The 72089-nt window shown below is 36.2% G+C and overlaps 1 protein-coding gene and 1 pseudogene across 1 annotated transcript; one reads left to right on the top strand and one right to left on the bottom strand.

The window, feature by feature from the left end:
• The first annotated feature begins 9042 nt into the window (after nucleotides 1-9042).
• Nucleotides 9043-9827, top strand: LOC131069844 (large ribosomal subunit protein uL15x). Its single transcript, XM_058005421.2, has one exon. The coding sequence runs from the start codon at nucleotides 9205-9207 to the stop codon at nucleotides 9640-9642; it is 438 nt and encodes a 145-aa protein (XP_057861404.1). The 5' UTR covers nucleotides 9043-9204; the 3' UTR covers nucleotides 9643-9827.
• Nucleotides 9828-53785: 43958 nt separating this feature from the next.
• On the bottom strand, nucleotides 53786-57582 carry LOC131069845 ((S)-8-oxocitronellyl enol synthase CYC2-like; annotated as a pseudogene).
• Between the last annotated feature and the right edge of the window lie 14507 nt (nucleotides 57583-72089).

Raw genomic sequence — 72089 nt, 5'->3', positions numbered from 1 at the left:
ACCAAAATTATATTTTCTCACATATATTTCCTTTTCTTAACGCATACTATTTTTCTACACCATATACTTTTTATATAACAACTACCATGCACTTCTAATATAATTCCTCTAACTTCTTGTTTCCATGTGTAGAAAGGAAAAAAATGAACAAGCAAAAACCTTTTTCTAAGGTCATTCCATATAAGCAAAGGGATTAACCGACTGCAAAATATCCACAATTGAAAATGTTACAAATCTTCCCTTCAATTAACTATAAGCAAGTATGTAATACAAATATTTTCAATTGTTTCAAAAACATTCTACATGTATCTCAAAGTTATATTACAAAATTATATAGACAATAATGAATATGCCTCCTCAACATGTCAACTTAAAGATACTTTTCTATCGTTGTAACCCTTGTACCCCCTTTTGATACAAGTGTTAGTAAATAACATTATTACTAGAAAGACAAGTACTCACACTTAAACAACATTTTCATTAATAAATACAAATCAAAAAGTGAAAATTAATGAATGATGAAAAGAAGCATCATTTGCATTCAAATCCTTTTTTTGTGTCAGCATCAAAAGAGTGCATTAAACCAACTTAAATGATATTTTCAACTGCTCTTACTAGACAAGAATTGTGACATCAACAGTCTCAATACATCCAACATTAAAAAATACATTTGAATGCAAATGATGTTTGTAACGCCCCGCCAGGAAACCCCAAAATTTGTATGCAAATTTCTCCTCCAAATGCCCAAAATTTTCCATTCCAAAAAATAACTCTCAAAATAATCCTCCCAAAAATATTTTCAAACCTAGGTTAAATGGGAGATTGTCGACCAAATTTTTTATTTTTGGATTTAAAATATTTTCATTTAAAATTAATCCCCAAAAATCAATCTTTTAAACTCTATCAATATATTAAACTTGTTTTTTCAAATCAAAATTGATTTTCCCAAATAACTTAAATTACCCTTTTCTATTCCAAAATGCCAAGGAAATTAAATCATTTCTTATTTCAATTAAATTTAAATCTTTCTTTTCCAACAACATAAACATAATAAATTTAACATTAAAATTAACCATTTAATTGAGCTTGCTACCAACCTGAATTGAGCAATTCAATTAACGATTAATCACATAAAAAGGGAGCCTATTTAATTTAGTCCCCAAATATACTAATGCGTAAACACACATTAAATTAAATTAAAGATTAAGGATTAATTATTCGATTTAACCACACACAAAACACGCAACCCAAGAAAGTCAAACAGATAGACAACCCACATACCCAGCCAAAGGGAATACTAACGATGACTGACAATGCTCACTTGAGCACGACTATGGTCAAATGAGGGTCTTACGACCACCTAATCCAAATTCTAAGGACCAAAGAGGTACACTCAAACCTGCGAATCCAGGCGGAGACGAACCTCGCACCCATGCGACACTGTACTTGAAATCTCCTGCAACCAAGAGTCATACATGCATACATATATATATATATATATATACTTAATGAAAGTGTTAGCTTGAGATTAATAACACGAAATAGGAGAACTAATAAACTTGCATACAAATTGGTGCAAAAACCACATTAACAGGTATGCACTAAATCAAAACATCTGACTATAACGTTATATTATGATAAACTAACCAAGGTCAAACCAAGATTAGAAATTGATTAGGGCAGGGGTACTACATTCTTCCCCCCTAGGTTCCGGCTTACTCCTAGAAGTCGTAAGGCTAGATGGAGAACATGTCGCACGCATTAGCCCTGAAAATTATTCAATAAATATTAAATTGCACATAGGAATCCTTCCATAATTAAATGAAACATTATTGCTAAATCCTTACGAATGCCATTATCCATTGGCAAGATACATCTAAAACCATACCCTTCTAAAATATTCTAGGAATTATCTACAATCATAGCAGAGAAACAAGAATTTTCTTCCTTTCATTACACCAAATTAAAGCATTAAAAGAGGTAAGCAACAATTACCATGCTCATCTATCAAACATGACAAGAAAACATGCCATCGTGATCAATTTCTTTTACCAACCCATCTTTTCACAAAATTTTATCGCATAGAACTAGCTTCAAATATCAATTTCTACAACCAAGTTAACTTCCATGAAATAAGAGCAACATAGATAACTCAATTGTTTATACTTGCCAAGCATATGAAAACCTTTCCAAAGACTATGTCGCATAACATAGTGACAAGTTAACACAATTTACTTCATGATTACACATAATAACCATCCACATAACTAGAATGCACAACTCAAAAGGCCACATGTGAGCATGTCTAATGCTCGGTCAAAGATAACATGCACGATCAACATCTCTATGCCTGATCTCATAACAATAATATGATCATAAATATCCAATATCTCACTCAAAGGCTTGATGGTGCTAGGGCACACCATAGTGGTGCTACCTTCCATACAAGACCTTTGTGAACATCCCTTGTTGAGTAAGGTGGTTAGCCTCCAAGAGATAGTCACCACACATAGGTAGGTAGTGGATCCTAGCTGCATCACAGCCTCACATACCCCCATCCTCAAGGTTCCTTACGTCTACTTCCTCGTACACACTCTACCAAGACCGTCTCATACGTCCTTGGAGAGGAATTTCACATTTCAACACAATACCAACATACAAAAACAATAAGGATAAACCAGTTTAGCCACCAAAGTACAGATGAATAAAGATAATAAGTCATCAATTCCAACAGTAAGGCAAGAAAATAATCTGGAATTGCAACACCAAATCAAGTATGCAAAAGATCACAAGATCGTGGCTAAACCCTCAAAGTCAAAGTAAATTAAATTGTTGGTCCCCAAAGAAATAAAGAAGAATATCACAATTGCACATAACATCACTACGTGACTAGCATCTAGCCACCAACGAGGAAGGAAGGAACGATCGAAAAACTGTCGCAGTAGATCATCATGTGGTGCAGCCAAGTCACACATCCACACGCCATGGTAGTGTGCACCTCGAAATCACCTCGCATCACGTCGTCGTGCGACATGACAATACCCCAAGCGGAGAAGACACACAATGGACGTATCCCACATGGTAGTGTACCTCGTGGAAACAAGCACACACAGATCACGTCTCGTATAGCGACGTATCTATAAGGATACTCATCGTAAGCTAGAGGTATACATGACTAAGGTCCACCAACACATACTAACTGGTAGCTCATGTGGATAAACCTACCTTTCATGAAGACAAGGCAAAGGATCCTCCAAAATACACCATCACTATGCTCAAGAATCACCATCAATATGCTCAAATAAAGGAGAGGAATAGGCTATCACACATAAACCTATAATAGATTCATCAAAAGGGAAAGCATTCAATACACCTTTGATACAATTTTATTGTATAACTATATCATTCCTCGAAATAGAGAAGCTAAAGTCACTTCGCGCCGACATTACTCATACGCTGACCCATACTATTCAAGGAATGGTGACTTCGAATACTACCCCTTAACATACTGAATTACCCACAACTCGAGGTTTGGTACTCAGTAGGGAAACAAATAAGCAACATTACATAACAGTATGGTTTCCCATACTCATAAGCAACATATCCTCCATGGTTGATTACTTCACCAATCCATGGGCACATATAATAAGTACTGGTTTCTTACATTACACACGAATGCACTAGTACTGGTTTAGTCACATTTACGGGGAGTACTTTTTAGTACACTATCATCTACTCTAGGAAGGTTTAAATAATGCTTCCCACATGAATAATTGAATCAAGTTTACTCTAGATATAAGTACTAAAATTATTAAGAATTCACAATTACATAAGGAAATAACATCATTCCTATATCTTTCTCGAATTTCAATAAGCATTCGTATCTAAATTACTAACTATGCAATTTTTCTTTATGAAGCTTAAGACTTTCAGCTTTCCATAAGAAGCCCAAAAGCAAACATACAATTTCATATGCGTAATAAACATTCTATTTAAATCAATGCATTCTTAGTAGCATTTCTAAAAATCTTATAATCCAGGCAAAGGGAAGGAAAAGAGAGTTTGATAATCAAACTATTTCCTACATAGACACAAGATCCACAAGGTAACACTACAATACAAAATTTCTCACTATAAGCCTATCATTTTAATTTTACGGTTTTCATTTCACTGCGGTTTTAGAAAGATGCCAAACAATCTAACAGACATTTCCAATTATTATGGTTGCAACAGGAGGTTCTACTTTTTCAACCAACAGAGATCAAAACAGGCAATCTTTTCGATAATACCAGACCTCTTGCGAACACTCATTACTTTAATACAATACAGACACATATCATAATTTGCAACCTATCATTGAAAATCAAATTACGATTAGAAGGTAAGCGAGGAGCTATCAAAAAAATAATACATATTAATGCATGCACATCAAACAAGCTTTTCATTCGCACTTTCTAAACATAATAAGGCAATTACATATATTCAAAAGCAAGTTCAATGGAGCATTACTAAAATAGATCCTCAATCAAACTGGTTAATGAAACACATAAAACAATCTTTCATGGAACACATTAATACACTTTCGAAGCTACTATAACATGTTCCCTTGAATACTTCTTTTACAAACAAAGTAGTTTTCACATAACCACTATTCACATAATAATGCACCTTACTTAAGATAGAATTTAATTATGTTACCCCTACAAAACACATGGAGAATTCTTTAAATGTAAATATACAATTTTCTCCCGATAACTAATATTAACTTTCAAACCCAAAGCCCTTTTATAATCTAAAAACACATAAGCATTATAAGGCTCACACAAGGGTTCAAGAAGTCACACCTTTCTCTTGCAAAAAGAAAACTCACATAAGAGATAATTACACGTATCACAAATATTTAATTTCTAGAGAGAGAGAGGAGGAAGGGTGATAATCATTCAATTTGCTACAAAATAAGCATTCAACGTTTACCATACTAGTCCTTCAAGTGGACAACACTAATCTAGATCATAACCTTAAACAAGCACATTTCGTACTTCCAGATTCAAGACAAGCACCGACCAACCCAAATAGTCTAAAGAGTACAACAATCAATAAGAAAGGTACACACGACTCTCTTTCAGAATATGAGTAATCGTAGACCAAGACATCAATAAGCAAATAAAGCACAGTTAATCACTCAAAACACCAACATCAAGGAGATGAAAACAAGGTGTGAATGCACGCGTTACACACAAGTTAAGGTCTGCTCAATCACACACATACAAAAAGGAGGACAAGAATACACATAAGGTCAATACACCTCACACCAACTAAGGGCACAAGCGAAACCAGAGATCCCAGTGTTTGCAAGTTGGCTCTGATACCAAATGTAATGCCCCGCCATGAAACCCCCAAAATTTCTATGCAAATTTCTCCTCCAAATGCCCAAAATTTTACATTCCAAAAAATAACTCTCTCAAAATAATCCTCCCAAAAATATTTTCAAACCTAGGTTAAATGGGAGATTGTTGACCAAAATTTTTATTTTTGGATTTAAAATATTTTCATTTAAAATTAATCCCCAAAAATCATTCTTTTAAACTCTATCAATATATTAAACTTGTTTTTTCAAATCAAAATTGATTTTCCCAAATAACTTAAATTACCCTTTTCTATTCCAAAATGTCAAAGAAATTAAATCATTTCTTATTTCAATTAAATTTAAATCTTTCTTTTCCAACAGTATAAACATAATAAATTTAACATTAAAATTAACCATTTAATTGAACTTGCTACGAATCTGAATTGAGCAATTCAATTAACGATTAATCACATAAAAAGGGAGCCTAGTTAATTTAGTCCCCAAATATACTAATGCGTAAACACACATTAAATCAAATTAAAGATTAAGGATTAATTACTCGATTTAACCACACACAAAACACGCAACCCAAGAAAGTCAAACATACAGATGATCGGCATACCCAACCAAAGGGAGTACTGACAACGACTGACGATGCTCACTTGACCATGACTATGGTCAAACGAGGGTCTTACGACTAGCTAATCCAAATTCTAAGGACCAAAGAGGTACACTCAAACCTGCGAATCCAGGCGGAGACAAACCTCGCACCCATGCGGTACTGTACTAGAAATCTCCTACAACCAAGAGTCATACATGCATACATATATATACTTAATGAAAGTGTTAGCCTGAGATTAATAACACGAAATAGGAGAACTAATAAACTTGCATACAAATTGGCGCGAAAACCACATTAACAGGTATGCACTAAATCAAAACATTTGACTATAACATTATATTATGATAAACTAACCAAGGTCAAACCAAGATTAGAAATTGATTAAGGCAGGGGTACTACAATGTCTCTTTATCTTCCTATACATCTCTCTATCTCTCTATCTATTTCTTTCTCTCTTCCTCTTTCCCTATATATTCATCACTTCCTCTACCTTAAATTTGCTTCCCCTCTATCTCTAGACATGTCTCCCTCTATCTATACACCCATCTCTCTCCCTCTCTCTCTCCCTCCCTCTCCCTCCCTCCCTCTCCCACTCTCTCTTCTTAGACCTCTATATCTATATCTTTTCGCCTCTCTATCTTTATCTCACCAATTTTTTTCATCCATCTCTCCCTCTATCTCTATCTCGTTATCTCTCCATCCCTCTCCACCCTTATATTTTTGTCTCTCTCTCTCTCTCTATATATATATATATATATATCACTCTCTATCTTTACCCCTCTCATCATCTCAGTCTCTCTCCCTCTCTCTACATATTTATCTCTTCCATATCTATGTATCCCTCTCTTCTATATCTCCCTCTCCTCTCCAAATCCATGTCCTCCATCTCCATCTCCATCTCCATCTCCATCTCCATCTCTTTCTTCCTCTATATTTCTATCCCTTATCTAGATCTCTTTACCCCCCTCTTGCACACGTTCCCCCCTATATTTATCCATCTCTCTCTCCCTCTCTCCCTCTCTTGAAAGAGAGGTCTCAAGTTCAAATCTCACAAGGGGGTAAGGTATGTATGCCTCGTTTGTAGTGCAGTTAGGTACCTCCCGCAAGGAGTACAAGGTAGTCCCATACTGCTCTAACCCATCTGTACACCCATACATAGATGACTGACATTGTGGACTATAAAAGCCCCTTTCTTTTTTCTTTTTTCTTCCTATTACAAACATAATTTGAACCTGTTGGTAATGCATCTTGATTATCTTCCTAATTTAGAGGTTTTGTTTCAATCATATTTGGATCCTTATAAGTAGGTACATAGTTGTTTTGATACTCAATTCTCCACTGAGACCCTTGTAAAAAGTAGACCACATTTTTTTTAATTGACCTTCCATAAATCTTCAACATATCCATCACACACCAAGATGCAAATACTAATTTTAATTGATACAAATCAAACTTCAAGCCAATATAACCTTATATCTTACAATCTTCATATTAAATTATGATAGAAGTATTTACTATAATAGGGGAGAGGGACCAGTAGTTGAATGGGGTCCAATAGTCATTATAACAATTGTGCTCATAATATCCAATCTTACCACAAATTTATAGTATATATTATAAATAAATAGTCTACATGTAAGTAAAAGAATAACCAAATGTTGGTCAAAATAGACCTATACTTGAACACATAAGAACATGTAAATGTTATATAAAAAGTACAAATATACATTCATTAACAAGCAAAATAAATAGTGTTTTGTTTGAAATAAAATATCATTACTATCCACTATAAGCGTGTTATTTAAAAAACAAGATGCTCATTTAATAAAACAAGATAAGTTTGCTTAAGCAAGTATTGTTGTCATAGTGAAAAAATAGTATTCCTATGTGTACAACTATTGGGGTAGCATTGTATATTCATTGAAGTATTTCATATTAATAATTTGTCCTATCACAAATATAAAAGGTGAGCACAAAGAATACCTTGTACTTTTCCATGAAATGAGAAGGATTTTCAACAAGTTCTAGTGTTCAACTATTGGTCCATTTGTGTTGGATATAAATTGTATCTTATATAGGGGAAAGGACCCAGTAGTTGTGCACCCTAACTTCGCGCTTCTCAAAATCCTACGTGGAAATTTCAAATCACTCCAATTTTTTTACATCAGCTTACTTGGCAAGTCCCCTACTTATGACTAAGGTTTTAGGGCCACACCATCAAATATGATGCCACATCAGCATGGTTTTTGCCAAGGTGTCCAAAACAACCAAAAAAAAAAGAGACCAAGCCCCAATACTTGTGTAGCTGATGTGGCATCATATGATTGGTTACTTTCACAACAAATGGTATATTTCGTTCAATTATTAGTACTTAGCATACAACTATTGGTGCAATGTTGTACAAAAGTTGGACATTAAATCAACAAGTATGGGGGTATTAAATCAACAACTTCTATCACAAGAATTGGAACACGCTCAACTACTGGGTCCTTTCCCCTAATAATGTGTTTTTTCTATAACAACAAATATGTTTTTTTGTTCAAATATTGTTCCATTTATGTTGGATTTACAAGTTAGAGATAACTAATATTTATGGTTAGTAATATGTATTTGATAAAATATTAGTAATATGTATTTGGTCCATTTATATTGCATATAAGTTATACTCTAAATAAAAATATGATATTTAACTAACAAGAAATGATATATATATTTCAATTACTAGGCATTTTCAAATTAAGTTTTGGTCGAATCTTTAAAAAGTCAAATTTTGGACACTTCATAGTAGACGTGTTATTTTGACGTTTTGCATGATGAGTCACCCCTTCAAACTTTAGTTTTAGATAGTTAAGTGTCCATTTTACATTTCTAAAAAAAAATGGAGGTCTTACGATATTCCATGCGATGGCTACATGTTGATGAAGTTAGCCCTAACGACTACTAATCCCTCTCCCCTAACAGATTTCCGTCAATAAATACAAATTAGAAAAAGAAAATTAATGAATGAAGGAAAGTGGCATCATTTGCTTTGAAACCCTATTTTCGCGTCAACGTCAAAAGAGTGCATTGAACCAGCTTAAACTGGATTTTCAACCGCTCGTTCTTGACAGGATCAACGGTCTCGATCTGTTGCAACGTTGATTGAATGCACTCACCTATATTCTCATATTAACCGGACTATTTCATTTCGGATAGACGATAAAGTTGCAGGCGAGGAAGAAGAGGAAGAGAAGCGATGACGACTCGATTGAAGAAGCACAGGAAGAAGAGAGGACATGTAAGTGCAGGCCATGGCCGTATTGGCAAGCACAGGAAGCATCCCGGAGGCAGGGGAAATGCCGGAGGCATGCACCATCATCGCATCCTCTTCGACAAGTACCATCCTGGTTATTTCGGTAAGGTTGGTATGCGCCACTTCCACAAGCTTAAAAATCACTACTTTTGCCCAATCGTCAATATCGATAAGCTTTGGTCCCTCGTTCCCGACCAGATCAAGGAGAAGGCCACCCCTGATAATATCCCCCTTTTAGATGTTACTCAGCACGGCTATTTTAAGGTTCTGGGCAAGGGTGAGCTGCCTTCCCAGCCGCTTGTTGTCAAGGCCAAGCTTATTTCTAAGCTGGCTGAGAAGAAGATCAAGGAGGCTGGTGGGGCTGTACTCTTGACGGCGTAGTTAGGGTTTCGAAGATCTAGGGTTTTAGGGTTTTTTTGTTTTTAATTTGGGCCAGCGCTTTAAGCAATGCTGGATGTTACATTTTTGAGCATTTTGTTGGATGTTGCAAGCCTAGATTTGGCCTTTTGAGAAACTTTATTTGTACGGGAATTTGGCTTTAAATTTATAATTAATACTTTTTTTAATTAGTGGCTCAACGGAGTTTAATGTTGATCTGGATGTGAGACCTTTGCGTTTGCTAATTTGTCTTGTGGCTTAATTTGGATCACAAGGAATTGATTTTAATTGCTTAAAGGAGTAGATTTGATTATGCAGTAAGAGTAGTTAGAGGGCTTTTTGGTTTCAGAAAATGTTTCTGGGATATGCCTCTTTTTTCAGATTGGAAAGCTTAATTCGAGCTTTGGAATTATAGATTATTGTAGGGGAATGTCACTATTTGAGATCATTTTGTTGTTTTATTTGAAACCAAACTGTTTTCTAATATAGAATTCCAAGGGTTTGAGATAGTTTTCTGTTGCGTGGACAGAGGGAAGTAATTACTGTTTGCAAAGCTAATATTTGTTTGCGATTATCAGTATTAGCTCCACTCATGTTTTCAAATTTAAAAGGTATGTTTGCAATTGTTTGATATTATTTCATCTTATTGTAAGACCTTGGAAGTTGTGCTCTATCTCCATTTTTTGTCGATTGTTATTTCCTATTTATACTTCCGATGTATATTATTTTTCACGCTGTGCTGTAGAAAGCCAGCCAAAAAAATGGCAATTTATGTTCTAAATAAATTGTATTTTATCAATTGGTCACATCTCATACTAAGATCTTAGGAAATTGCATTTGTTAAGGCAGGCATGTTCTGTCACCGTTTGATGTTTAATTGTGGATTTTGGGGAGTAAATTGAATTCAGTCTATTATTTTTAAATTCTAGTGCCTCATAAAGGGAACAAAGAAAGTCATGGCAATTTATGTTTTACGTAGACAATTTATCTAGTATAATTCATCTAATATTATTTAACTGAAAATTAGAGTGAATTCTTCGTTGCTGCTAGTTCTAGTGATCACATTGTGAATTAAAATTGATACTCCTTTGAAGCGGGATAGATTGTTAATGCATCTGTTCATGCGATGATCCATTGGGATTCAACCGGCTAGTTTAGAGATCTTCATCAACCCAAATTTTCTGTAGCGTTTTACTGTTTACAAGAACCTCATCTTTTTTATAATTATTACTTGTCTATCTAGTGCCCCATTGCATCTAGATGATGTCTATGTGTTAAGCAATGGAACCTATTACGAGGTCATCCACATCTCAGTTCTACTCAGATTAAGATATAATATATACTTAAATAGCTCAGTACAGACTAGTCACTCTTCCTTCTGACTGTTAGTAGATTTCATGCATACTGATCAAAGGTATGGAATAATCTTTATACAAACCATTTTGTTAATCCATGATAGGAAAGAAGATTGTATTGCAAAACCCAAAGAAACCACGCTCTCAACTTTTGTTCATGCTACTGGCATTCTCAGATGGAAAATTTAGTAAAATGTCTACAAACCACCAATTTCCAACTTCATCAATTTTGGTGGGGCATAAATTATTTCTTTCACAATTGCCTCCCAGACAGGTTCTTTGTCTTTCATTTTGCTTTAGCCAGACTAAATCCTTCACCTTCCTATGGCAACATTTGCATTTCAAATTTCTCCGCAATTTGTCTCCACAGGCCTTTTGCATTTAAAAGCATCACCATTAGAACAATTGAAGGCTTGGTTCTTGGTGCAAGATTCCGTATCAATCCATATGTTTTGCTCTGCAATCATTTCAGCATCAGAGATACCTTTACAAGTTGCTCCCAAATGACTCTATTGCTCTGGTGTTTGAAAGAAAGTCCTTCGTATTTGCAGATGGAGCATAGACACACAGAGTACCAATGATCATCACATCCCAAGGAAAGAAGCCAAATATGACTGTTGGGCAGTGAATGGACCAAGTTAACCCCTATTTCTTCTTGGCAGCTTCAAAGAGTAATCTTCAAGCGTGTTGTAGAAATTCGGCCCAGGTAAGCCTAGAAACCTCTTCATGAAACGGTGATTCATAGGGTTGAATATTTCGATTTTTGGTCACACAGTCAATCGGATCTAGGTAGTGTCACACACTAATCTGAAGACAGTTGTCCTCAAACTTTCGACATTAGGCAGTATTAGTAGTGCATCTAAGATATTATGGAATATTCTTCCATTGTCTTTACAGTTTTGTTTCTCTGTTTCTCTATTAACCCAACAAACCCAAATAAGATGAGTTAACATCTTTCAAACTCTTTCTAAAGTTTCTCCGACGTTTAACACATCACATTGGATGTAATCAACTGGAGTATCTGGAGGGCTAATAAAGCTTTTAGGTCTCTTAGCAACGTCGTAAACTTAATGAGGTTCGCTAGGAGCGTCAAACAAAGGCAAGATTTTAGCTTAAGCTATTGCCGTCAATTCTTACGACTCCTACGTTCAGGGCTACTCTTTGCTTATGGCATTTAATTTCTTATTCTTCGACGTTTTTCGGGACTCTCCCCCGCATGTAAATAAAACTCACATGCACAAGTTTGCTAGATTAGACAACAATAGATAAATCAGTCCAGATGGACGACTTATTATTTTCTATTTGAGTAAGGAATGGAGGAATCACTTTAAATTTTTTAGACTGCTGGAATTGGGTTAGCTTCCTATAATGTGCAATATTTATGATAAACTGTTTAATCTGACTCATGAGGTTGATGCAACATACTTAGACCTTATGACTACTTGCCTACAATAGAAAATGCTTTAGCTAATCAACTAAAGCTCCTGCTCTGAATAATCATTTCAATTGATAAAGATTGTCCATTTTTAGTTCAGAAGGAAATAAAAGGATCTGAATTCATCGACGTACCACCACCCATCACCTAAAGAGTAGTACAAGCTAGACACGAAAATTAAGTTAATGTCCATTTTTTTTGATTTAAAACCAATATATAATATAAGCAAAGGTGAGAATAATTCACGAGGAGTAAAACGGCCTCTATTCCTTGTTTAAGGATAACGAAGGCCAAATGGCGAACAGCCTTTGGAATCACACAGATTTGTGGGTAAAGGTTGTGAAGAATCAGAAAAGTGGGTTGTCGAGCAAGAAGTGCACGGGCTATGTTTTTCTTCTTATATTTTGTAAACATGGAGGCGGCAGATCTATTTCAAGTGCCTACATGACATATATCTTTATCTTTTGTAGAGCTGAGTATGCTCTTTCGCTACTACTTTAAAATAGTATTTAACCTTAAATTATTCACTCTTCTGGCTAAAATGAAATTTCCTAGATTAATGTATGAATGTTTTTTGGATATTGCTATCAGTGAGGCTATCGGTACTTTTGGAGGTATCTAGCCTCACACCCACTAGTTGCATTTGCTCAAAACTTTCCAAGGCCTTCCTAATATACCATAGAAGGCATTCGTGAGACCACTTTTCTTGAGGTATTTTATCAAATGGTTCATATGCTTATCGTATTCTTATACTATGAGGCATTCTGTCAAATGGTCCGACTTTCATAGACATATTTTTCCTTTTCCTAAAGGATAAAGGAATTGTGTCAAACCTCATGTATGCCCTTACTTTTGTATGCGTTAGGAAACAAGGAACTAATTTCTATCTGAGTTTAGTGTTATCATCTTGATCTTGGACATTGTAAATTATTGTAATTGTTTGACATGGGTGTATAGTGGTGATTATAACTCATAGAAGCATGTTGTAAAGGGGTGAACAGTATCTTCTTTATGGGCTATCTCTGCAAATTAAAATGAAGTTACTATAACCTCATATAGACATGTTCTTGTTACATCTAATCATATCATTGATATCAAATAATATGTGAAGGATCATTAATGTAATCAAGGTTAAGGTTAGATTTATTGAAGTTGTTTGTATTGGAAAAGATTGTGACAATTAATATAATTTGATTTCTCTTTGAACTCCTTACCAAGTTGATATTATAATATTATTGTAATTGGAAAAAAATAATTATTTCATTGATATAAATTGAGGAGCATGTTAGATGTGAATGAAGCTCATATATAAGGGTTGATATGCTAACTTCTTGTCAAAATTTGGTAAACCATATCGAGGATGCTAGAATTTGATTTATATTTTAGCATTAGGGACCCCATACAATGTAAATTATGATAGTTGTTGGATATGGGTGTATGGTGGTGATAATTAATCATAGAAGCATGTTGTGAAGTGTTGAAGATAAGTATTTGGCTTATGGAGTATCCTTGCAAACTAAAATGAAGTTATACATGATCTTGTGCGATATTGGTAGGTGGTCTTGCATCCAATATATAACTAATATGCTAAAGGATCCTTGATGTGAGCAAGGTTGGGCTTATGAAGATTATTTGTGTTAGAATAGATTGTGACAAAATTTATATCCTTTGAATTCTCTTTGAGGGCTTTACTATGTTGATATTATAATATCATTATGGTTGAAATAAATTGGTTATATCATTGATAGAATTTGAGGAGCATGTTAGGTGTGAATCTTTTTGTGCTAAGTTGATATGCAAGAGTTAATAGGCTAACTCAGTTTTTAAAATTTGGTAAACCATGCCGAGGATTATGCTTAGTCTTTTGACCATCAAGGACCTTGATAAAAGGTATTTGGGCATGTCATCCTTAATTTATCTAGGAAACATCCTTTTGAGTTCTTTATATGTTGGTGTAATGGAACGGTTACTATGGAAACTTGTTAAACCATAATATCATTGGGTTTATAGTATTGACAAATATTATAATTATGATGAAAGGTATTCGAAATCCCTAAGCCTAAATTGTTGTTTGATCATAATCTAATACTATATTATGTCATACCATGACAATTGTTGCTATTGCCATACTTGCCTTAATGATATGAATGAATATCATGTAGATAGTGAAGAGTTGTCTAAGGTTTCCTATAGAAGGCTTGTGTCAAATATAGAGAAGTACTTTTTATTTTGATATAGCATACGTAGTATGTGCATAAATTTTATGTGCGGTCTTGCTATTATGCCTTTTGAGTATTTAGTGTTGAATTTGCTAGAATCATTAGTGACCTAGGCTGATTGTAAGATCCTTGATTGATTTCATAAATGAAGTGTTATTTAACTATTTTGGGTATGACACAATTACTATTTATGATTAAGGCAAGGATGTATCTACATTTAAGACCTATGAGGTTGTAGGTACTTCCTTTGTGGCTTCTTGATTTGTATGAGTGAAATATGTGATAATAGTCACACTATATCATTGCAAACAAAGAGCATTTCTTGATGATAAGCAATTAACCTAACATTTATGTTAATTAATTTATGAATCAAAATGACAAAGATGCCTAATTTGAGATCCCATGGTCCTTGAATAGAAATGCTTTCATAGAGGTTTGCTAAATTGGCGACTTGGTTGGGTTTCCTTGTATATTGTTAACCATTATTAATTGCTGAGAGTTGGTTAAACCACATCTTTGTTTCCAATCTCTTCTAGTTGTAGAAAATAATGCAAGCACACATTTAAAAGGGTGAAACTTTATTCTGTTCCTCCTGGTGATGGGAGGTCCTCTATTTTGGACCCATCCTCTTGGCAAAAGGCCGCTGCTAGGGTTGAGGAGGGATGGATTACCGTTAAAAGTAAAATCTAAATCGTCCTAGTCTTCTTTTGATATGACCTTTCGATCCCACAAGGGTAGGTCAAATTCTTGATCCGTCTTGGTTGGGTTGGGGTTGTTGGCTTTTTGCAGCCCGTTGGTTTTTGTTGGGGGTCCTTTTTGTGTTGTTCCCCCTCTTTTGTATGGTTGTGTTGAGTTTCATTTGTGATCTGATTCTTTGGGTGGACTTTCATGCTTATCTTTTGGTTCAGGTTGCAGGTCCTTCCAAAACCTGTTTTGTATAGGGTTTCTGGTCCTTTCAAAACTTGTTTTTCTTAATAAAAAAACAAGCACTTCTATGATTCCATAAACTTTATGACTCGCACTCAACACTTTATAAGCATGTGTTAAATGTTTATCAGGTGTGTAGTCGCACAAATCTGTCCAGCTTAATTAAATAAATATTCGCTATTTATTTGATTAAAAATCCACTAGCCATCAGTTAATTAAATTAATATTTAATTAATTCATCCCCAAACATTCTTCTATTAATTAAATAAATTATTCAATTTATTTTAATTAATTCATTAAACCAAATACAAATCAATTAAATAAATAAAATTTATTTATTTAATTAAATCCCTTTTTTCTTTTTTTAAATAAATTAAATAAAACATTTATTTAAATCATTATCCCCCTCCACTTGCATTTTCCTACAAATGCAACTTGCACACATTTATTGAAATAAATGAATTTTTATTTTAATAAAATCCTATTTTCCCTCACCCACCAAATCCACTTGCAAAATCTAATCCTCTTCTAGATCCTTCTAACCCCTTCCTAATTAGCCTAATCCATCCCCTAATTATTGTCACATTCTTAAGCAAAATGGAGTCACTTCTCAAAGACTCCAAAGTCTTTGAAAAGCATTTAATGCTTTGTGTGTTCAACAAATTAACCCCCAAAGTCTTCCAAGACCACTAATGGCTCTTACATGACCATTTATGGCTCTTACATAACCATTTATGGTTATTTCAAACTTGTCCCCCCAAACATTTATTGTTTTGACCATATTCATCCATTTCACATTTGCACAAGAGTTTATCCATTGGATAAAAGCTTTATTCTTTGAATAAAGAGTTTATTCATTCAACTAACCTTGACTCTAAATCTCAAAGTCATATCAAGCATTTAATGCTTATTCCCTCTCCTCTCAACCTATCTCACATTGACACTTGTCATCCTGGGATTGGGTTGAAAGCCCTCACATGGATTTGAAATCATTCAATCCTGACCTTTGTTGAGATTGTTCAAATCTCAACCATCCATTGCTCCATTTTCCCTATAAATAGAGCCCATTTCTTCATAATCCAGATCCTGAAAACTTGTATGCATTTAAGCTATAGGCATTTTAAGAGAGAGCATTTTTAGCATAATCAACTAATATCTTGTTATTTTGGATAAAATAAATCATTTTTTAGTATCAATAGCATAGTATTAGCTTTTCATTTCACATTTAGAGCAATACTAAAATCTCAATCCTCCATAAGCATCCATAGTGCAAAAAGCTGCTGAGAGCTACACTATTTTGGAACTTGGAGAGGAGAGGAACAAGGGAGAAAGGAGCCAAGACCATGCTAAGAGGCATTTGGAGATGTCTCATTATCTTTGTTTCTTTAGTTAGATATATTAGCATGTTTTTAGTGTCTCTCTTGGTATGCCTTTTGAGATTAGTTTTTGATTGACTAACACTAACGATCTTTTGGTTTTCGTGTGTTGTTTGTCATTTGCTAACCTTGTCCATTTTGTAGGGCATCATTTGGTGAACCCGACGTGAATCCAAGCACCAAAAAAATACCATTTTTTTTGTAAACTAACATGTTTAATTGTTGAATTTGTCACACAGGTTGCGCTTCGGCGCTATTGAACACGTTCTAGCGCTACCGACACTTTTTCTTTTAGCGCTATTGTCACTACAATAGCGCTATTGTTAAACTTTTAGCGCTGTTGTATTTGTTTTGGCGCTTTTGCTGTTCTTTTGGCGCTATTTGATTCTCTTTCAGCGCTTTTGCCTCTCGGGCTTTATCCTTCTTTCAGCGCTTCTGTTTAAACGCAGACTAGCGCTATTGCAACAAAATGTTGTAAAACTCACCTTGTAACCGAAAAATTGAAAATCTTAGGCTTGTGGAAGCCCCCCCTTGGACATAGATTTTACTAACAAAATTTTGGTTTGTGCAGGTTTAAAACTCACCACTAAAAATCACAAATTTTCCTTTGGTGCTTTTAAAAAAAACTTGAAAACAAACATTTACTTCCATTGCAAGTTAGGATTCATCTTCATTTTGGTACTTAAAATCAACAAACAAATTTGCTTTCCTTGCATCAAACTAAAAAAAATCACAATCCACACTTCAATTTTGGGCAAGTAAAAAGAACAATCCATTTGTTTTTGATTTTTTTTGCAAAATAAATTTTACTTCAAGCAAACGTGTATTTCATTAAGTTGACTAGGATTTCCAAATTCTAGATTACAAAACACATTGCCTTTGAAAGTTAAAAAGAACACCATGGCTGTTGGAGCAACATCTCCAACTAGTTAGACCACATTTTGAAATGATGGATTAAAAAGAACAAGTGTTTTACGTGTTTGGCACGCTTGTGCAAAAAGTCAGTCAAGTGGTCCTACCTCTAACACACACTATCCTCTCCCTTGGCTTTCGTGGTCCTAGGTGCAAGAGAAAAGTGTTAGTAACACTCAAATTTTTTATCTTTTTAAGAGAGGCCTGCCAAGGGATCGATACTCTTGGGAACGACCTCGAGCGGTAAATCCTTTGAGCCGCTATAGAAATCAGGTGAGAGCGAAAGCTGTAGCCTTGGGTATAGCTGTTCCTACAGTGTAACTGGCCGAAAGGACAAATGGGCCCCACCACCAGTTACAAGGCTCTTAAGTGAGTCCCTGCAGAATGAACTTATGTCCAAAAACATCGAACATGACTAAACACCTTTAAGTAGTAGCCCACCCGTTCTATTGATTGAGGATATTTGCGATATAATTTAGTGTAAGAGCATAGATGGTTTTGCTCCCAAGATACTCACCATACATATTTCCTTGAGTAGAAACATAGCTTTTTGAAAAGTCACTTGTGGCTTGATAAAGGTGGTGACTCCCCTATCATAGGGATCATCTATTTGTTATACTCGTGCAAGACTTAGTATATCACATCCTTACCTGCCACGGCGGGATTCATAAGGTATGTAGTACCAAAGTCGAAGAAATATCAAGATGTGGGCTAAATTTATCACAATTGGCCATTTTACCTTAGGGATAAAAAGTGTTTGAAGTGTGTTCGTTTTAGTCAAGACCAAGTGCAAATTGAGCCAACTTTAGGCTTTGGAAATACACCTTAAAATACATTTAAAGGAAGGGTTATATAAAAGTCCAAGGATTGGGTTGATCTAGACCCATACTCATTTGTGCCTTTGGGGCAACATTCTTGTGTTTGTGTGCTTGCTTTGTTTTCTTGTCAAAGAAAAATCAGAAAATCAATCCCAAAAACAAAATATTCATCCAACATCTTTTAAAACAACCAAAAATACCAAAAACAAAGTGCAAACAACAAAGAATCAAAATTTTATGACCATTCTTCACATCTTGCGAAAGAAGAAACGTCATCAGAATATCAACTTGAAAAGAAGACCATTAAGCTCAAAGGCTTTGATCAAACGGAGGGAATTCTTCTACATCAATAGACAAATCTTTGTCTCTCATAGAGTTTTCTTGCGTCATATGCGTCTATACCTTCAAAGCAAAACAAACAAATTTGATTCAGAATCATTGAACCGCAGAGCTTTTATGCAATATAGAGCTCCGAGTTATCACAAAAACCAAGGAGGAAAGATTAATCCCAACTTCTTCCCAAACGTCTGTATCACATACCACATAGCTCGAGAAATACCACCAACACCTGAAAGGGAAGAGGTAGAGTTTGTCCCATTTGTGACAACTTTTATTGAAGTTAAAACATTTCATCCATTATCTCACTCATACATCATCACTTCATCATCAATCCATTCCAACTCTCAAAACATTAAGAGGTTCTTGTCCTAAGTTCTCTTTTTAGATATTGCTTGAAATCAAACACATCACATCACTTTTTAGATTGTTTCTACATCTAGGATAAGCTCATCCTAAGAGACACATCTACGCAGGTTAAAACTAGTTCATGAGTGCATTCTCTCATTACTAGGTAGTTAAATCTGTAACACATCTCAGATTTCTCTACACCTTATCACATCAAAATCTTATCAAACAAGCAAGCAATTCAAAGAAGGAATTTCGGTTACATCTACCTTTAAAGTGCTAGAGATCCACATGCAACACAATTCACCAATCATCAATCTCTCATTTCATCAAAAACTCATCATCATTTTCACTCACCTTCAACAAAGACTCATAAGCAAAATGGCTCAAACCCGATCACAATCAAGGCAACGAGAAATAGAAATAGAAGAAGAAGAAGAGGAAAATCTCAATGAATTTCAAGAAGCACTTGGAGGAAATGCGAATGACGAAAACCCAAGTACTCCTATTTCTGAAACAATAGAAAGGGCTCAGCATAACCCTCTCTTTAACAGACTGTTTGACGAAATACTCAGGAGCAATGCGGATGCTCACTTCTTAAGACTCGCTCAAGAAGGAGCAAAACTCCCCTCTGACTTTGATCTTGCCCAATTAAGACAAGCATTAGAAAGACAAAGTCGCCATGAAGAGGAAAGAGGTAGAGATCCCATCAGATATAACATTCCTCGAGGTAACCCACCACCTCCTCCTCCAAATGAAATGGAGATGTTGCGGCAACAAGTCGAGAATCTCGCCCAACAGCTTCATAGTGGTATCAAGACTAACCAATTCTCCCTCAATGACATCTATCCCTATCCTTTTGATAGGAATCTTTATATGCCACCCTTTCCACGAGGATTCGAAACACCCAAATTCGAAAAATATAGAGGAAAGGGAGATCCCCGTGATCATGTCAGAGAATTTCATTCCGCTTGTCTTGAAGTGGCATATGAAGACACCTACCTAATGCGCCTTTTTCCCTAAAGCTTGGGAGGAACAACCACATCATGGTTTTCCCGACTATCAGGTGGCATTAGAACATTTGAGGAACTTATCCAAAAGTTCCTAGCTCATTACTCCCATAACATTGAACGCGACGTCACCATGGCTGATCTGTGCAACACTAAACAAAAACCAGGTGAACTATTCTCAGTATTCCTGCAACGATGGCGCCAAATGTCTAGCAGACGTTCTCTTCAGTTACCTGAACGAGAACTAGTGGAAATATTCATTTCCAACTTAAATGAAGAAATGGAATTTCACCTGGATGTCAAAGACACAGACTCTTTTAATGATATGATCACCAAGGGTTTGAAGTGTGAACGGACACTCATTAAGAAAGGACTCATCAAAATCTATAATGAACCAAAAGATGGTCCTCGCCCACGCTTCAATAGCGATAAACCAAACTTTTGGAATAAAAACAAGAATATCGTCAACGAGGTTGTGGATGCCTGGACTATCCAAAATGCACAACCAGTGGTTCGGTTTGCAGGGCAAAATCCTCCACCTCAGAACAACACAAATGTTCCTTCCAATCAAGGTCGCATCACATCTCATGATGAACCTAGACCTCGTCAGCAAAAACAGAAACGAACATACACTCCCTTAGGGGAACCCATTGAAACAGTATTACTACAACTCATTTCTCAAAATTTGGTCACTTTACCTAAACTATCAAACTATGAGCCTCAGGTCAAACCAGCATGGTGGAGAGATACTGAACACTGTGAATTCCACCAAGGGAGAGGACACAAGACAAGTAATTGTCACCGATTAAAAGATCTTATTCAGGATCTTATTGACCGAGGAGAAATTGAAATTGAAGGACATGACCCAAAAACAACCAATAATGATCATTTGATGTTCAAAAATCCACTTCCATCACAAGATCAAAGGGGTCCTTCCACTTCCAGGCGAGGCACTGATACCATTGATTATACACAGGCTACGTATAATTACACTGTCAATCATCTGTATGATGCCAATGAACAAATTGCAACAATAACCTTCAAAAATCCCACCTCAAATTGCAATGTTGTTACGCGTCGCGGTAAGGTTACCATAAAGGCAGCTCCACAAGGCACCACCTCTATCCCAAAGCAGTACAATCTTGTGGAACAATTAGACAAAACCCCTGCGCTTATATCCATTTTAGAGCTATTACACCTATCACCATCTCATAAAACTATCTTGGATCAAGCCCTCCAAGAGGCGTCAGTCCCTGCAAATCTGAATACAGACCAATTTCAAGCCATGGTTGGAAGTCTAAAGTCATCACCTTGTCTCACTTTTTCCGAAAGTGACAACTCTTCCTTCCAGCAACCTCATAACGCTTCGCTACACATTGAAGGCTTTATCAACCAACACAGGATCAAGCGAGTCTTGATCGATAATGGAGTTGGCCTGAACATTTGTACACTACAGTTGGTCACAGCATTGGGCTATGCGGTAGAATCAGTGGATCCTCGTAAGAAGATCACAATCAAAGCCTATGACGATGCAGAGTAGTCATCCAAAGGAGCTGTGGTACTACCAATCCGAGTGGGCCTCGTGGTAAAGCACATCATCTGTCAGGTTCTGGACCTTCCTCTGCCATACAATCTATTGTTAGGACGACCTTGGATACATGCCATGCAAGCCGTTCCATCTACTTACCATCATTGTATCAAGTTCCCACATAATGGTGTAGAGATCACAATCCTGGGCGATGCAAATCCCTTTGCGTTTTGCCACAATATCAGCCATCAACCAGAGATTACCGTTCCTAATAATAGAGAAGCCATTTCCTCCACATCATATATAAGTCCTGCCTCTCTTGCCAGTTCGAACACCACTATACCCAAGCAAGAAAAACTTAAAATGAAAATAGCAGAGGAAGGTCCTGGAGAATACAACTTGAGTCAACTCTTCTGTGTGGGACAAATGCCCACTTCTCCTCGAACACATGGTAAACCACAGCAGTTACTCCAGCAACCACTAATCACGCCTGCATGTGCTTTGACGCCTTTCATCCTTGGAAAGAGTCAAGAAGAAGAAACCCAAGATGAGGACTTGGCGGAATGGATCTATAAAGATCCCATCACCACTGATCTACCACAAGTTAAACTTCCTACGGATCAGTATGGCAAAGGCCTCCTCATTATGCAAAGGATGGGATATGATGGTCAGAGTGCTTTGGGATATTGCAAACAAGGACGACATGAACCACTGCTCCCAAAATTAAAGCCCAAAGGTAACACAGGCCTAGGCTTTGAAAAAGAGATCTTTCCTAAGCTCAAATTCAAAGGAAAACCCAACAAACCATTTTGTCCACCTACTGCAAAGAGGACATCGTTCATAATTAAAGCACCATCAAGCACCATCCCAACTGCCCCATCGAGGCTCAAAACCCCAACACAACTATCACCAATGCCACTCATCCCACCAAGCGAACCCGTAATCCCATCAATAGTACCATTAGCAGCAACAACTGTGTCAGAACCCGCAGCAGCATCTATAGCACCAGTAGTTCCAGCAGAAGCAACGGAGTCAATATTACTGATACTCCCTGTACCAGATTCCTTGATCCCCATCAATCTTCCTGCAACACCGATCACTACAAAGGTACATCAACCAATCACGCCTGCAATATTTAACTCAAAAGACATCTCAATATGGTATAGTAATCGAATGCTGGAAAGTGATTCAGAGACCAACTCACATGAATGAGAATTTGATTCGGTACAACTTAATACTTCAGATGAGGAAGACACATCACCACCTCCGCCACGCAAAGACATCCCTGTTTACGGAGAAGCACAGATAAAGACCACTTGGGTTCCTGAACTGGAAACATCTTCCACAGACCCTACGTCTCATCCTACGCCTGATTCTGACAACGAGAGTACCATCAACGACCTTCACCATAACGTCTTAAACCTCACTGATACCTCTAACAAACTTAACCTAATCGATGAAGTAATGCCCATTCTCCACCCTAAACTCATCGAATGGAACCAACCAAATTCCCCATGTCTTGACCTCTTCCAGAACGATGAGGCCATCATTGACTTTTTGGAATTAAGGGATAACCTACCAAGCGGGGATCACAAAGCTGGATTCGCCATCGAACTTAATAGCGCAACATACTTCAGGGCGGATGCCAAACCTTTTAGCTGCAAAAATATAACAATAAAACATGGATCTTCCAGTGAAAACCACACTGTGGCACTGTTTGATCCAACAAAAGTAAAAAGAAAGAGCGTATCCAATGGTGAAAACCTCTTTGAGGCGCCTGAGGATGAAGGGTTTGACATTCTCCCTGATAGTACACAACAGGAACAATCAACGATTCTTATCGAGGAAACCAAAGAATACAATGTGGGGACTCCTGAAAATCCTCATCTCATACATCTAGTATCTCTTCTCACTCCCAAGGAACAGCCTAAGTTTATAGAGTTCTTCCAGAAGCGTCAGATCAACTTTGCATGGTCATATGCAGACATGCCTGGGCTTGATCCAGATTTAGTCATGCATCACCTCACCGTCGCAGAAGGAGCCAAACCTGTCAAGCATAAGCTTCGTAAGATGCATCCTCAAATTGCAGTGCTAGTCAAAACAGAACTCAAGAAACTCCTAGATGTTGGTTTCATTCGACCAATTAATTATGCAGAATGGATCTCCAACATTGTGCCTGTCGGCAAACCAAAAGGGGGCATCTGCATTTGTACTGATTTCAGAGATCTGAATAAGGCATGTCCTAAGGATGACTTCCCCCTTCCAAATATCGACATCATAGTGGATCTGACAGTAGGACACGCCATGCTTTCACTCATGGATGGCTTTTCAGGATACAATCAGATAAAGATCGCACCAGAAGATCAACATAAGACAACCTTCACATGTCCATGGGGCACATATTGTTGGAATGTGATGCCTTTCGGTCTAAAGAATGCAGGAGCAACCTATCAAAAAGCAATGACCACCATCTTCCATGACATGATGCATACTATGATGGAAGATTATGTTGATGACTTACTAGCAAAATCACTCACCAGAGAAGAGCATCTCCACATCTTAGATAAAATCTTTGATAGACTGGAACAATACCATGTTCGACTCAACCCAAAGAAATGTGTCTTTGGAGTGACCTCCGGGAAGCTTCTAGGATACATCATCTCAAGCAAAGGTATTGAGGTCGATCCAGCCAAGGTTAAGGCAATCATGGACATGCCACCACCAAAGAATATCAGTCAGCTAAGGACACTACAAGGACGGCTCCAATCCATCCGAAGATTCATTGCACAATTGGCTGATAAGTGTCACCCATTCACACACCTGCTACACAAGAACATCCGCTTTCAGTGGGATGCCCGATGCCAGCAAGCATTTCAGACACTTAAAGACTATCTCATGAATCCACCATTGCTGATGCCACCAGATCCAAGTAGACCATTGTTACTCTATATATCAGCAACAAGTACAACATTGGGTGTACTACTGGCACAACATAATGTAGAAGGAAAAGAGTGTGTTGTTTACTACATCTCTCGCACACTAGTGGGCTATGAACTCAATTACATGCCTATTGAGGGAGCTTGCCTAGCAGTAATCTTAGCAGCCACTAAACTGAGGCACTATCTGTTAACACACAAAGTACAACTCATTGCAAAGATTGATCCACTCAAGTATTTACTTAACAAAGCAGCATTGACAGGCCGCTTGGCCAAATGGGTGATGATTCTAAGTGAATTTGACATTGAGTACGTGGACTGTAAAGCTATCAAAGGTCAAGTTATTGCAGATCAGTTGGCCGATGCACCACTCATAGGCGATCATCCTCTCATTTCCAATTTTCCAGATGAAGAGATATTCATGATCACAACAACACAATCATGGAAATTATACTTTGATGGTTCGTACACTAGGCATGGCTCGGGGGTAGGCATTCTGTTTATCACACCTCAAGGTGACAGCATCCCAAAGTCTTATAGGCTCACATTTCCCTGCACCAACAACATAGCAGAGTATGAGGCCTTGATCACAGGACTCAGGCTAGCCGTACAATGGAAATTACAAGAACTACAAGTATATGGCGACTCACAACTGGTCATTCGACAAGCAACAGATGAATATCAGACAAAGGATGATAAACTCATGCCATATAAGCAAATGGTGGACAACCTAAAGACATCATTTACCACTATCACTTTTGAGCAGATACCAAGAGATCAGAATCGAGCTACTGACGCTATGGCTACCATCGCATCTCTCCTAGATCTTCCACAAAATTCAACACGCTACGAGTTCTTGGTCGAACAACTTTGGATCCTCGCTTATGATATCCCTGAATCCGAAACGATATGTCGCCTTGTCGGTTCTGAATCCCCATGGTATGGTGAATTTTATGCCTATCTTCGCGATCACACCCTTCCTCCCAACCAATCAAATAACCAACGTAAAACCTTCATTCGCCAAACTGCTCGATATACCATTATTGCCGAGACCCTATACCGACGCAGTCTTGATGGTACTCTCCTTCAATGTCTGGAACAAGGTGAGATAACAAAGGCTTTGGAAGAAGTCCATGAGGGAATTTGCGGGACTCACTCAAGTGGTCCATCACTCGCCAAGAAACTCCTGCGCAATGGATACTATTGGCCATCTATGGAAAATGATTCCTACTACTTTGTCAGGAAGTGCAAGAAATGTCAAGTTCATGGCGACCTGATACATGCACCAGCACAGGAACTACAGCCAATCACAACACCATGGCATTTTTGTCAATGGGGTCTTGACCTTGTGGGTAAAATCCATCCCTCTTCATCTAATGGCCATAAATTCATTATTACCGCCATCGAATATTTCACAAAGTGGATTGAAGCTGTTCCACTTACCCAAGTCACCGACAAGCAGATCACCTCATTCATCCTCAACTACATCATCTACCGATATGGTGTGCTCATGTCCATCATCATAGATAACGGTCTTCCTTTCAAAAATCAGGATGTCCGTGAACTTTGTGAGAAATTTCACATCCAACATCGCTTTTCCACCCCCTATTACCCACAAGGCAATGGTCAGGCCGAAGCATCCAATAAGAACATATTAAGAATCCTCAAGAAGACAGTCAATGATGCTGGCCGTGATTGACATGTTCAATTGAATCCAGCGTTATGGGCATATCGAACTAGCATTCGAACCCCTACAGGTGCAACTCCTTATTCATTGGTCTATGGTGCAGAAGCTATCTTACCTATTGAGGTGGAGATACCATCACTACGGGTTTCCTTGCATAATCTGATAGATGATGAAGCTTACAGAGTATCCCGTCTTCAGGACTTAGAGTTACTAGATGAGAAGCGACAAGCTGCATACAACCATCTCAAAGCTTATCAGCAGCGCATGAACAGAAGCTACAATCACCGAGTTAGACCTCGTAAATTTGAGGTAGGTGATCTTGTTCTTCGAGAGAATCCTCGCAATCAACCAAACAGAGAACATCAGGGCAAGTTTGAATCAAACTGGCTGGGCCCATATGTTGTCACTGCTGTGTTCGGGTCCGGGGCATATCAGTTGGCTACATCAGAAGGAGAACCGCTTGCAGATCCAATCAACAACATGCACCTAAAACGGTTTTATACCTAAGGTGTACAGAGCGTCAGGCTCCCCTACATACCAAAAAATACCAAAAACATCCAGATAAATGTCCTGAAGAAAATACAAAAACATTCAAAAAAGTAAAGAAAAAATCATGCATCCAAATGGTGAACAACCACTCCAGTGGCACCTTGGGTAAGTGCGATGGTGAAAACCTGGCAAACAGGCGCCACTCGTAAAGGCAATGGCTCCAGTATCTTTCAGGCTCGTTGTGATCACATTCATACACACATCCATCCATCCGAAACCATGGCTTGTTATTCATCTGCAATTAAGAAAATACTCCATGCGTCTTGCATCCCGCTTTTTCATAGTCCTGTCTAAACTGGGGGCAATGCCCTTAACCTATTGATGGAAGTGGATTCTACATTGTCTTATGACTCATCAAGTTCTTCATTCAAGCAATCATCAAAAATCCAAAAACATTCAAAAATATCTCGCAAAAATACCAAAAACATTCAAAACAATGCAAAATCCACAAACATCAGAAAACATCGAAAATCACACAAAAACATGACAACACTTTGTACATACTCATCCATGCAGATACCAAAACAAACATTGCGATATACTCACACGATGACCATTTACCAATCGACCACACAATCAACATCAACAATCAAAACTGTCTTCAACAAGGATGCATCCTTCCTTACCAAAACAAAGACAAAAGTGACGTTTTCTTTGACAAGAAAATTATGTTTAGCTATCAAATACTTGGTTGATTTATGAGTAAATCATTTTGATTATCTATATCAGGATCTTTCAGCATTGTTTTGTATCGTTTGCGCATTATTTCCGATGAAGTTGTGGGGCATGTACTAATGGTGTCTACGTGGGAAGTTCACTAAGCTATGTGATCATAGGCAAAAATACAGTCATAGATCACTACGGCTTGCTGACTACAGCGTATACCTCGACCATATGGGCATGAACCATTACCAAGGATCCTTATTCTTTATTCTTTATGTATATAATGTTTGTTTGCAGGTACCATGCTCATTCTTTGGTTCCTCCCTCATCCAAATTGGATAAAGGTTTTTATCTCTTAGTACGATATGCACTTGTCTCAGGATATGATCAGCATAAGATCAAGGAGGACGATCCAAGTCATGCATGAACAGAGATAATCCTTGTCTGTTTCGCAAGCAATACTCTGGTCGACTTGACCCTTATATCAAGTCGTTTGTATTAACTTGCTATATAAAATCCATGAAAGGAATACTCAGGTCATCTTGAATCATTATGTCAAGATGCTTGTATTCTCTTCCAACAGTTTAAAGCTCAATGATGAAAATAGAGCACTATGGATCGTCATTTCATCTCATCTGTTTATCTATTACATTCCATTGCATATCACCCATCCATTCACTCATTCATATGTAGGCTTTATATGCAAAATGTAAAAATTAAGCTGGTTTTGGATACAATCACGATCAAGTACTCTGATACATCATCAATGCATCATGCAAAGTCTCAAAAACCTTGCATTCCTCATAATCATATCATCCTCGCATTTAGTTGCATCTTGCATTAAGAAACATTCATGTCATTTTTAACTTAACATTGCATATAAGTTCATTTTTGACATTAGTTTTCATTAAATCATTTACATCATTAATAATTAGATTCATCCAGGGGATTCAATTGTCTTTGATTATATTAAGTCATTTACTAGGCATTCATATAGCGTCAATTATCCATCATCATTTTATCATCCTTTATCATTTATTATTGTATACACTCATTTATTCATTTAGTGAGAAAGTGCATTCATTCATCCATTAACTAAGTATCTTATTATGATCATTTTAGGATTCATTCACATTGCATTCATTATCATCTTTTTAATTGCATTAAGGTGCAGTTATCAAACCCATAAGTTATAATATCATCACATTATCATTTTTACTTAAGCATATTAAAATCATAAAATCCACTTGTTTATAAAACATTGGTTCATATCATTTTATATATATCCATTTTACATACGCATTCATTTAGGCATTATCATATAAACATTTGTACTTTACATTTTGTTTATCCATATTGCATTTATTTAACAAACATCTAGATGCATATTCATCCATAAACATCATTCATTCAACCATTGCATTAACATCATCACATAAATCATCTCATCATTATATTTGAAAAAGGAAACACCAAAATCCTGTTCATACGTCATCATAAGCATACATCATCATCATGGCATTACATACATAAAGCATTGCATCAACAAATCAAAACAAATCATACATATATAAACCTGCATTCACATGTCAGTATCCAACATCATACATCATCATAAACACATACATATAAGAAACATCTCATCAATGCATACATATACACACATCCATCTAAGCAATAAACTCATCATCCTGCATAAACATCCATATAACTCAAATGCATATCATCAAAATATGGGATCTCCTCATATATCTCATCTCATATATCAGAGTACAATGAAGTCTACAAAATCGGCTACCAAGAGCCATCCAAGATACAGTCCAAAAAATACACAATGATACAAATACATATATGCATGAATGCTCTCTCAAATGCCATTCTGGCCCGATGCTGTCCCAACACCTCCACCTGCTCCACCACTGGTGCCTGCACCCCCTACTGCATCTCTCCGTGGCGGCCTCATCGAACCACCACTCCCTCCTGCATCCCCTGATCTCTCCCTCCTCAAAGGACCCATCACTCCCCCACTCCTCTGCATCTTCTGCGATCGCTCTGATCTAGTCTACCGCATTTGAGTATAACTGAAAGCTCGCTGACTAATTGGCACCACCTGCTCATATAAACCCTGCCAGTACTCTATCTCAGCCTGTGCTCGTCCAAACTGCCTCATCACCTCCCCTGTAGGCCCTCGTGCTCCTACTCCAACCCGGACTCTCTCCTGCAGCTCCGCCAATCTCTCCACTGCAGTATCTCTCTCCCGCAACACCACCATCAGCTCTGACTCCCGTGCAAATAGCTGCACATCCCTAGCTGCCACCTCCGCCTCCAAATCCTCTATCCGGGTCTGCAAACGTACTATCATGTGATCCCGCAGATCTCCAGTAGCTCCCCCCTCGGTATCCATAGCTGCCTCCCCTGCACCACCCTCTCCAGTAGTCCCCTCTCCTCTATCCATCGGGATCTCTCTATCCATCCCCCTCCCACTCAGCTGAACTCCTCCTGGTATCAATGGCCCCTGTGATATCTGTAGAGGCAGTCCACCTCTCCCTCTCCGCTGACTCCGCATCCCTAATCCTCCACCTCCCCCTCCTCCACCTCCTCCATCTCCTCCACCACCTCCTCCATCTCCTCCTCCTCCTCCTCCTCCTCCTCCTCCACCTCCTACTCCTCCTCCTCAACCTCCTGCCCTCCTCCGGCCTCGTCCCCTCTCATCCTCAAACGCTGGGATCGGCTTTGCTAGATCCGATATCCGTGGGATCGGGTGTGCTACCCGGTACTGCGTATACTCATCTGTCACCCCTGCATCAATGACCCTCGGTCGTATGTCCCATGGCCTGGCCTGCAGTGTTCAGAACTCTGCCAGTGCCTGATCATACGGTAGCACTGGACCCCATGCATACCGCTCCCGAATAACTCGAGCATACTCTCCTGATCCACTGGGCAGTCCCTGCTGCCATCCAAACTGCCTCATCACTCGCCCAGGCATCTGTCTCTCCACATCATATGTAGTCCTCCCAATGAGGAATCAAGTCATAAACACATAAGGTAGTGCCTCTGCGTCATCATCCCATGGCTCACACTCCAAGTATGGCCGCCATATCACTGCATCCAGGTCATCCAATGCCCGCCGCCATCACTCTAACTTCCCCAAGTGGGGCTGACTCATCATACCACTGTACATAAACATGTACGGCTGATCCACTGCACGGAATCTCAGACTCACCAGTCGAGTCACTGGTAGGTGCTCCCAAGCCCAAATATGCAGCAGGGTCATGCCCACTGCTAAGGAACCCCTCCCTCGGTACACTACCTCATGAAGCTCCTGATACATGTGCGCCAGCATGCACGACCCCCATGCAAATCGGGTCCCCTCGGTCATCATCATCTCGATAACCTGTCCCCATCCCACAACCAAACCATGTGACCGCTTGTCTGGACACAGCAGACCTCCCACAATACCCGACAAAACTGCTGGAAGAGGCTCATATAGTGCCGCTATATCCTCCCATGCAATCGAGCCATCATCAATGAACACATCCTCATCAAAAATCCTCTGCACCGAAAGAGTCCCCCAAGATCTGTCATATGTGACCAGCTCCCCTCGAATCGGAATCCGCAGGATGCGCCACACATCCTCTAAGGTCGCGGTCATCTCCCCCTGTGCCAAATGAAAGGTGCACGTCTCGCTGTGCCACCGCTCTGCTAGTGCTGTGATCAATCTGTGATTCATACGAATCATGGGCATGTGCATCACCTCATATAGACCAGTCGCGGTAATGCAGTCTATCTCTGCCTGTGTCAATCGATCCCGCAACCCCTGTGTCGCAGAATGGCGCTCCCGTAACTGCAACACGCGCAGCTCCTCCTGCACATGGACATTCATCAATCACCATCAGTTGTTTTGTTTTCAAACTTTCTTAAGTTTAAACCTAGACTATTAATAGATACTTTGATCAAGTATCTTCGGGTCTCAACAGGTAAGCAATCATGGCCACCTAGACTTCAACGGGCATTATCCTAACAAATGACCTAAGTCTCATCAGGCTGCTATGGTTCAAAACAACTCCCACTTCACCTTGCCATCCGTCAATCATTGGCATTGGGAGATTTTCTTCATCCAAACTGGGGCATCTCTTTATCCTAAGACAAAAACGCTATTCTACCAACAAAAGCGCTAGTTTCTAAACAATAGCGCTACAACCTTAACAAAAGCGCTCAATCAGCTATACAAAAGCGCTCAAACTACAACAACACTCAAACACCTACACAATAGCGCTACTTTACCTCAATAGCACTCAATTAAGCCCTTAATAGCGCTTGTTAACTAGAAGCGCTAAAACTTGCATACAATAGCGCTACTATCGAGCAAAAGCGTTCAAACAATGGCTCAATAGTGCCATTGCGGCGCAATAGCGCTAATTCATGGAGCAAAAACGCCAAAACCGTAGTTCCAGCGCTCTTTCTCCGACTTGACTTGGACTCAGCTAAAAACCTAGCAAAAATGCATAAAAATTAATTTTTTGAATTTGCGTACCGCTGGTCCATAGTTGTCTGGGCACTGGAACCGTCGCACTCACTCGAATCTATGCTCGGTGATCAGAATCGGCATCCTGACTGCTACTCTCTCCTCCAAATGTCCCTATCAGAGCTCTAATTTTCAAATGGTCGCGGTCACAAATGATCCTGTTTTCGCTCATTTCACCCCATTTATATCCTTCACCGTCACCGTAACTTCCCCCTGCTCATCGCCGTGGTCCCCGTGAACTTCCCGAACCCCCCCATTTCTCCATTTTCCCCCGTTTTCTTCTATTTTTCACCCGTATGGCTAACTCCTTCTATTCTACCTCCCCTCCACTTCTCATTTTTTTTCGAGAGATCGCCCGATTTTTTGAAATTTTTCGGCCCATCTCTCGAGGGGGCATACCACCCATTAAATTTACATTTTATGGGGCATTTTCTTCACACCAGTTTTTCTTTCTTTGAAACGACGCGATAAACCGCACCGTCTCAAAGAGGGGCAAATGTAGTCGCACAAATATGTCCAGCTTAATTAAATAAATATTCGCTATTTATTTGGTTAAAAATCTACTAGCCATCAGTTAATTAAATTAATATTTAATTAATTCATCCCCAAACATTCTTCTATTAATTAAATAAATTATTCAATTTATTTTAATTAATTCATTAAACCAAATACAAATCAATTAAATAAATAAAATCTATTTATTTAATTAAATCCCCTTTTTCCTCTTTTAAATAAATTAAATAAAACATTTATTTAAATCATTATCCCCCCCCACTTGCATTTTCCTACAAATGCAACTTGCACACATTTATTGAAATAAATGAATTTTTATTTTAATAAATCCCATTTTCTCTCACCCACCAAATCCACTTGCAAAATCTAATCCCCTTCTAGATTCTTCTAACCCCTTCCTAATTAGCCTAATCCATCCTCTAATTATTGTCACATTCCTAAGCAAAATGGAGTCACTTCTCAAAGACTCCAAAGTCTTTGAAAAGCATTTAATGCTTTGTGTGTTCAACAAATTAACCCCCAAAGTCTTCCAAGACCACTAATGGCTCTTACATGACCATTTATGGCTCTTACATAACCATTTATAGTTATTTCATACTTGTCCCCCCAAACATTTATTGTTTAGACCATATTCATCCATTTCACATTTGCACAAGAGTTTATCCATTGGATAAAAGCTTTATTCTTTGAATAAAGAGTTTATTCATTCAACTAACCTTGACTCTAAATCTCAAAGTCATATCAAGCATTTAATGCTTATTCCCTCCCCTTTCAACCTATTTCACATTGACACTTGTCATCCCGGGATTGGGTTGAAAGCCCTCACATGGATTTGAAATCATTCAATCCTGACCCTTGTTGAGATTGTTCAAATCTCAACCATCCATTGCTCCATTTTCCCTATAAATAGAGCCCATTTCTTCATAATCCAGATCCTGAAAACTTGTATGCATTTAAGCTATAGGCATTTTAAGAGAGAACATTTTTAGCATAATCAACTAATATCTTGTTATTTTGGATAAAATAAATCATTTTTTAGTATCAATAGTATAGTATTAGCTTTTCATTTCACATTTAGAGCAATACTACAATCTCAATCCTCCATAAGCATCCATAGTGCAAAAAGCTGCTGAGAGCTACACTATTTTGGAACTTGGAGAGGAGAGGAACAAGGGAGAAAGGAGCCAAGACCATGCTAAGAGGCATTTGGAGATGTCTCATTATCTTTGATTCTTTAGTTGGATATATTAACATGTTTTTAGTGTTTCTCTTGGTATGCCTTTTGAGATTAGTTTTTGATTGACTAACACTAACGATCTTTTGGTTTTCGTGTGTTGTTTGTCATTTGCTAACCTTGTCCATTTTGCAGGGCATCAGGGTGTTGTAGGCATTCAACAATATCCTTCTTGTGTTAAAGTTTGACTAGTGAGAGTGGTAGCTAGCAATTTCAAATGCATAATAAATTTTAAGGTATTTGTAGATAAATATACAAACTTTGGGAATCACGCTCGAGCCATCGATAGAAACAATGCCAAAATTTCACCCTTTAGAGAGATTTCAATTTATCAATGGCATCTTACTTCTTAAGCGACTCTTTCTTTTTGAAAGACCCACAAACTTCATGCCCTTCAAGTAGCAAGCACGTGTTGCATGATTCCTAGCAAGACTGCAAGATTTCATCTTTGTGAAGGAACATTAGCTCACCGCATAGTGGCCTCTTTTTTTGAGTATTAGTTTTGGTTCTAGTTCTATTGGGACCATCCCATTATTTTAGTTCTCTTTTTGAAAGTCATCTGTTGATAAATTCACCAATCCATCATTTTACACCCAAGAACTAGTTGTAACGAAGTTAGACCTTAAACATTGTAATGCCCACCAAAATACCCTAGAGAAATATACTAACATACATGCTAATAATTTTTTTTAAACATCATCTAATGCAACATATACAACTAACTACTCATGTGCAGTTATCATCCAGTAACACGATATACATTTAATTATCGTGAACATGAACTTAAAAGCATAATCATAAGAACTCATTACGCAAGCGGAAACAAACACAACTCCACGATTATTCTTCCCTAGGATATCTCAACATCATCACCTAATCCACCCATAGAGCATAATTACATCAAGAATATACCATCATAATTACTACCATAACCCAATGCATTCCAATTCAACTTAACATTATTTATTTTCATGCATATATTTATATCTATATGAACATTCATTACTTTATCTATCATGAATGCAAATCCCATTAAACCCCCATGATTCATTTTATGAGTACCAATCCAAATGTTCCTAATCCCAATCACTTATTCAACATCCTAGCATCATTATTCCATTTCCAATGCTAATTACCATATTCTTAGTCCATTTCCTTTAATCATCATAGACACCCTCATACCACTAAATGCATATTCATAGAATCAATTCCATTAATGAGCATTGTCTAAGATACAACATTACATTCTTTTACAAGTATTATGGTCATGGCCTAGTACATCATCTAACCATTACATATACATCAACCATTTCACATCAAGGAGCATAGCTCCCAACTACCAATACAATTACATCATGAATTCTACAAGATACATATGCCATATAAATCATATAACATCAATCCACTACGAATATCCATCCATAAGCAGAAGAAATAAGAATCCACATCCACACACAAGAGCAACCAGTGAAGAACATCCCAATGGAAGAAGGCATCAAACCACCCGACCATGTGGAACCATAAGGAACCACCCCTCTGTGCTAGAAGATGACACTAGATCTCACACACACTCTAGATCTAGGCTGACACCTAACAACCAAAGCATAACACTCCACACATCACGCGACTAAATCAAGCTCAATATAAACATAAGACCTCCAAAGGCATCACGACAACAAAGCTTCAGGAACTAGGATCCACATGTAGGGAAGAGAGAAATCACATGCTATCACCTGTTAATGCATAATAGCTTCGGTAAATGATTGAATGAGAGATAAATGAAGTCTCTCATTCAATCATTTATCATATCGATAACTATGATAAAACCATCAAGCAATTAATTCATCCTTGATAGCCATTCTATATTTGCATATGGACAAACTATTGATAAATCATACTATGTATCTTCCTCATGTTCATCTATCTAATGAATCTTGTATTTAGATGAATATCGATTAAACATAAATAATGATGACACCGATTAATATATATCGGATTGCATATTATATTATATCGGGTTGAATATTATATCAGGGTGCATGTAATATATATCGGAATGCATATCGGGTGGTAATATGTTAGTCACCGATAGTTATCGGTGTGTTAGTCTACACCGATAGTTATCGATTGTCATTGTCAAGGCTAACACACCGATAACTATCGGCTGTTAGCATTGATAGTCACCAATATACTATCGGGTGTTAGCGCTTGGTAAACACCAATGAACTTCGGTCGTACTCCACACCGATTGGCATTTACGTAACATGCTTTTGTTAGTATAAACAAAAAGGCACGATCAAGTAATGTCTTGATCGGTCATGACTGATCAAGGCATTGCTTGACCGTGCCTCATTTGTCATATACTTATAGTAAGTGGCATTCTTGAGATAGGACATAGAAAATATTAAATGTTTCTCTCATCTGCCACAAGCAAGAAGATAGTTAGATATATACAATAAGAAAGTAATAATACAAAATTAGATAATTGAATATAACTTGCATATTGAATGTAAATTGAACATCATTTACATGGTATCAGAGCTATAGTTAAATCGAACCTGAGGCTGTTCAATTTTATGTAAAATTCAAATCAAGTATATATTCAACATCATAATTCTATCAATGGCTAGCGCTATTAGATTTGAAGACAGACTTGCAGGAGGTGAAGATTTCTCCGCATGGAATTTAAGAATTCAAATGATATTAAGAGATAACAAAGTTGAATCATTCGTAAAGACTGAATCCAAAGAACCTGAGACTGAACCTGATCAAGCAATTTGGAGAGAAGGAAATGATAAGGCTATCAAAATAATAGTTGATGGGGTAAGGAACAATATTATGCCCATTATAAAGAAACACGAATCAGCCTTCAACATGTTCAAAGCACTTGAAGACGCTTTTGAGATATCCAATGCCAGTAGAACCTTGGCTCTAAAAAGAGAGATAAATCATTTAACCATGATAAAAGGAGAATCAATCAATACCTACTTCATGCGGATATCTACCTTAAGGGATGAACTAGCAACCCTTGCCTTAGCTCTAAAAAGAGAGATAAATCATATAACCATGATAAAAGGAGAATCAGTCAATACCTACTTCATGCGGATATCTACCTTAAGGGATGAACTAACAACCCTTGGATATGAGATCCAAAGCAAAGAATTAACCCTCATTGCTTTAGATGGGTTGTCTAGTATATGGGAAACGTTCGTCTAAGGCATCAGTGCAAGGGATAACTTTCCAAATTTTGATAGACTAAAGGTTGACTGTCTCCAAGAGGAATCAAGGCAAAATAAGAAAGGAATCTGTCTCACAATGAAATGGTTAGTGCATAATTCATATTCAATAAACACAAAAACCATTAAAATGAGATATCAAGAAAGATTTGAACAAGAACATCATGAAAACAAAATAAAACATAAATATACTCATGAAGCTTCCATTGCAAGTAGCTCTTCCTTGTCCTCCTCGCCTCCACGAACTTTGCTAGCTTCAAAGTTTGACAAATGGAGAGTTGGAGAGAGAGAGATGGAGTGAATGTGGATTGCTCTCCTTGTGCTCAACAAGGTAAGTGGATATTTGGATTGGATTAGAGTGATGGATAGGAGGATTTGGATTGAAAGATTGGAGGAAGAAGAGGAGAAAATAGCAGCATGTCAATGCATGAGAAGTGGATCTTATTTGTGAGGATAATATCCTCCAATTTATAGATTGGAGGAGGCTAATGGAGGGCCAAGATTGATTTGGTCATGAAGGGTTGAGATTGATTTTTGATAGAAGGCATGGATCAAGGGTGCTTTGGGAAAATAAATAGGAATATAAAATTTATTTGGAAAAGGGGGGAGAAATTTGAATTTCAAACTTGAGGAATTAAAAATTCCAAAATAAGGATGCATTGAGAGATTCAAAGAAATTTGAATTTCTTTGAGAGACTCAATGTTGATGTGACATGAGTGGGAATTAAAAAATAGGAGAATAATGATAAGCATGATTATGAGATATTCTAGAAGAATTAATTAGGATAAGTGGGATTAGGAAAAGGTGATTTGTAGAAATCACATGACTAGGTTAATTACTTTAGAATTAATTAACTGAGTGGGTTTAGAGGAAATGATTATTGAGAGGACTTTAGAAGAATAGGGGAATAATTAATTTATTTGATAAATTAATTATTGGACTATAGTGATAGGATTAATTAAGTTAGATTTAATTGATTCTGAGAGGAATAAGGATAACACAATTAAATTAATTAATTATGTTGATAGGCTTAAATTAATTAAATATTAATTTTAGGTGTCTACAGAATCAAACAAAAGAATATAGATGAATATCTTCAAGTTCTAACTATGAACTCAGACAGAAAGGGCAAGAAGAAGCAATTCAGGAAAAGAGAAAGTCGTCATGGCAAGAACTCTTTCAAAAAGGACCTCTCTCAAATTCAATGTCATAGATGTGACAAATTTGGTCACTATGTTGCCAAATGTCCAAAAAAAGCTAAACAAGCCACATTTGCCAAATTAGAAAAATCGAAAAGGGAAGAGGACTCCAAGAAGTATGTGCTCTATTCAGCACTCACACATCAAACATCAAACAAAGTGAACTCCTGGGTTATCGACAGTGGCTCATCCAGACACATCACGGGATTCAGAGAAGTACTAGACTTCATGAGAGAGGAAAATGATGAAGAAGTAACCATCGGAGATGACTCCACACACCCTGTCAAAGGAGTTGGAAACTGCACCATCAAACTGAAGTTAGGTGTATCATTACAACTTAAACGAGTGCTATATGTTCCAGGCATTAAGAGGAATCTTGTCTCAATATCAGCACAGGAGGACAATAGATACAAAGTGACCTTCATGGACAACAAAGTGTTGGTGGCCAAAGAATTCATCTATCAAGAAAGCTAATACAATTGGTCAAAGACAAGGCTACCTATATGAGCTATGCACAGAGCCCAACTTAACCCTAATTCATGAAACTACAGATGCCAATAAAATCTGGCATAGAAGACTAGGCCACCTAAATTTTAGAGCTTTATCATCAATGGGAGACCTTGTCACGGGTCTACCTAAGCTGAAGCAATATCATTCAAGGGCATGCACAGGATGTGCCCTAGGCAAAAATACTAAGGGTGCTTTTTAGAGTAGTACTAGGAAAATAAGTAAAGTCTTAGAGTTAGTTCATTCTGATGTATGTGGACCTATGTCTGTAAATTCATTGGGGGGATTTTTGTATTATGTGATATTTGTCGATGACTACTCTAGGAAAACTTGGATCTACTTTCTTAAATCCAAAGAATCAGAAGAGATCCTTAATAGGTTTAAAGAATTCAAATCATTAACAGAAAACTACCCAAGAAACAAAATTAAAATCCTTAGAACTGATAATGGGGGGGAATACACATCGGAATTATTTAAAGAGTTTTGTAAAAATTCAGGGATTAAGAGGGAGTTAACAATACCTTACAACCCTCAACAAAATGGGATAACAGAAAGGAAAAATAGGACAATCGTTGAAGCTGCCAAAGCTATGATTCTTGACCAGAATCTAAATATCAATCTTTGGGGAGAAGCAACCAGCATTGCAGTATACATTCAAAACAGATGTCCTCACTCTCATCTTGAAGACAAGACCCCTGAAGAAGTCTGTACAAAATCAAAACGAGATATAAGCCACCTTAGGATTTTCGGATGTCCAGTGTATATTCATGTACCTAAGGAGAAAAGATTAAAATTAGAGCCCTCTGGAAAGAGGGGAATCTTTGTAGGATACAGTGAAACCTCCAAAGCCTACAAAATATATATACCTTGCTAAAAGAACATTGAACTAAGTAGGGATGTGATCTTTGAAGAAAACTTAGCCTTCAAAAGCGCCCAAAGCTCTCTTGTCCATATTCCTAACCCCGGCTTAGATATAGATCCTACTCCTGAGCTTCAGAGGGAGAAACCTAAGGAAACTATAAGTGAAACTTTAAGTCCACCTAGAGAAAACCTCAAGAAAAGACGGCCACTATGGGCCACCAAAACTGTAGAAGAAGCTCAGAAGTTTGCTGCTCCCTTAGGATCCTTCAGAGAAAGCAAAAGGCCTAATAAATTTACTAGCTATGTTGCCCTTATGAATGACCTCTCTAAAGCTGAACCAAGCAATGTATCAGATGCACTTCAACATCAAGCATAGAAGGATGCCATGTTTGAAGAGTATCAATCCATTATGAAAAACAATGTTTGGGAGATTGTTCCTAGACCAACCAGGAAATCTGTGGTTTCATCTAAATGGTTGTTCAAAATCAAACATGCTGCAGACGGCAGTATTGAAAAACACAAGACCAAATTTGTAGCTAGAGGCTTCTCACAGAGGGAAGGAATAGATTATGAAGAAACCTTTGCACCTGTTGCTAGGTATACCTCAGTAAGAGCTGTATTAGCCATTGCAGTAGCAAAAGGATGGAAGGTACACCAAATGGACGTTAAGACAACTTTTCTAAATGGTGAGATCTCAGAAGAAGTCTATCTAGAGCAACCTAAAGGCTTTGAAATTCATGACACAAAGTCTCATGTGTGTAGACTCAAGAAAGCTCTCTATGGGCTCAAACAGGCTCCCAAGGCATGGTATGAAAGAATAGACACCTATCTCTCAGTACTAGGCTTCTCCAAAAATGATGCAGACCCCAATCTCTACTACAAAAGAAATGAAGATGATATGCTAATATTGATCTTATATGTTGATGACCTATTAATCACAGGAAGTGATCAACTTATAAAACAATGCAAGAATGATCTATCTAAAGAATTTGATATGAAGAACTTAGGACTCCTTCATTACTTCCTAGGATTGGAAGTATGGCAGAATTCCGACAACATTATACTAAACCAAGGAAAGTACACTTTGGATATTTTGAAGAGATTCAGAATGCTAAATTGTAGACCCATGACCTCTCCTATGGAAACCAACTTACATAAACTTAAAGAAGCAGCAATAGAGTCACAACCCATTGATTCTACTCAATACAGACAGATGATTGGGTCCCTGATGTATCTGGTAAATACAAGACCAGATATCTGTTATGCAGTCAATGCTCTAAGTCAGTTTATGTGTGAACCAAAGGAGATACACTTGGTTGCAGTGAAACACATTATGAGGTACCTACAAGGTACTCTAAACCTTGGTCTCAAATACAAGAAGGTTGAGATAGACTTACATGGATTTACAGATTCAGATTGGGATGTAAGTGTAATAGACAAGAAAAGCACTTCAGGGTGTTGTTTCAGTCTAGGTTCAGCTATGATATCTTGGATCAGTAGGAGGTAGTCTTCTGTAGCTCAAAGTTCCACCGAGGCAGAATACATTGCAGCTTCTATGGCTTCCTAAGAGGTAGTATGGCTTAGGAAGTTGCTTGTGGGATTGTTTGGAGAACCTATGAAACCCACTGTTATACACTATGACAATCAAAGTTGCATAAAACTTTCAGTAAACCCAATGTTTCATGATAGATCCAAGCATATTGAGATTCCATACCACTATGTGCGAGATATGGTAGATAGGAATGCAATCCAACTGGAATATGTTTGTATAGGAGGTCAAATTGCAGACATTCTGACCAAAACCCTTTCCAGAGTGAAGGTTGATCACTTCAGAAAAGGCTTAGGTATGACAGAAAGGTAAATTGATTTGTAACCTATATTTGTATACCTATAAGATGTTTAATGTGTAAACCTCTGTCATGTTAGGACAATTCTGGATTCTATCCCCTGGGTTCACATCTAAGAGGTGACGATCTCTCAAGATAGTGGACACTTGTATGGGGACATTATAAGGTGATGATCTTATAATGTGCAAACCAGTTATCATGTTGGATCTCTGGTATGTCATGGATGTGCCATGATTGTGTTGTGATAAAACATTTGTATAAAGTGTTAGTGCACTTATCACAACTAGGATAAGGTGAGAAATTAATCTTTCTCATATGATTATCCTTAAGTATTGTGTGTAGGCAATACTGATATCACATGCTTAGGTGATATCCTGTCAATTGCAAGATTGATATAATGAACTCCAGTATCACGTGTTTAGGTGATACTTCATACCAAATGATTATGTGGTATGATTCCCATGGATGACTAAAATGATCACTATCAATTAAATTATGATGCTTGAATATATTGTCTACATTCATCTTACCTAGCTAAGAGAGAGTGTTAATGCATAATAGCTTTGGTAAGATAAATGATTGAATGAGAGATAAATGAAGTCTCTCATTCAATCATTTATCATATCGATAACTATGATAAAACCATCAAGCAACTAATTCATCCTTGATAGCCATTCTATATTTGCATATGGACAAACTATTGATAAATCATACTATGTATCTTCCTCATGTTCATCTATCTAATGAATCTTGTATTTAGATGAATATCGATTAAACATAAATAATGATGACACCAATTAATATATATCGGATTGCATATTACATTATATCGGGTTGCATATTATATCGGGGTGCATGTAATATATATCGGATTGCATATCGGGTGGTAATATGTTAGTCACCGATAGTTATCGGTGTGTTAGTCTACACCGATAGTTATCGGTTGTCAAGGCTAACACACCGATAACTATCGGCTATTAGCATTGACAGTCACTGATATACTATCGGGTGTTAGCGCTTGGTAAACACCAATGAACTTTGGTCATACTCCACACCGATTGGCATTTACGTAACATGCTTTTGTTAGTATAAACAAAAAGGCACGATCAAGTAATGTCTTGACCAATCAAGGCATTGCTTGACCGTGCCTCATTTGTCATATACTTATAGTAAGTGGCATTCTTGAGATAGGACATAGAAAATATTAAATGTTCCTCTCATCTGCCACAAGCAAGAAGATAGTTAGATATATACAATAAGAAAGTAATAATACAAAATTAGATAATAGAATATAACTTGCATATTGAATGTAAATTGAACATCATTTACATCACCAACAATAAAGGATATCCTAGAACTCAATTCTGACATCTGTGATACACATGCGAAACTGTTTCAACCTTTGAGGAAATCAAGAGAGTTCGGTTTATTTGGTTACCAAATCTGCCCATACCTCACTCCGGTTGCACTAGCAATCCAACCATGAGATGGGGTACTGCACATATATTTCTTATCTTATTAAGATTAGTTACTACTACCCAACACACCTATGATTAATTTATTATGTTAACACTTGATTATTATAATAAACCTCCAATGAGCTATCCCAACGGTCTAGACCCCGGCTCCATAACTCAAGGAATCCTAGCAATCCATTCCTCATTACCTCGACAGACTCATGGAAGCCCACTCTCCCTAATCATGCTCCTAGGCCTTAGGGTAACATCACACAGATACAAGAACGAGGGCTCTCAATACAACATAACCCGGTTAACCAAGGTCTCCATTACAAGAATATCAACAACATTAATCTTGCACATATACAAATTTGAAACATAACAAGAGCCATACAACCAACATTTAAATCAAGAGCCTCATGAAACTAAATACGCATATAGGCAAGGCGAGGTATAAATCCTCTTGCATAGTCAAATCGTAGATCACCTCTACAATGAGGCACTGGTCCTCTTGCTGGAGAAACACGTATATCCTCCACAACAAGGAACACTCATCTTGCTGGAGCAAATATGACATAAAACTCAACAAAAAGGTATAAATTCCTCTTGCCGGAGCTAAAACAACAATAAAATAGCCAAAACTAAAGCGTAATCCACTCCGAGAATCACAAGGAAATCATCAAATGCCTCTGGTACAAGGGGAGAACAAGAAAACCAACACAAAAAGCTAAAACCATAAAAAATACTATTAGCAGGGCAGTTTAACACATCCATAGGAAAGAGTAGCGCATAGAGCACTTCTTTCAGCGCATAGATGCCAGAGTCTAAAAATAGAAGATAGAGCAAAATGACACATAAAACGCATACAATGGTGTGTATAGCGCCTAGAATAGCGCATAGGACTCAACTTTTAGCGCATACAACTCATCTTTTATGGCATATGACTCATTTTGTAGCGCATAAACTTAGAATACACAAGAAACAACTTTTGACAATTATGAATCAAAAATAAATTATTCTAAGGCACAATTAGGGTCCCAAATCGACCCAGAGTGAGACGCAAGACCAATTACAAATCAAGGACTTAGCCAATTGCAGAATAAGAGTCACAAACAATAGAATTACTTCACTCACAATATAATCATGACTCCCGACAATACACAGGAAGCCAAAACTTCACAAACACCACCAAGACTCTAGAATTCACACAATACCAAACCATTAAAAATCAATAGCATAAAAACCACGACACTTCTCGAACTAGAATCACTCTCAGGGAGCCAATGAACAACTCAAAAAAGTCACAGTACCTTCATGGCAAGGCAAAACACTCGAAATGAAATATAGAATGTCAAAGCCTCCAATCACCATAAAAATACGCACATTCTTAATTTAATAACCATATAATATTTCTCCAAGTTTTTCACCAACAAACAAGTTACACACATACACAAAGAAGACGTTCTTTTCCAAAAAATGAAAATTGCAGAGAATGAGATAATTAAACTGACCTAGAGAAAAGAAGTAATAGAAAGGCAAATCGGTGAATAGTAATCCCAAACTAAAATCCAGCAAGCTTCTACAATCCAATCAAGGTCCAAATTGAAACCAAAATCTCCAGCAACATTCAAAATTCTCAGAGAAGCCAACCACTGCAATGCACAAGAGAAAAACAATAAATAATTGCATCTCAAACTATAGAAAAATTCCAGCCAATCAAAATATTGCATAAAAATATATTTCATACCAACCTACCTAAAAACCAAGGTAAAATATATAAAATATTATTTAAATATCTCACTCCAATATTTCAACCAATAGTAAAATAGGGTAGGTAAGGAATATATTATTTAATTAACCCAATAGATAGAAGGGAAATAATAATAAACAACAACCATTAATAAAATAAACCATGGGCACTATTAAACATAAAAACCCAATAATAAAATAACCAAGGGTAATATAAATAAATATCCAAATTAATATTAAAGTCTCAACCATATAAATAGAAAATAATTTCAAGAGACTCAATTAATAAAATGATTAAACAATAAATAATAAATATCTAATAAACACTTAAATCAATGAATAAATATTAATAAATTACCCAATAAATAATTAAATATCAAACTATACTTTAATTTAATTTATTTAAACTATATGAATCAATTTTTAATTTAATTTATTATTATAAACTATATGAACCAATTAATTAATTAATAATTAAATAACCAATGATCACAACACCTCAAGGCAACTCAACAAGGGGTAATACAAAATACCATATGACACTATATGATGACTCAACTCAAGATACTAGACTAACAAGGATATCAACTTAAAACCTAGAGTGTAGAATGAGATTTCATGTCACCTCCAATCAGTTGCCATTGGGATGAAGACACGCTCAAACTTGTGAAGTCAGGTGGAGTTGATGTCTAGTACCTGCAAACCTGTCACCACCAATACACATACAACAACATATATCATGAAATAGACAGATAAGTGAAGGGGAATCACAATATCATATTGTGCTCATGAATGAGTGATATGATATCGTCCCTATCACAAATACAATGGAAGATAGTCATGATAATCAAGCACTATCATAATCGCCATCATATCCAATATAATCATGAAATAGGGTTAGTACAAGGTAAGGTACCATCAAATCATCATAAAAGTAGACTAAGCTATATCAATGTGAACTATTGATGCACAAAAGACAAGATGCATTAGGGAGAGGCACTACAAACATTGTATGATTATTTTTTTCAATGGAAATAATGTTACAAGTGTGGTTGTTGTTGCACCAAAATATTGATTTGTTAATGCCCGATACAATCACTAGACTTATAGAATCCACATGAGGCGGTTAAGCCATGTAACAAACCCAAGCGCTGCGCTGCATAACACAAGGAGACCAAGGGTGCACACCTTGCAACAATCCCTCCCCCCAATACAAGTGAGGGATTTGAAGTTGTGACCAAGCTCTGATACCACTTGTTACAAGTCTAGTTGTTGCACCAAAAGATCGACCTGTTAATGCCTGATACAACCACTAGACTTATAGAATCCATAGGAGGCGATTAAGCCATGTCACAAACCCGAGCACTGTGCTGCACAACACAAGGAGACTAAGGGCACATACCTTGCAACAAATAAGACATAATAAACTGTGTTAGGTTTGTCTTTCTATGTGTTTTATCTTTGTTTGGATATTCTACAATTTTTTGTCTTTATTAGTGGATATAACTATCAGTAATCAAGAGTCTCAGCTTTTATGATTCCTAGCATAATTTGTGAACTATGGATCATGTAAGAATCTTTTTCTCTTCCATTTTCTTCAAATTAAGAAAGTAAACTACGCCTTTTGATGCCTTGAATTTATAAACAACTAACTGATTAAAATGATGAAAGGACTTGCATCTTTCTATCGAGCCTTGACAGGTGTTTCCCTTGGAAGTATCTGAATGTTATATCCATGTCTGTGTAACTTTGGGTATATTTTTCTCCTTCCAACAATGAAGGGTTTGTGGTTTGATGTGCTCAATCTATGAAACTAACAGTTCCCTGTAAATTTATGAAAAAAGGTTTTGAAGTGTTGTAAAAGATTTGCATCAACGTATCACCTTACATTAGACGTATCACCTTAGATTAGCTAAGTTAATATTGGATCTTCTCCCTTTCCAACCCCATAATATTGAAGAGCTTGCTTTTGAAATCTTAGAGCTCGTTTTACAGATCGCATCAATGTATCCTCATAATAAGCGAAAGCTTTGGAGGTCAACAATATGCTACCCAACAATTTAAGTTAGTGTATGTGAAACCCTTATCAAATTATATAGTATGTATAAATGAAGTTGTAACATTGATTTGATCTTTCTTTTGAAGTGTTCCTTCAAGATGTAGATCCCTTTAGATAAATATTTTGGGTTGACTTTCATATTTGACAAAACAAAATTCAAATATAAACAAGTTATTTAGAATGACAAAATAAATTATAAAACTAAAGCTATTATTGATATTTCTTTTTACAACATTGAATTATATCATTGCGTCGAGAGGCATAAGTCTAGCCATATACACCTCAGTCATCTATGTACATAAAAACTCCACATAAAATATTGCCAAAAAAAATTGAATTGTCACCATACACTTTAATAAAAAAAATCATAGTGGCTTCAAAATCCGTAATTACCATCCTCTTTATGTTTAAAATCCGCCATTGCTGTAATATTGGCTTTTGGGTTGTCATTTACGTTATGAAGTTAGCTTTTTCCATTAATTTATTTGTTTAAATATTTTCTAATAATTTTTTGTTTGTTTAGTCATTAATATATCTATATTAATATTTATTATTAAATTATAAGTATTATATTATATTAATCTCAAGTCAATAGAAACCCCTACCCAACATTAATAATGATGTATTATATTATATTTACATTCATATTCATAAATAATAATAATAATAATAATAATAATAATAATAATCATCATCATCAATTATATGATAATTATATAATTTAATAATAATATGATAGTAATATAAATTATTATTATTATTATTTTAAATAATAACATTAAATCTAAAATAATAATATAATTGAATGATCTAATAATAATACAATATATCAATATTGTCCAAGAGGTTGAGCTTAACAGGTTAAAACACTGGGTTCTCATTGTGGAGACCCAAGTTCAATTCCCAATAGGGACATCTAAAGTGGAATTCTAAGTTGTGACTCTTGGCCTTCCATAGGATGGGGATGGTTCATAGCCAATTACCTATCAAAAAAAAAATACAATATATTAATATTATTATAGTACTATAATATGATAATAATATAATAGAATTAGAAATAATGTTATAATTAGTAATTATTATTATTCTTAGTATTTGTATTATTATATAATTCTTCTTATTACATTATTATAATAATGTAATGAGAAGATATAAGTTGACCAATTAATCTATATAAGTTGATATTAATAATTATTTTTAAAATTAAACATTTGATAATTAATTTTTATTAATTTTTATTTTTTATTATATGATTCACTTAGGGTCACAATTAAGGTCAAGTTATAATTAGGGATAGTTGTAGCTCATTCAATTAGGGTTACTGTTCACTTGGGATTAGGATTGTGGTTAGATTTATAATTAGTGTTAGTTTTAGATTTGCTTCTAATTTGGAGGTTTGGTCTTTAATTGATGATTTCTAATGTGACTATAATGTATATAATATAATATTAATTAATTTAAGTAGAATAGTATAAAATAAATAAATATAAAATTTAACTTTAATGAAACAAATCAATCTCTGAAAATTAAAAGCCTCGATATCTCACATGTACTTTATATTTATGCTAGTGTAGATTTAGATAAATAATCATAAAAAAATGGTATAATTTGAATAAAAAAGCAAATAGTGAATGAGACTGAAACACCATCTACATATGCCAAAATGTTATTGGAATGTCATATAATAGATTATAAAGCTAAAGCTATTATTAGTCCTGCACTTTTAGATATTGACAATAAAGAGGGGTAAAAATTTATTCTAAACAGAAAAGGAGATACAACAAAAGAAGGCGAACTGGCCAACAAAGAGAACTACAAAGAGTTATCCAGATCAACAAGTTGATCCAGCATATGAGACAACTCTGGAGATAATTGACCTACTCTCAATAGAATAACCCTCCCTAAATTCAGAGGCCCATTTGGCAAGACAATCAACCACCCCATTCCATTCTCTAGGAATATGAAGGAAAGTGACCGACTCAAAAGAATCACAAAACAAAAGAATCTTCAGAATAACCAACTGCAATTGCTAACTAACACCACCAAAGTGTTGTCGATTCAACAAAGACACCACTACCAGGGGGCCAGATTCAATGACAATTTGTTGCCAGGGAAGAGAACAACAACGCTCCAATGCAACCAAAATAGCAAGGGCCTCCATATAGTTATTCGTATGGGAACTTTTGTAGATAAAAAAAAGAAATTGGACTTGCCCAGAACTATCATGCCCCACTCCACCAATACCATCATGTCTAGGATTGGCCCTAGAAGACCCATCCGTTTTAATTTTGAAAATGTCAAGACGAGGAGGGTTCAAATGACCCGATCTACAAATCCTTCATAAAGGATGGCAACACCTATTCCTCATAAGTTGTTGAGCCACTCGCATACCAGAACCAGGAGCATCCCCCTGAAGAGAGAAATTAATCCGGTTACATATATTAATCTCCCCAGGAGCCACACCCCCAACAAGGTCACACTTAGCTGAAATAGTCTCTTGAAGAAAATGCAAAATTTTCGACCACACGTGTTGAACATCAAACTTGATATCTTGGAAAATCCGATGATTCTGTTCCAACCAAATGTGCCAAATAATAAAAGTTGGTCTTAAAGACTAGGTAACTTGAAGAAAATGAGTGTGCATAGGAGCCTATCTCCAACAGTCCCAAAACTCAACAAGAGAAGAAACATGCCTACAGATACGGTTCCGACAATTCCACTAGGGGTGCCAAATCCACCTAGCAAAGGAGCATTGGAAGAAAATATGGGAGGTAGTCTCCTCACTAGTACCGCACAAAACACACCTAGAAGGCCCACAAAAACTACGCTTACACAAATTATCCCAAGTGAGACACCAGTTCTGAACCACCAACCATAGAAAAAAGTTACATTCTGGCCAAGAAAATCTATTCCAAACATTTTTCCACCAAGGAACCTCTTCACCACCATGAATTTGATGAACAAGCTTCATGTAGCCCGCATCAATTGAATATTTCCTAGATGAATCATTACCCCAAGCCAAAATATCCAATCCCTCCAAGGAGTTACACTCCTAGGAGACAAGAATATGAGCCAACTCTTGCTGAGAGTCCTCCGAACCCCTAGGTGGCCACTCACCAATACCCTTCCATCTATAACCAACAACCAATCCCAAATTTTGAGTAATATTGTAATGACCAACTGTAGTCCAACCAGCAGCCACAAACTTATCATAAAGAGGCTGTAAATGAGGATACACATAAATAATAGGGGGGTTACCATCCCAAGAGTCCGACCAGAAAAGAACCTTCAAACCTTTATTACAAATCCAAAAGAGCCTGTCCTTAATAAGTCGCACTCCAATTTTCAAAGTATGCTAGATCCCCAAGTCCCTGCCCTCCAGCTGGCATTGAGCAACATTCCAACTACTAATGGAACCCAAATATTTTTGAGTGAGAATATGAGCCCACACCTAGTGCTGGTTGGTACACCACCGCCAGTATAACTTTGCCGCAAGAACCTAGCTATTCAAGATCACAGATTGAAGGCCAAAGCCACCCTCAGCTTTAGGTCGACAAACTGAATCCCATTTAACCAAACTCCACTTAGAATAATGCAAGTTACCACTCCAAAGGAATTGGCGAGACAAAACATCAAATTCATCAAGGAAATACCTTGGAGTAGCCTGAACAAAACCCTTGTAAATAGGAAGAGCTTGAATCATAGATTGAAGAATAGTAACTTGAGCAGCAATAGAAAGCCACTTATGAGTCCAATGGTTGACCTTTTGACACAACTTATCCAATAGGTCTTGCCAGAAAGGCCTAAGCTGTCGACTAACAACAAGAGGAATACCCAAATAGAGGAAAGGGAGAGAACCAATTTGGAACCTCAAATATTGGCAATTCTTCTTTGAATAGTTTCAAGGGTATTAAAGAAATAGATAGAAGACTTGTACTCATTCACTTATTGTCCCAATACCGCTAAATAGACATCCAGTATATGCATGAAGGATTTAGCCTTGTGAAGGCGAGCTAACGCAATAAGAGCACTATCATCCACAAACTGAAGATGTGAAAGCTTAGGTAATCTAGCACCCCAATTCCACCCGCAGATCACACCTTGAGAAATCTAGGACTTGATGAATTGGCACAAGCCCTCAACCATAATAATAAACAAGGAGAAAGAGGGTCTCCTTGCCACAGACCCCTGGAAGCTCCAAATAACTAAGAAGGCTCACCATATCAAGAATAGAGAAAGAAGCCTAGGTCACACAACTCATTACGCAACTGACCCACTCCAAGTTGAAGCCAAAGGCCAAGAGAATCTTACGCATAAAACTACATTTAATCCTATCATAAGCTTTAGCCGTGTCCAATTTGATAAACATAGATCTCTCCTTAGACACAACCATGGAATGAATAGCTTCAGAAGAAATAACAACCCCATCCAAAATTTGCCAGCTAGCCACAAAATACCCTTGCTCATCAGAGATCAATGAAGGAAGTTAAATTTTAAGTCTTTCTGTAATCAATTTTGGGATAATTTTATACGCAACATTAAACAAGGCAATGGGTCTAAAGAATTCCAGATGCGTCACACCCTCCTTTTCGGGGATAAGAACCAGTAAGGTACAATTCAAGGCCCAAAGCACCTGCTCGCTATTATGAGATTCTCGAACAACCACAAGCAAATCCAACTTGATAATATCTACAAATTATTGAAAAAAATCTATTGGAAAACCATCTGGGCCAGGAGCTTTGGCTTTGGCCATCCCGAAAACAACCTCTTCAAGTTTAGACAAAGTCACTGGACGAAGGAGAGATTCATTCATCATATTAGTGACTTAAGAAGGGATGCATACTAGAATATGGCTGTCCTCCATAGGAGCAGCGGGCATGTATCATCATAAAAAAGGGTGGAATAAAATTGAATCGCCCCATGTGTCATCGTCTGAAGAGAGGTCAGTTGAATGCCTTGAGAATTAACCAAGGAAGAAATAAAATTCTTCTACCGACAAGCTTGAACAAACTTATGGAAAAAAGCTGTATTACGGTTCCCCGCCTAAAGCCAATCTATCCGAGATTTCATTTCTAGAAGATCTCTTCCCCAAGCTCCCACTCCTCCAAATCCTTCAAGGCCCAAGACTCAGCTCTGCCCAACCCATCAGTGAAGCCAAAGTCCTAAATCTGGCCAGTAATAACATCCATAAACACTTGAGCTCTTCGTTTCCTTTGAGAAAGATTGCCAAAACACAACCTATTCTATTTTTTAAGTTGGAATTTCACAAACTGCAACTTCTTAACAAAAGTATACATTGTCGTACCACAGGCAGGGCCCCAATCACGCCACCACTGAGCCATAAGATCGTGAAGAGATTCATCTTGAAGCTACATGAGCTGAAACTTAAAAGGAGGATTCTGAGGACTTCTAACCAACCTAGCAGAAAACTTGAACATACAATAATTTCATTTTCTCTTAGCGAAATAACTTCTCAAACACTAGAAGGTATGATTTCAACTTTTTTAGTAGAAGAAAAAAACAAATGTAGAAGATTTAGAAAGTTGATTCTTAACGCGAGAATACATTATACACGAGACAATAATAATAAAAAACTAAATCTAATGTTATTTTTGTAAGAAAAAAGGTCGTACAACATAGACTTGTAGAACTCAAGCCATTGATGTTCTTAAAAGAAAACTCAAAGAAAAATCAAATGATGTTAAATTAGCCTGTGTTGATGACTATGTTGAGGATGAGAACTCTCCAAATGGTGCTTTTGTTCAAGATTAGTGTTTTGAAGAAACTACAGATATTTACTTATTTTGAGCCTTATCATTGGAGATTAGAGGTTTCTTCATCATCGAAGATTATAGGTTTCTTCGTCATTTGGAGTTAGCTTCTCGCTTAGAGTTGTTGTTCTGTATAAAAAAAACATATGTTATTTTTGCTTTCCTTTTTGTATGCTAACAAAATAGAAGATGTATATTTGTGATTTTTTTTTGAAAACAAGAAGGGATTAGGTGAACTCAATGTGGATTGTTGATCAAATAGTTCGAAACTCTATATATCCGATTTTTTTAATCTTTCTGATGGTCATGAGACAACTTGATGGAGCAATAGATTGTTATCCAATAATTTGGGAGTTCAAGGAGGTGGTAATCTCAGAACTCGAGAGTTCATGCTGGGAGTTACACCTTTTTTAGGGTCACAAGGCAACATAATGGAATTACACTTGGTTCAAGGTTTATTCTTTCAAATAAAAGACTTCTAATATTAAGGTTTACCTTATTAAAGCACATTAATGACTTGTTTATTTTTGTTTATACTTGAGAGGCATTATAAAACCCAAATTGTAATGCATTCTCAATTAAACTCTAAAAAATATTACTATATTTTTGTTAGTTCTTGTGGGAAACTATAACTTTAACTAGTGACTAATCCATATTCATTCAACAAATTAAACTTTTCAATTTCCTTGTCTAAATTTCTTTTTCTATATGTATTATGTATAACTGGCTCAAGTTTTAACTAATTACATTAAAAAATGAATCATATTAACTTAATAGTTAATAAAAGCTAATTCTACCCAGTAAACACATCCTAGGTAACACTATTAACACTTTCAATTCCCACATCCTCGTTAACACTATGAACACTTTCAATACCCATGCTCCCATTGGCCTATAGTGTAATAATGCCAAGAATCAATATAATAGATTTAAAATAATAATACTTGTTTTCTACATGTTCCAATTAAATTTTATATTCAATCTAATTCTAGATTATTTTATTTTTCTATATTGACTAATCTAATAGTTCATTCAAAATGAATTAAGTATAATTTCATTCTTTTTTTAACACGAGGCAAAATTTTATTAAATACAAAAGAGAGTTACATAGCAAGAAAAGTCAATAGACTCACAAAGAACAAACAATTAGACATTCCTATCTTCCACAGTAATTGCTCAAACATATGAAAGAATTCCAAAGATAAAGTACTCCTATCCACAACTCAGAAGGATGGAAATTACAATTACATTTGGAAGCATTTTACTTATGGTCCAACATCAAGAATACAACTAGATATAAAACATACTTCACTCCAGGCTTGTCACTCTTCCTACTGACTGGTAATGGGTTTCATGCATGCTGATTTTAGCTATGGAACAATCTTAGATAACTTCAATTTTTCAATCCATGATAGGAAAGAAGATTCTGTATTACGAAACCCAAAGAAACCATGCTCGTTACTTTTGTTCATGCTAACGGGATTCAGAAATGGACAATTTAGCTCCCAGTCTACAATCAACCAATTCACAACGTCATCAATTTTGGTGGGGCGTAAATTATTTTCTTGCACAATTGCCTCCCAGACAGGTCCTTTGTCTTTCATTGCTTCAGCCAGACTAAATCCTTCACCTTCATATGGTAACATTTCCAGCTCAAATTTCTCAGCAATAAGTTTCCATAGCTTTTTCCATTTAACAACATCACCATTAGAGCAATTGAAGGCTTGGTTCTTGGCGCAAGGTTCCACAGCAGCCTATATTTCTTGCTCTGCAATCAGTTCAGCATCAGATGCCTCCACAAGTTGCTCCCAAGTGATCCCATTGCCCGGGTATTTAAAAGAAAGCCCCTCATATTTGCAAATGGAAGCATAGACACACACAGTACAAATGATGTTCACCAAGCTATAAGGAGAGAAGCCAAATATGACTGAAGGGCGGTGAATGGACCAAGTTAAACCCTTTTTCTTCTTGGCAGCATCAAATAGTATATCTTCAAGTGTGTAATAGAAATTAGGTCCAGGTATCCTTGGAAGCTCTTCATGAAAGGGTGGCTCATGGGGCTGAATATTTTCAAATGGACCTAGGTATTGTTTCAAACCAGTCTGAAGACAGACGTGCTCAAGATTTAGGGCATTAGGCAATAGTGCATCTAAGACATTATTGAACATTCTTCCATTGTCTTCACAGTTCTGAACCTCTGTCTCTCTATTAACCCAACAAACCCAAAATAGATGAGCTACATCCTTCAAAGCAGTAATCTTTTCTAAAGTTTCTCCTCTGTTTAACACATCACATTGGATGTATTCAACTGGAGTGTCTGGAGACCAATCAGGCTTAGTCCTCCTGGCAACACCATAAACTTTCCAGGGTCCACCAGGAGTGTCAGACAAAGGCAAGATTTCAGCCAAGCTGTTGCCCACAATTCCAGTGGCTCCTATGATCAGGGCTACTCTTTGCTTATCGAATTTTACTGCCGAGTCTTCAACATTTTGCTGGACTCTCCCCTGAATGAAAATAAAAAGTCACATGCACAACATTTAGGCATTTTGGAAGACTGTAAGGTCTATTTTGGATAAGAAGTGAACATTTGTGTAAGATTGTTATAATGTATATTTAATTTGTACATAATTATTTCGGAAATTAGATATTTTAAAGACAATTTTGAATGAATAATTGTAAAAACAAAAACTTGACAAGAAGGTCGACCATCAAATTTAAGCCTCTATGATCAACCCAAATATCTAGCAAAATTGTTAATGTGACTTTTTATTTACATGCAGGGGAGAATTCAGCAAAATGATAAAATTCAATAAGCAAAGACTAGCTCTAATTATAGGAGTCACAGGGCTCGCAGACAATTGCTTGGCTGAAAATATTGCCTTTGTCTGACACTCCTGATGCACTTTGGTGGTCTCCAGATACTCCCGTTGATTATGTCCAATGTAATGCCGTTTAACATAGGAGAAATCTTAGAAAAGATTTCAACTTTTATGTAGTTCGTGTAATTTTTTACATTGGATGTAATCAATTGGAGTACTGGAAATTGTTGGAAATAAGTCATATATTTGGATCAACAATGGACTGGTCAAAGAGGGGTCAATAATTTAGTTGATAGAGCATTCTACCAGCGAAATGGATGATCCTAGGTTTCAGTCCTAACAGTTTCATATGAGTTGTAGCTCAACATTATAGTGTGACTTAAAGTGGGGTGTTGGAAATAACTAATAAGCCATATCCAGATCAACAATGAACTAGTCACAGAGGGACAAGTAGTTCTGTTGGTCGAACAGTTGAACAGCAAAATGGTCAAAGAGAGACCAGTAATTCAGTTGATGGAACACTTGAGCCACAAAATGGTCAAAGAGGGACCAGTAGTTCAGTTAGTAGAACACTTTGGCAAAATAATCAAAGAAGAACCAGTAATTCAGTTGTTACAACACTCGAGCAGCAAAATGACCAAAGAGGAACTAGTAATTCAGTTGGTAGAACACATGTCATGCATCAACTTCTGGTTAACAAGAACGATAGATCCTTTTCTTTCCAGCACCATTCACATGGGGCAAGGTTTTAGAATCATCAAAGTACACCCAACAAGGGAGTCTTGTTTTTTTTGAGTTACATGAATCCCCTTCACCTCCCACATGATTCAAATTGATTGTTTTATGGAAACTGGCTGTACAGTTTGACCCTGCACTTAATGCTTTTAAGATTGGTTGGCTTCACAGCTGCAAGTGCATATCCATGTGCCTAAGAGCTTGGGCTGTTCTTACTAATTGTAGCAATCAGAACAGAGTTATATTGTTTTTCCTTACAGGATAGACAATTTAATCTACAATTTATTTTCTTGAGATCTTGAGAAGCCCATACTGTTGATAGAGATTCTATTTAAAGGTGATTGGCTCATCGCCAGAGACCTTCACATGACCGTGCTGTAAAACTTCTCCAAATCTTAGATTTGAGCTTGGGCAATTCTGGCATAGTTTAGTGCTGGAGTCCAAAGCCTCACTAACCTCAAACTATGGATAACAACTAATTTCTCAACTGATGAATTTATTAATGATCTGCATGAAGCTATCTGTAGCCTTTTGCAACTGAACTTTTTATCTGTCCTGCCACTTAGATACCAGTTAATAAAAGACTACCATTAAGGAGCTGAGTTCCATTGCAGAAACAAAGTAATCATTGGGATCTATAGTTACATTGCTGCATTCACCTATCTCACAGTTTAACTCTCAATCTGTACTAACAAACCCATATTATAATATACATTGGCAACTATAAAACTTACTGCTCTAGAACCAAGAGAGCCTGTCCACCATGAGTACCAAGTCCAACTCATTGTGAGCCCGAGCTATCCAACAAAAAAAGAGCTCAAAACCTGCAATAACCCATTATCTAAGACTTTTGATATGGGAAAAAGGAACAGTACCTACATGAGAGATGGAGACATACTGGGTAGAAAATCTATATTTTCTTTCACTATTTTATCAAAATCAAAAGAAATTGCAAACAGCAAGATTCATTACAGGAAAGAAAATAACTGTTTCTTTCTCTGTTTGCAGAGAAGTGAATTAAAAAAAAACAAAAATACATACTTTGCCCGATTTAAATATGTAGAGATATCATAAAATCTTACCTCGAAAGGAAACGAATAGAGCTAGGAGAATCAAGAATTGCAGTCTTGTAATGGTTTTTAGAATGGTGTCGAAACGTCTGAATCTGGATAAAATGATAGGTGGTTATAATTCGGTGAAGAAAACATTATTAGCCGATAGGCTATCCCCCTGTGGGGTACACCGCCACTGGAATTGTCTCACGCCGGAATTTTTCACTGCAAAATTTGTGTCTTGTTTTCCGTGCATTATCAGGAAATCAGTATCCCCACCTGTGTCATCGGAATGATATAAATATTAAAACCAGAAAAAGGACACAATGAATCTTTTCAATTTGTCACATAATTATAAATGACTTTAAAAACAAAAATAAGTTATCTACTCTGCACAAACACCTTTTGCAGTAATTGGGATTCGAACCACAATCCTATCCTCGTCCATTTTTTCATCAAGTAAAGCCAGTAGGGGGCTATTGGATTTGAATTCTTTTGTTTAGAAAATTCTGCATGGTTGTTCACCTTTTTGAATAAGTACCTTTATTTAACTGAATTAAGAAATACAAGCGGTTGACTTGTAGAGTATATGGTGTTTTATACTCGATTATTAATATATTTTGCTATAAAAATTAAAATGTCAGGCCAGAATGGTCCTCTTAATGGTGTCCTATTCAGAAAACTAAATATATTTTATATATTTGAATTACATAGTTTACAAGTAATTACAAATGCATGAGTAGACATTTGTGGAAAACGGGAGGAACGTCTAGCCTACGCTGGTGTCGTAGTCTACACTGGTGATGTTTTTGACTCATTTGGTAAGGATTAAAGTTTCATCTACCTTATAATTGCTATGTCATATTGCATTCCAACATCCTTGGAAAGTTTCTTAAGGCACTTAAGGTGTATTGAGAAAATAATTTATAATATTTATTCTCACTAAATTGTTTGTAATTCATTCATAAGGATGATTGGTTTCACTAGCAATGACAAATGTGGGTTGTGAACACAATTATTTAATATTGTTTATGTCACATGTGGATGCCTAGAATAGGATAATTAATAACATGAGAAGTGGATAAATGAGTGAACTTTGGGCTTCTCCAAGTGGGAGCTGGGAAGAGGCAACCGGTGCCTTTTGGTATTTCATCATCTATATTGCATTTAATATAACATTTATCCTCGAGTTTTTGGTACCCAAATTGAAGGGAAAGTATTGGAGCCAAAACTAGTGTCCTTTTACATTTCGTTGAGGCAATCTAAGGGTTTGGTGTATTTGGAATGAATAGCCTTCTTTGGATGCCTTGTTTGGTGATTTTGGATGCCAAAGATTTAGTTTTGAAATTCCACCACCATTTTCCCCATAATGTTTGCCCTAAACATATGAGTTTCATAAAATTCAAATATATTTTGGATAGTATTATTGTTGTGTGGGAAGGCATGGAATGGCCTTGATTCTCTCAACAAAAGACCCTTTTCTAAAAATTTGATTTTTCTAAGGATATGATTGTATTGAAAGACCCTTATTTCTTGTCATAGTTCAAGTTTTGGGGTTTGGACATCACTTCATTCAATCTATTAGCATTCTTTTTAAAAATGGATCCATTTTCATTACCATAAATGGTCGCAAGCCTCATGAATTTGGGCTTTTTCACTCTATTCGCCAAGGTTGTCATCTTGGCCCCCTCACTTTGTGTTCTTGTTACTAAAATCTTTGGTTATCTTATTATCCACTTTGTTTCTTCTGGGCTACTTTGAGGCATTCCCTTGTTTGATTCATCAGCCAAACTTGCCAATGGGCATTTTGTTGATGATTCTTTTCTCACCCTCATTAAAGAGGAGAAAAATATCAAGGTGACTCTCGATTGTTTGGATACCTTATGCCAAGCATTGGATTTAGCCATTCAATGGCACCAGACTCAATGTTACCATCAAGCTATTCCCCCCATGCCTTTGTGGCTTCAAGCCTTTGGCTAGAAATAGATTGATCATGGTGAAATCTCCAGGTCTTGGGCATTCCCTTCACTTTTTAGGCTTCTTCGATGACCATGTGGCGTGTTGTTCTCTCCAAAATTGAAAGGAAGGTTTCTTACTAGCTTTTGAAGCCTCTTTCCTTAGCAATCTAGTTTTAAGTTTGTTCCCAAATTGTTATGATCACCTATGTTTGTTATTCCTCTTGTCAAGAGATCCTTCCAAAGAATTATATCTAAAATTAGAGAATCTTCTTCGATATTTTTTGTGTTTCTCACAATGACTACAAGGGTTTTTACATAAAGTTGCTTTGGATTTTTATTGGCACCCTTGTGATACTAGAATTTTAGGGTTATTATCTAGTCAAAGTCAAGGGCTAGCCCTATGTGTCAAATGGATCATTTGTTCCCTTATTGGAAATGAAGCCTAGAAGACTTTTCTTTGGCAATGCATTTCTTCTAGTTACCCTGTTTATTTGTTTGTCTAGAAGAGGATTAGTTTTCAAACCCTTCTCATTTTGAAGGATGTGGTTCACATCTAGGGCACTTTTGTGGCCAAAATAATTCGACAATGCTTGGAAGTTATTAAATCTTGGCTTCATTGCAATGGAATTTGGTTTCACAAATGGTCTCTACCTTATTCAATATAATATTTGGTGGTCCTCAATTTTGCAATATCAAGGTCAACCTTTGGCTCGCTTGCCAAGGGTGAGAGCTTTGTGATTTCACAAGAAAGGTATCTAGTTCCTATTGTGTTTATTCTCTAGAAATTTGAAGTCTTTGTCTTGGGATGAGTGTAAGGAAAAATTTCATGTTTCTTGTTCAAACCGTGAGACTTTTAAAGTTGTTATATGGGTCATTCCTACTAATACGGTTCACATATTTGTTATTCACTCCTCCAGATCATGGTGGAAAGATTGGAAGTGGGATCCAAACACTGCTTTCACAATTACAAGTTGTGTCTTGGCCACCATAGGATTTTTCTACATTTACATATGGTGCCCAGTTTAAACCTAAGATGGCATAATTTGCAATCATCGGTCTCAATTTGGCAATATATATGTAGCAATATCTAGTTAGTTGTTTTGGACCCCAAATTGTCCCACTTTATCCTATGTATTCTTTTCCAAGGCTTGTCTATGGGGTCAAGGCTTCTTCATATGAGCATTTGAGACCATCATTGCCCATTTTGTGGGAAGTTGGTCTTTCAAACACATCTTCTAGTTTTCTCCTCAAGGTCAATAGCTTTAAAATTGGATTTGTGATTTCTTTCAGCCTTTTTAATTGAAGCCTTTTTTGCGGTATATCTTTCTTTTAGGGGAGTAGCCTCACATTCCTCGATAAATTCAACCAAATTTGTCATTTTTTTCAAGGTGGAGACTCTTCAACATTTGGAAAGATATAAATTTTGCTCATTGTATTGTTGACCAACATGTTTCATTATATTCTAAATCCATTATTTGTTCTAATGTATTGTTACAGACCCAAGTGCAAGCCAACAAGATTGTCTTGGAGGTGGCTCGCATTCAAGAATTTCTTGATCAATGGTCAAATTCCCTCCATCTCCTTCCTCCTCCTAGGGTTGCTTACCTTCTCACAACCACCAAAGAGGCAAGAGTCTCTCAACTCGTGATAATCAAGTTGCTTGGCCCAAGCTTTTCCCCTAGCTAGTTATCAAGGCTGCAGTTGCAAGAGTGCATCACAGCTTGTTTGGTGGAGCTCTACTTTGCCTCGCCTTAGGGTGGTGTCTCTGGGTAGCCTTTTAGGGGTGCTTCTGGGTGGCCTACTAGTGGTGTTTATGGATGGTCATCAGTTGATTCTTCTAAGTGGCTTCCTTAGCTAGTGTTGGCTATTTCTTTAATCCATAATGAAAATAAAAATAAAGACAAAGTTGATGAGAGATGAGATCCTCTTGATGTCACTCTAAACCTAGTGATGTATATAAGGCAAGCTAGGTGATATGGGACCTACCACCTCTTGCTACTATTGTTGCTTTTACCACTTGGCAACTTTTAAATTTATGTTGTTTACTTCTTTTATTCTAAGCTCAACCACATATGACTTTTGAGATGTGATTGTACATCCACCCATTTTTTAATATTTTTATTTTTTAATCTGCACTATCAAATTGCTACTAAAGTCACGCCTGACAAGATGCTTACGCCCATATACTGTAAAATTGTCAATGCACACATTATGGACGTTTGAATTTGTGGTAATCCTTTCTGCACGATAGCCCCACATCGCCATTAAAACGCTACTTCTTTTTATCTCACTTTCGAATGCTTCATATTAAACTATTTTTGGTTTGCTTCACAGACGAAGAAGACTAAAATGGCTATTCCCCAGCCTAAAGTGTTTAGCCCCACGGAGGTAGGAAGTCTCAAGAGTTTAGTAGACACCGGCATAAAGGAGATTCCAGATGCTTATGTTCGGCCAGAGACTGAGCGCACAACAGCAACTCCTGTGTATACAGAGAGCATTCCTGTGATAGATCTGCTGAAAATGGGAGGAACGTCTGGGCTACGACACCATTAAAGTTAGATGCACTGAAATGCTACGACATCATTGAATTTAAATGCATTCACAAATGATATCATTGAAAAGGAGTGATCCCTCATTTCCAGCAGATAATAATTAGTCTACACGCATGCGAAAGAAAAATCTTATAATGACAAATGTTACGACTTCAAGAATAGACATAAGAATGTGCACCTCATCTTCACCTTTCATTTCATTCATCGATATATCACTTCTTGACAAAATTGTACGTCTCTAAACGAAAATAGAAGGCAGAGAAATCGAAAGACATTTCAAAATGTTGATGGGTCTTCTCACACGCAAAAGAAAATTCTAGTAAGAGCAAAAGAAAATTCCAGTTAGAACAAATGTTACAACTCTATGATATGCAGCTCACCTTCAGCCTTTACTTCATTCATTGCTTCTGGACAAAATTCTATTCCAATTTTTCAAGTTGTTCATTCAGATAGGGGAAGAACACCAGTAGCCATCATAGCTAACTTCATGCACCCACAGATCCTAAATGGTACATTGATTTTTTTTAGTTGTCTTCGTATGCGACTTAACGGCTTATAGCTATTGATCTGGCTTCTGGTAGTAACGATGCACGCTGTGGAATCAGTTATACGCACAAAGGTCAAAAAGTAGACATTTCAAAACTAAAAATGTTCAATAACCGTCAACTCAAAATCGCTAGTACTTGTTGACAAATGTCCCAATAGTGGTGCATAAATGTTCCAATAGTGGTACACAAATGGGACAAATGTTCTAATAGTTGTGCACAAATGAGCCAATTAATTACAAAAAAAATGATCGGCTATTGGTACAAAACACATTTATTAATGTTGTTTTCACTATGACGGCTATTGGGGGGTCAACATGACAATAAGGAGACGATTTTTGGAACTATGTTATCTATTGATGCTCTTCCCCTAGCTCAGTTTCTTCTTTTGATTCTTTCCAACTAATGAAAAATTCAAAGATAAATGTGCTCTCAAATATCTTCTCTAGTCTACAATTTTTTCTTTTGATTCTTTTCCCATTGCAATATGACTAGTTTTTTTGGGGGTTAGATTAATAGCACAAAATTGATTTTGTATTTTGAACTCAGTATATTAAAGTAATTGTCAAGCCAAGTCTTTCACTTTTATATTATAAAAAAATTTAAATATAACAATATGTACACAAATGGACGGGTGGGAATTTTTTCTTAGTTTTGTCATTAATTTTATGTTATTATATATGTAGAATGATTAAATTATATAATTGATTTATGTTGATTAAAGATTTAGTAAGATATTTATTTATGTTTTAATTAAATATTGATATATTTAGAGTTTTCTTTCCAACACTTCATCAAATTATTCAAGTTCTTTTAGTATTAATGTTCTTAAAGACAATGGAAATTGTAGATGGTAGTTATTGTGTGCTAATTAATAGCTAAATATGAATCGTTTATATTTAGAAAAGATAAGGCAAGACGTTCACACATACATACACATGTCAATAGAAAACGTTTAATTGTTAACTCAAATAATAAGAATTGCATTTACACAGTATCATAACATTAGAAGATTAATTTTGAAGGTTTAAGACACAAAAATTAAATTATTGTGATTAGTCTATTGATTTCGATTTTTTGGTTGTATAATGTCTATGTTTGTGAGGGGACTAATAACTGATGGGTATATAATTATTTTAGTATAAATAGAGTAAGAGGTATATTTTTTTTTTGAAAAAATAAGTAGTTGGAGTGAAGTACATATATAAACACAATTTTTACATTAAAATAACATTTCGATGGAACAATATATACTAAGAAGAAGCATCAATAGAACTTTTTACATGGATTGAGTCATATATAAATGATGGGTAGTATTATATTTCACATGTAGAAATTGGTACAAATATTCACTCTTAGTACATCTCCTTTAGCTATGTTATCCTTCAACTATGCAATAACAACTATATAAATTTTATGATTCTACTTAAGAGTTGACATATAATTTGATCTTTATCTCTTCTCATCTTGCCCACATTAAATATAACTAGTTCTACTCTATAAATTTACCATTTTATTATCATAGGTTTTACATACATAGAAATGATCTAGATCACTGCAAGATGCAAAAATAAACCCTAAAACTTCAAATTGAATTTTGGACCAGTTTTTCTTCATCCTAGCTATTGTGTATCAACTTGATGCATAGAACATTTTTATAATATTAATATTTGTGAACTTATGTGTGAAATATAATGTAAATTGAGATACAAATTATGATTATGTCAAGGTGAAGACAACTAAATTATACTAGACTTGTTTTGATAATTCTACATATCAGGTTCATCCCAATTAATCCCTTTAGCATTACCACATGCATTGATTTTTCTACTAATTAAGTGGGCTATGTCATCAAGTATACTAGCTAATTAAATATTATCAACTAGTTATTTAATTTTTTTAAATTAATTAATTTATTAATGTCTTCGGACGTGTAGTGTCATGGTTAAAAATTTTTGTTGGTTAAGCGATCAACAAGGTTCAAACCCCTACTAGGCCATTGTGCTCACAGGTTTGAACAAGTGAAGTGTGGGGATGAGGTCCCCTATTTGTGGCCTCATCGGTTCATAACTATGCTAAAAAATGTTTCATGTGAAACCAGAGAGCATGTCATGCCAACGTCGCCCATCACATTAAAAAGTTTACCAAGAATTTAAAAAATTAATTATTAATCAATTACTTCTCATTTTCATCTACTAACACCACTCCACAATTGAATAATAATTTATTATTAGCTAATCAAAATCCAATCGCATACATACATAATTAATTACATATACAAAATAAATGATAAATTATCATTTCAGGCATTCCACAAATAAAATCCATTCACACATAAGTATTCAATTATTTAAATAGTTGATTAATTACCCACATGCCATACTCAATCATCAAGCAAATTTTTTTTATCTTTTTGACTTATCCATACACATTCTAGAGTGATATAAATCAAATAAATCAAATATCATACAAATTAGGAGAATTGATCTCAAACTTTCATCTTCGTTTTGAAAAGTAAATAATTCAGGATTTTATAGGTATATGTTGTACAAATGTTGTGTGAACATTGAACAATCACATTCCATCACAACTTAACTAGATTATATCTTAAGTATTTATGTGAGCTTTTCTTGGATTTAGATTATCATTTTTTATTTTTTTAACTTTTAGTTTCATTTTAATTCTTTAGGATATACAATTTAGTACATGAAGTGGGACCCACATTCTAAATATATTAATCTTTAGTATTTTAAAAAGATTTCTTGCAAGTTTAGATTTAATATCTCCAAAATTCATTAAGTACTTTTATCAATGCCTATACAATTAATTAAATATGTTTTTTCTAATACCTTATCGCTTCTTACCTTTCTATATGATGTTTATCTTTGTACTTAGGAGTGGCTTATCATATCATCATTTGTTATTTTTTTTTTTTTCTCATCATCTTATAATATTTTTATCATTTGTGTAGGGATTATATTTATTTAATTGATTTTAAATTATTCATAAGCAAGCTTTTGTGTATATTAACTTGTTTATTTTACAAATTTCTTGTATCTTTTAATTCATAGTTTTGTTCAACACTTTTTTTTACGACACTACATATTTGTTCTCTATATACATTCCTACTACATCAATGAAAGCTTATGATTTTAGGTAATTGTTGCATCAATTGATATATGAAAGATGGATATTATTTCTTTAGAGTAATGTTTGAATATTTTTGTGACATTTATATTATCTTTTGTGACGTATCCACTATTGGAAATAGAATCATCATTATTTTTAAAACTAAGATATATTTATCTTTCATTTTTTATTGGATCATTAAAATCTAATATATTCTTTCAATTTTTCTATTTTGTGTTTTCAGGTATTTTTAAGAGTGCTTGATATTTTTTGTTGTGTGATTATATAATCCTATGGTTTGACAATTGTGCTTATTAGTTAGTGATGTCACGGAAATGGGGACAAGGCAACAACAAAGTTCAATGTTAATAAGTTAGTTTCAACCATAAAACCAAAACAAAGAACTAAAAACCATTCCAAACATATCAAAAGAGATTTCAAAAAGCATGAAAGAAGTTTAACAAAACAAAAGAAAGGAGAAGAGCCTCCCTAAGATGCTTCCATGATGCATTTTGATGCTTCTCCCTTGTTTCTCCCCTCTCCAAGTTCCAAATGAGTGTAGCTCTTAGCTTTTAGCACTAGCCATGGATGCCATATGGAGATTCAAGATGGTTGGATGTAATAAAAAAATTCTATCCAAGTGTAGATAGGGGAAGAGCACCAGTAGCCATCATAGCTAACTTCGCGCACCCACAGATCCTAAACGGTACATCGGATTTTGATTTTTTTTTTTAGTTGTCTTCATATGCAACTTAACTGCTTATAGCTATTGATCTGGCTTCTGGGTAGTAACGATGGATGTTGTGGAATCAGTTATGCGCACAAAGGTCAAAAAGCACACATTTCAAAGTGTTGCCTTATACCTAACTAAAGATGTTCTAGTAACCATCAACTCAAAATCGCTAGTACTTGTTGACAAATGTCCCAATAGTGGTGCACAAATGTTCCAATAGTGGTACACAAATGGGACAAATGTTCCAATAGTGGTACACAAATGGGACAAATGTTCCAATAGTTGTGCACAAATGGGCCAATTAATTACAAAAAATGATCGGCTATTGGTACAAAACAAATTTATTAATGGTGTTTTCACTATGATGGCTATTGGGGGGTCAACATGACAATAAGGTAACAATAATTGGAACTATGTTATCTATTGGTACTCTTCCCCTAGTGATGCTATGAAAAAGCTCTATGCTAATACCAATATAGCAACAATACTCTAATGCTTCCTCATTTGCTTGAGGATAAGGGTTCTATTTATAGAAGAAATGGGGAAATGAAGGGTTAAGATTGAGCAATCTTAACAAGGGCTAGGATTGAAAGATATTCAATCCATTTGAAACTTTCAACCCAATCCCATGTTGACAAGTGTCGCCATGAGGAGGCTTGAGAGGGGAGATAAGGAGCATTAAATGCTTGAAAGGACATGATGGTTACCCTAGGGGGTTGGGTTAGGGTTAGGTTAATGGATATTCCTTTTATACAAGGGATAAATGAATGTGCAAGGGTTAAATGGTTACCTTAGTCAAAGAAATAAATGCTTTGAAGAGACCCATGAGTCAAAAGGATGGTTAAGTTAGAGGAAAGTCTATAACCAAAGGTAAAAGGTGAGTTAACCATAAATGGTTATGTAAGAGCCTTTAATGGTTTGGAAGACTTTAGAGGTTAACCATTTGAAGACATAAAGCCTTTAATGGTTATTGAAGACTTTGAAGGTATTTGAGAAGTGACTTCCTTTTATTTAGGAATGTGACAATGATTAGGATAGGATTAGGCTAATTAGGAGTTAGAAGAATCTAGAAGGGATTTAGGCATGCAAGTGGATTTTGTAGGAGAATGCAAGTGGGAGGAATTTTGGGATTTTTAATTAAAATAAAATCATTTATTTCAATTAAATGGTGTAATTTGCATTTGAATAGATATTTAAATAAATATTAATCTATTTAAATGTGAATGTGAATTTTGGATTTTATTTAAATAAATCTTAATTTATTTAAATGAGAAAAAGGAAGATAAAGCATTAAATGCTTGAAGACTTTGAGGGAAACCATTAAAGGCTTAAGAAGACTCTAGAAGGAAGCCATTAATTTTGAAGACTTTAAGGGAAACCATTAAAGGCTTCAAGTGGGAGAGGATAAATAGGATTTTAAATAAATAATTTATTTATTTAAAATAGTTGTGCAACTTGCATTTGTAGGAAAATGCAAGTGGGTGGAGGATAAAGGTGATTTAAATAAATGTTAATTTATTTAAATGTGAGAGATGAGATTTTGGGGGATTTAAATAAATATTAAACAAATATGATTTATTTATTTATTTAATTAATGGTCTGAATTTGGTTAAGTGAATTAAATCAAATAAATAAATATTAATTTATTTAAATATGAGAGAAGATTGAATTAAACAAATATGATTTATTTATTTAATTAATGGTCTGAATTTGGTTAAGTGAATTAAATCAAATAAATTGAATAATTTATTTAATTAACAGGAGAAGAGGGTTAAGATGAATTAATTAAATATTAATTTAATTAATTATTGATTGATGGTTAAATAATCAAATAAATACTAAATATTCATTTAATTAAGTGGACAGATTTATGTGTCTACATTTGCCTCTCTTTGAGATGGTATAGTTTTATCGCGTCGTTTCAAAGAAAGAAAAATAGGTGTGAAGAAATATGCCCCATAAATATTAATTTAGTGGGTGGTATGACCCCTTGAGAGATGGGCTGAAAAATTTCAAAAAATCAGTCGATTTCTTGAAAAAGAACGAGAAGTGGAGGGGAGGTAGAATAGAAAAAAATAGAAATAACAGTGAAAGAATGGAAGAAAACAGAGTGAATACGGAGAAATGGCAAGCCGGTGAGTATCCCTAGGTTATGCAGGAGATACGATGCAAATGTGTTGTTGTGCTTTTGATTGATACTGTACAATTGATCAAAATTGGTCGGACAATCTGGTGCAATCGGTTTAATTGCCCCGGTCGAGTCAAAGCATGATAGTTGATGTCAGTTGTTTGCTTGGACAAGATAAAGTCTGAGTAAGTGAATCAAAGTGACCTATTGGTGACTTAGACAATTGATGTAATTGCCCGATGAAGTCAAGGTATAAGAAGCAAAATACTCGTTGAGACTTAGACAATTGATGTAATTATCCATTGTGATTATGTTGAATTGATTGATCAATTGATAGTGTGTGTGGTGTGGGTTGGTTGTGATGAATCATAACAACCCCGTTGAGACTAGGTCATTATGATAAATGCCTATTGTAGTCTATTTTTTCCATAATCGATTACCTGTTGAGATCCAAAGATACTTGATCAAAGTATCTGTTGATAGTCTAGGTGTGTGGGAGTCGATGTACCTATGCAGATATAGTAACTTGCTTGATTGGGATGACTGAGGATGGGAAACACAACCCCTCCTGTTAGAGATGGATGGTAATGAATGTGGCTTGATTGGGTTGATGGGACACGATGAAGGGATTATGATGATGTTGATGATCAAGATAGGGAGAGTGGGGGGGTTGATGTTAGATAGAAGAAATGGAGGACCTATGACCTATTCCTATGGAAGAAGAGCAAAATAGAGTATGCACCCATTGTCATTACTTTGTATGAATGATATGCAACTATTATGAATGTATGGATGGATGGAATGCAATCGAATGCAATATATACAAATGAGATGAAATGATGATCCATAGTGCTTTAATTTTCATCATTGAGCATGGTAGTATCAATCTTGGACGAGGCAGTAGGAACCAAGTTTGGAGCATTGTACCTGTAAGCAAGCATCATAGATAAAGAATATGGACCCTCCATAATGGTTCATGCTCATATGGTCGAGGTATATGCTGTAGTCAGCAAGCCATAGTGATCCATGACTGTATTTTGCATAATATCTTGTAGCTTAGTGAACTTCCCATGTAGACACCATTAGTACATGCCCCAAAACTTCATTAGAATAATTCACAGACAACAAACAAAATAATACTTAGGAACCATCCTAGCTACTCTAATCACTTGTGGATATCCAAGAGTATAAATGAATAAATAACTAACAAATCGACCAAGTACTTGATAGCTTAAACAAAATTTTCTTGTCAAAGAAAATGTTATCATGTCTTTGTTTTGGTAAGGAAGGATGCATCCGTGTTAAGACACTTGTGTGTCGATGTTGATTGTTTGGTCGATGTTTGAGTATTTCAAAATGTTTGTTTGGTATCTTCTTGGATGCATATGTACAAGGCGTTGCTATGTTTTTATTTGATTTTTGATGTTTTATGATGTTTTTTGGATTTTGTGAGTGTTTTGAATGTTTTGGATTTTGTGAGACAATTTTGAATGTTTTTGGTTTTTGTGAGACAATTTTGAATGTTTTTGGTGTTTTTGTGAGACAGTTTTGAATCAAGAACTCAATGAATCACAAGTAATACAGAATCCACTTCCATCAATAGGTTAAGGGCATTGCCCCCAGTTTAGACATAACTATGAAAAAGCGAGATGCAAGACGCATGAAGTACTATCCTTGATTGTAGATCAATAACAAGCCATGGTTTGAATGATGGATGAGTGGATGCAATAAATGTGATCACAACAAGTCTGAAAGATAATGGAGCCATAGCCTTTACGAGTGGCGCCTGTTTGCCAGGTTTTCACCGTCGCACTTACCCAAGGTGCCACCGGAGTGGTTGTTCACTGTTTGGATACATGATTTTTCTTTACTATTTTGATTTTTTTGTATTTTATTCAGGACATTTATTTGCATGTTTTTGGTGTTTTTCTGATGCTCTATACAACTTATGTATGAAATCGTTTGAGGTGCATGATGTTGATCAGATTTGCTAGCGGTTCTCCTTCTGAAGTAGCCAACTGATATGCCCTGGACCCAAATACAATAGTGATAACATATGGACCCAAAAAGTTTGATTCAAACTTTCCTTGATGTTCTCTGTTTGGTTGGTTACGAGGATTCTCTCGAAGAACAAGATCACCTACCTCAAATGTACAAGGTCTAACTTGGTGATTATAGCTTCTGCTCATTCGTTGCTGATAGGCTTTGAGATGGTTGTATGTAGCTTGTCGCCTTTCATCAAGTAGCTCTAAATCTTGGAGACGTGATACTCTATATATGCCTCATCATCTATGAGATTATGCAAGGAAACCTGTAGAGATGGTATCTCGACCTCAATAGGTAAGATAGCTTCTGCTCCATAGACCAATCAGTAGGGAGTTGTGCCTATAGGGGTTTGAATGCTATTTGATACGCCCATAGTACTGGATTTAATTGAATGTTCAAACCATGACCGACATCATTGACTGTCTTCTTTAGAATTCTTAATATGTTTTTATTTGATGCTTCGACCTGACCATTACCTTGTGGGTAATAGGGAGTGGAAAAGCGGTGTTGGTTGTGAAACTTCTCACAGAGCTCGCGTCATCCTAATTTTTGAAAGGAAGCCCATTATCTGTGATGATGGACATGGGTACACCATACCGACAAATGATGTAATTAAAGATGAATGAGGCGATCTGCTTGTCGGTGACTTGGGTAAGTGGAACAACTTCAATCCACTTTGTGAAATATTCAGTAGCGGTAATGATGAACTTATGATCGTTGGATGAAGATGGATGGATCTTACCTACAAGGTCAAGGCCCCATTGACAAAAGGTCCATGGTGTTTTGATTGGTTGCAATTCTTATGTTGGTGCATGTATCGGGTCTCCATGAACTTGGCATTTCTTGTATTTTCTGACAAAATAGTATGAGTCTTTTTCCATGGACAACCAATAGTATCCAGTGCACATGATCTTCTTTGCTAAGGAAGGACCACTTGAGTGAGTCCCACAAATTCCTTCATGTACCTCTTCCAAGGCCTTTGTTATCTCATCCTGTTCCAAACATCGAAGGAGAGTACCATCAAGACTGCGTCGATATAGGGTTTCAACAATGATGGTATATCGAGCGGTTTGGCAAATGAAAGCCTTATGTTGGTTATTCGATTGGTTAGGAGGAAGTGTGTGATCGTGTAGATAGGTGTAGAACTCACCGTACCATGAGGATTCAAAACTGGTAAGGTGACATATCATCTCTGATTCAGGGATATCATAAGCAGGAATCCAAAGCTGTTCTATCAAGAACTCGTAGCATGTTGAATTATGTGGAAGGTCTAGGAGAGATGCAATGGTAGCCATAGCGTCAATAGTTTGATTTTGATCTCTGTGTATCTGCTCAAAGGTGATAATAGTAAATGATGCCTGTAAATTGTCCACCATTTGCTTGTACGACATGAGTTTATCATCCTTGGTCTGATATTTGTCGGTGACTTGTCAGATGACCAGTTGGGAGTCGCCATATATCTGTAACTCTTTCAATTTCCATTTTATGGCTAGTCGGAGTGTTGTGATCAAGGCCTCATATTCTTCTATGTTGTTTGTACATGGAAAAGTTAGTCTGTAAGACTTCAGGATGTTGTCACCTTGAGGTGTGATAAACAAAATGCCTGCCCCCGAGCCATGTTTAGTATAGGAACCGTCAAAGTATAATTTCCATGGTTGTGCTGCTGTGATCATGAAGATCTCTTCATTTGGAAAA

This window comes from Cryptomeria japonica, chromosome 6 (genome assembly GCF_030272615.1).
Source record: "Cryptomeria japonica chromosome 6, Sugi_1.0, whole genome shotgun sequence".
In the NCBI taxonomy this organism is placed as follows: Eukaryota; Viridiplantae; Streptophyta; class Pinopsida; order Cupressales; family Cupressaceae; genus Cryptomeria; species Cryptomeria japonica.
Note: the sequence above shows the minus strand (reverse complement) of the source record. Positions and strands in the feature narration are given on the sequence as shown.

Coding starts and splice junctions, on each gene's coding strand:
- LOC131069844 (XM_058005421.2), top strand. CDS start 9,205: ATGACGACTCGATTGAAGAAGCACAGGAAGAAGAGAGGACATGTAAGT.